Source organism: Cricetulus griseus, chromosome 5 (assembly GCF_003668045.3).
Source record: "Cricetulus griseus strain 17A/GY chromosome 5, alternate assembly CriGri-PICRH-1.0, whole genome shotgun sequence".
Classification (NCBI taxonomy): Eukaryota; Metazoa; Chordata; class Mammalia; order Rodentia; family Cricetidae; genus Cricetulus; species Cricetulus griseus.
Window position 1 is genome coordinate 78,113,158 of NC_048598.1, and position 72,089 is coordinate 78,185,246.

Consider the following 72,089-nt stretch of genomic DNA (forward strand, 5'->3'; position numbering starts at 1 on the left):
TCACCGTCTCCAAACATTAAAAAATAAAACATAAAATGGACATATAACAAAGGAATCACCAATGTATTTTTGAAAAGTTCTTTGGAAGCCCTGTTCAGGAGCCTCTGTTTCAATAATTCTTGACTGTCTCTAGAAAGATGTTCCTTCCAATCTGCACCAGAGGCGGGAAATGGATTTTTAATTGAAGAACAATGGTTCCCCTCCAAATTAATTTCATTTTGAATAAAGATGGACAGTGAATATTGAGTAGATTATTAAAAAACTTGGCTACAGCATGGATGTCAGTTTGATACCTGTTTTCTTTTATATATCCTGAGTTCCTTGAGTTAGAGCTATGCTTCATCTCTCTGGAAATGAAAACAGCCATTGAACTGTGAAGTCACTGAACTGTTGAGGTAATCACAGGGTAGCATTTCTCAGCACTCCAGCTGGAGATGCTACATCAGGTGTCCAGGTTCCCTGGAAATGCAAACTTGCCATGCTGTAGTGACATCTATCTCTCCTGCACTTTTTCTGATTATTTTTCATGTCCACCTTCTCCAACTATCTGTGATGGTCTGTCCATGTCCTTCGCCCTCTTTCTCTATTGCAGTGACTCTGCAAAGCTTTGGTCCTCAGAGCTCAAAGGCATTGATTTTGCTAAAGCAAATGAAAACATTCTGTCTTACTCCCTTTTTCTGCTGTGATAAAACTTACTTAGGATAGCAGCCTAAAGGTGAGAAGGTTCACTGTGGCTCACAGGTCCTGGTTTAGTCCATCATGGTGAGGAAGTAAAGGCACAGAAGCTTGAAGCAGCTGCTTGTCACAACCACAGTCAGGAAGTAGAGAAGGCTAAGTGTATGCACTGCTCAGCTTTCTCCACCTTAGCTCAGGGTCTAGCTAGGGCTGGCACCACACACACTGGAAAGGTCTTGTCACCTCAGTGCAATCAAGATAATCTCACAGGGAAGAGCACAAACAATTCGTTGTTGAGCCCTGAAAACAAACATACAAGTAACATTATACAGATTGAGCAAGTTATATCTAGGAATATGTATGTGTCTACATATACATGCAATAACAATTAGTGAAAGAAGGAGCCATGCTTTTGAAGGAAAGCAGAGAGGGGTATATGGGAAGGTTTGGAGGAGAGAGAGAGAGAGAGAGAGAGAGAGAGAGAGAGAGAGAGAGAGAGAGAGAGAGAGAGAGAGAGAGAGAGAGAGAGAGAGAGAGAGAGAGAGAGAGAGAGAGAGAGAGAGAGAGAGAGAGAGAGAGAGAGAGAGAGAGAGAATCTCCCATTAGTATGCCTAGAACTCTTTCTTTCCAGTGATTCTAGATTCTGTTGACAGCACTAACCCCCACAACTCTAGATTATTGCTTTCAAGGGCATTATATCTTTTAAAATAAAATCCTTGCATACATATACTAGTTACACATACACTTGTATCTGACTTTGATATTTGGCTTTATATTAAGAAAAATTTAAATAATGACATTTAATATTAGTGTAATACTATTTCTGATTTAATTCAAGCAAATACCTCAGTTAGTGTCAGCCTGATGACACTATTGACAATAAGGTCCTTATTGGACAATTGTGAGAAACCCAGATCTCATGTAGAGATGGGAGGATATAGATACAGTTACTTACACATATATTTGATATAGCACATTACATATTAAAAATGATTTAGTACCAGTGTTTCTGGTTTTAGGGTGCTCTTTTGGACAACTGAGTAAGTAGATAGATGCATTTGTATTTCTTATATTCACTTTTTACTTACTGGAAGGGCAGCACATTATAGACAATTACTGTCTTATTTTCCCTACTATATTCTGAAAATATCACACTTTTAGTCCAAAATTCTTTTCTCTAGAGCTGCATGTAGCCCATTGTGTGTACATATCACAATTCAACTGATTTTTTTTTTTTTTTTTGGTTTTTCGAGACAGGGTTTCTCTGTGTAGCTTTGGAGCCTATCCTGGCACTCACTCTGGAGACCAGGCTGGCCTTGAACTCACAGAGATCTGCCTGCCTCTGCCTCCTGAGTGCTGGGATTAAAGGCATGGCCACCAACGCCCAACTACCTCTGACTCTTAAGAGCTTTCTGCCCCTTCTTTTATTATGTTGCTGAGTCTTGAGGGAGGAGGTGTGATATAGGTGTGCCTTTTCTAGATGAGCATTCCACAGACCCTGACTCTGAATTTTCACTAGTTGTGAGTTTCTGCATGAACTGCCATCCCTCATCTCACTTCATTTTTTACCTGGCCCCCTTTTTTCCTGGCTTGGGTTCTGCTTTCTTTCCTGTTTTCTTCACTGATTTTGAAACAGGGATGTTTTAGATGTTGAATTGTACTTGGTGGCTTTATGTCAACTTGACACAAACTGGAATCATTTGAGAAGAGATTGAGAAAATGTCCCTACCTGATGGGCCTGTAGGCAAGCATGTGGGGCCTTTTTTGATTGATAATTCATGTGGGATGGCTCAGATCATGACAGGCAGTGTCACATTTGGGATGGTTGTCTTCCATGCTTTAAGAAAGTAGGTGGAGCAAGTTGTAAGGAATAATCTGGTAAGTAAAATTCTTCCATGACCTCTGCTTCAGTTTCTGTCCCAGAATTCTTGCCATGCTTGAGTTCCTGCCTTGACTTCCCACAGTCATGGATTGTGGTCTGTGATGTGAAATAAACTTTTTCATCCCCAAGTTTCTTTTGGTTGGTTCTTTATCACACCAATAAAAAACCCAACTAAGACAGAATTTGGACCTGGAATAGGTTTTTGCTGTGAAAGACTTGGACATTTTGTTTTTGTTTTTGTTTTTGTTTTGTTTCTTTGATGATTGTGGTGGGATTTGATCTTTGGGCTGGAAAATCCACTCAGTGACCATTGTTCAGTGGACTGTTCTATGGGATTTTGGAAGATATGACTGTTGAGAGCAATGCAGATGATGGAAGGCTGGTCTGTGAAGTTCCAGAGGGATGCTTGAGATGTACTTAAAAATTTTATGGGTGAATTTGATATTTTGAATTAAGAATCTGTGGTTCTGGTCAGCTGGGGCTGAAGAATCAGCTATGGCTAAGACCAGCACTATTGAGGCAAAGACGTCTGGGAAGTGTTTCCTCAGAGTCAGCATACAGAAGCTGAGTTCTAGAAGCACCCAAGGTTGAACCTCATCGTGGAAGGCAAATTTGGCAACGTGTAAGAGTTTACAAGGTAGCACTGGTTTTGAAGGCAAGGATTGAAGTGTTCATGCGGAGAAGTTGAAACTTGGCACAATTTGGCAACATTAGATGTGTTGACCAGAGCCCAGGGGAAGCTAATGGTGAAGGTGTAGTTCAGTGTCAGTGGAGACTCCAGTATCATGGGACAACTGCCAAGGACAGAAACAGCTGTGGAGTTGAACTGGCCTGAGCCTAGGAGGTAAGATGTGTGCTACAAAGGACAGAGTCAGAGTAGTGGTCCAGGCTCCTTTGAGCCCAGAGTAGGTTCCCAGATGTCAAACACAAAAAGACTTTTACTGTTGTACTTTGGTTTGAATTTATTTGATTGTAGCTGTGCCCTTATTCTTCCTTCTTAGAGTAATGAAGTATGTAACTTTTTTATTTTACATGATCCCATGGTTAATGGACTTTAGAATATTAGAGAGACTTTGGAAATTTTAAAGAAATTTTGAACTTTAAAAGAGCCTGTATATTTTAAAGAAGCTAAACTTTTAAGTGCTTAAAATTTTAAAGTCCGTGGAACTTTATACGTTTGAATGATTTATGTTGTGATACCATCTTGGGAATAAATGAAAAAGGTAAGGTTCTAGCTGAATAGTGATATGTTTGGGTGTCAAGTTGACAAGTCGACAGTTGTGTTGGCCAGTTTTCAGTAAACTTGACACAAGCTGGTACCTTTTGGGAAGAGAGAACCTCAATTGAGAAAATACTGGCAACAGACTAGCTTATGGGGAAGAGTATGTGACAGTTTGTTGATTGATGATTGATGTGGGAGGGTCCAGCTAACTGTGGGTGGTGCCACTCTTAGACTGGTGGTCATGGGTGCTATAAGAAAGCAGACTGAGCAAGCCATGAAAAACAAGCCAGGATGCAACATTCCTCCATGGCTTCTACTTCAGTTCCAGCCTCCAGGTACCTGTTGTGATTTACCTCAGTGAAGAATGGTAATCTGTGAGGTGAAATAAATTCTTTGCCCAATAAACTGGTTTTAATTATGGTGTTTACTTATCACAGCAATAGAATAATCAGACAGGAACAATGTATTCTTCTGGCAGTTTTAATTTTCCCTCATTATTTCTTTTCTGAAAGTCTAGTGATACAAACATTAGATCTCTCATTGTTGTCTCATGGGTCTTTGAAAGCACTGGTCATTTGAAAAAATAAAGGGAATTGTTTACTCATTGGCTTAATTTAGAAAATGTCTGCTAAGTTTACTAAGTTTACTAAGTTTTCTTACTGTTGTTTCTATCATACAATTCTTCAGTGACATTCTATTTATTTTGTTTGTAGTATTTGTGTATATGTGGTGTGAGGGATGGTCTGTTTTTGCTCTTCATCTTATTTTTGAGACAGAGTTTCTCACTAAACCCAGAGACCACTGATTGACATAGACTGAGTAGCTGGAGAGCATCAGGGATGCTCTTGTATCCATCTCCACACCATTAGGACTTCTACATGGGTGTTAACATCTCTGACTGACTGAGCCATTTCACCAGTACTCAATTTTGTTTTAATTTTCATTACTTTTGATTCTAAATACTCAATTTGTTTCTGTTTTCCACTTACTGTAGGAATATTTTAAATTGTTTCTTAAACAATTGTTTTTTTGTGTCATTACTGGTTCTTTCAAAGAATAGAATTTTATTGTACTTTCTTAATAATTCATGTACATTTAGTTAAGTCATTTCACTAATCATTAATTCCCTTAGACAAACTCCAGGGTAAGGGAGGCAGTACTATCTAAATGATTTTTGTGGAACTTAAATTTTGTGATTATAAATATAATTACATATTTAAACTTAAAGGATCCCCCTCCCCATCTCCCACACGTTTGTGGTGCTTCTCAAACTTTGCACTCAGGCAAGAAGGATTTTAACATCAAGCTTCCAATGGGAGATTCTGAATAGAAGCTCTACACTTATCACTGAAAGCTGGAATAAAACTGTTAATGGATATGAAAAGTGGAAGCAAATACATATTGTGTGCATTGAACTTTGTCAGTCACTGGACTTACAAGATTGATTCCCCATGATAGATAATGATCTTGATACCTTCAGACAAGAATAAATTTGTTTGGGAAGTTGAAATTCTAAAGTGGAAAATAAACTTTTTCTTTTTAAGAAACTGGAGTTGAATTTTATTTATGAAAATCAGTCTGCTCATCAAAGTCACAAGAACCAACTTCAAAGAGAGGGGACAGTTAATAGGCAATAAGACTGACTCAGTTGTTTGGGTATTTGCATTTGTGTTTGTTGCTATTCATTATGGTTGTCACTGTGACAACATGATGAGATAACACGACACAAATAAATGAAAATCAATACGGCCTTCAGTATTTGGGTTTCTGATAGGAGATTAGAAGTCTCGACTATTACATTCATTTAAATGTCTGAGAAGGATACTCTGCATTGTTATTTATTGCTGAGTGAAAGCTAAAGACTATTGTTTCATAAGCAGTGAGAAGAGCTTAAAAGAAGTAGAGCAAGAAGACATGATAAATATTTACAGAGAACCAAGATAAGTAGACTAGTTGAATTCATCTGTGTCCTGACTTCTAAACAGTGACAAAAATGTACCTAGATATAAAAATAGACAAAACATGCAATCACTTAAAATGAATCCATCCCAGTACAACATGTAATTAAGCCCTGGAACTTGCTCCTACAAGATTTTATTCAAATAAATAGCTCAAATCAACCAAAAGAATATAGTAAAAACAGTTTATACAAACAATCAAAACAAAACAAAATAAAACAAAAATGTCAAAGCTTAGAATTTGGAACAAGTAAATTTTTAAGCAAATGAAACACAAACAGCTTCTTCTTCCAGGAAATGTGTTGCCATATTTTGTAGTGTGCAGAGTATTTCACTTAATTTGAGAGAATCATTTCAATCAAATAATTTCCTTTTCATTATTGTGCTTTTTGTATTACTAATGCCTTACCAGAAAGATTTTTACACTCTCAGTCTAACTACAGGGCCTGAACTCAGGACATTCCTACTAGCAGGCATGCTGCCCCAGAGCTATACACCCTACCCCTCAGCATAACTATAGCCACTACTGTGTTTTGTATCTTAGTATTTTATTCAAGCATGCTACTAACTTTCATGTAGCTAGTAGTGATTCATGTTTACATTGAACATACTTAATTCTATTAGTCATGTCCAAAATCTTATAGTTTGTCAGTTTTCTTACCTCCTCTTTTGTTAACCTACAGAGTTTGCCATCTTAAGCAGTTGCAAGAATTTGCAGGTGGGAAGCAACTGGACTGATGCTCACTATCCTGAAACAAATACTAATTTTGGGAAACAGTGAGGAGAATTGTATCTTATCTTTATTGGCTGTTTTTAATCATAACTTTATTGTTCACCATTTTAAATACATACTTGTTAACACTAAACTATAATACATAACTCCATACTCACAGTTCATAATCTAACACCTTTGGTTTGTTTTGTTTTTTGGACTCAACTGTTGCTACAGAACACACACACACACACACACACACACACACACACACACACACACATTCACACACATACACATATACACACATGCACACACACACATGCACACACACACACACCTACAATTTAGCTCCTAGAAATAATTACTTTCCAACCATAATTCACTAATCCTTAGCTAATCTTCATTATCCCATCCTTCAAATGCAGGAATTTTCCAATATCTCTTGCCAACTTACTTTTCTTCTTGTGATTCTGTGTCCTTTCTATGGTTTAACTGTACCATATAAATGTCAAAGATTTCAAAATTAGAATCTCTTTACACCAAACATTTATTTTACATATAGACTTAAATTTTCAATACATTCATTATGCAGTCTTTGTTTAAAAAGCTGGTCCCTAATTTCGGAGAAGAGATTACTTTGGGTTCAGAAAGACCATGCTATTTTATTTTTGATTCTTTTGGTTTTTAATAGGTATTTGACACATTTATATTAGGCATTTAATGATCTTTCACAGCTAGTGTGAGAATGACTATCAGATAGAAGGTGCAGGTACAGCAAACATTCATCCTAGGTGCTTGACAACCAAGCAAAATAAGATTAGGAAAAACCCACTTATTTGCTCACTTCTTCATGGGATCTGTATTGATGGTGTTGAGCCCCAGTCAGTAGTTATCTCAGGGGGTAACTGAAAATAGTATTTTTGGTGGAGATACTGGTGCTTTTCAGGACTGAGAGTGCAGATGAAGAACCTGGGCATGTGATGAAAAACATGGGAGATCCCTTAAGGTGGTTTCATCTGGAAGGGAAATTTCCTTGGAGGGAGAGGGCATCACACCCATCATAGGGAGTCTTTGATAAGTGGGTAGGAATAGCTGATGGTAAAGTTTAGGCTATTATCATTTGTGTGCCCTCATATGCACTTGGATCCTGGCAAGGTCAATGGAAATTTGGGTTATAATTGTCTGGCAAGAGAGAATAATTGACATGATATTCCAGTTCTGTTCCCATGACTAAATTTCCTTCTTGGACTTATGTCACTTTGGGATTGATTGGTTGTAAATAAACTGTTGCAGACACTGGAGTGGGAGAGATTTCTGAGTATAGTAGAGAAGAAAACAATTGCAAGAAGACCTTTAATTAAGGTTGACTTGGTAATCCCAGGAGAATTTTCCAGTTGGTATGTCATTTGGGTCACTTGCCTTTATTTTACCTTTTCATCATTTGAAACTTTATCTCTACAATGGAGATAGGCTTAAAGAGATTTTGAATCACTGTAGTCAATTATCATCATGACTAGAGGAGAAAACAGGCAATCCATTCGTAAGCTATAATTTTTCCATCTTAACAGAAACCTCAGTCAGAAAGCTTACTGCAACAGCTAATTAAAAATGAGCTTTAATGATTATTCATTACTCTATTGTTTTCTACTGTTAGAATTGTCATAAAATATCATGGAAGCAACTAATAGCTCATTGAATTTTATCAAGCAAATTCTATTTATTGGGAAGGGGCAGAAATGGATAAAATGAACAAACATCTCTATGGCAATGGTACCATTTAATTCTCATAGCCTTTTACAATAGAGGACAAAGTCACTCTGGTGACATTAGCTGTTCCTTGGAAGCAATTCAGCCAGAAGAATTTGGATTATAGTCCTTTCTTCGTGTGGTAGGCTGTGGTGGTTGTAACACAAAGCTCAGTGTTGTGATGGGAGATCCTGGAATGGGCTGCCATCTGCATGTGAGGAATGTTCTGCTGGCAAAGGAATGAGCAGTTGATTGGACATTTTTTAGGTCCATCTGGTCATTTTTCAGGGTCCAATTCCCCCTCATTGAAAACCAGCCTGTGGGATGGCCGGGTAAATCTGGGCGGTGTGGCTTTCCATTGCCAGTCAGTAGGGTGGAGGACAGGCTGGCACAATGACAAGAACAAACTAACTCATCCAGTTTCAGGATACCTGAAGCTTTCTTAGTCTAGGGAAGAATCTGGAGCGTCCCAGTACTATGACTAACCCCACAGATACTTCTCTGGGAAATTGCAAGCCCCCTGAAAAAAGAGGGAACAAGGAAAGGTAGAAAATGGTAAAAAGGAAGCCAGACAAGTTAGGGGTACAGAAGTGTATTTGAGTTTAGTGAATGATAAATTTCTGTGTTAAATTCTGTTTTAGATTATTACTTCAGGCAAATTTGCCCAAGTGAGGAAAAATTGGGCCATAAGATATCAATGCCTAATAAAGCTGAGTATTAAACTTGGAAGCATATCTGTTTTCATCTCAATATAGTCTTATAGAGGAGAATGTTATGAGATGAGCTAATTAACACTGTGGTCTTAATTCATTTGCAAGTTTTCTTTAAACCATTTCACTATAAAGAATAGATAGGAAAATTTCCTTCTGAAATCTCTCTCACATCCAAACTGAATGAACCACATAATTATCATCTTAGTCAGAGACGATTTTGAAACCTTGTGGAAAGCTAAATGCTTGTAAACTTCTGTGGGGACAGTGCTGTGCTGTGAGTCATGGAGGATCCACCCCAGAAGTGACATCAAATCATCATTAAACCCCTGTATGGGAGAGCACCTCAGGATAACCTTAAGACCTAATTCTCATACTTTTGAACAAATTTGATTAGAAATATCTACTTTGGTTCCTTAAATAGTGGTAAATGAGGTTTGCACCTTAGTCTCCTGCTTCTTTCTTAAGCACATGGCATAGGCACTTAGTGTTGGAGACTACAGAGCAGGGTGGAGACGTTTTGCTTGTGAGTGAGTGTAGTTATCATCACTGCTTCTGTGTATAGAGATACTGTTGTTAATATCTTATTGTTTTTTATATCCAAATATGCCTTTCTTATCCACAGTTGTGGGTACCAGCTGAGTTGACTATTTAATCTCAATCCAGTTGTACTTGGCAGAGGTCATGTACAGAGTTCTAAATTCTGTCTAAGTCGTTTCCTTGGAAGAACCCCTTCTTATTGTGTAGCTTATATGACTAGCACTCATTCTGCTTATATTTGTACTGTAGAAGGGAACACTGTCAGTCTCTGTCATAGACTTTATCTGTCATTCCTCTTAGCTTTGTTTTTTGTACTCCTCGTGACTTGGTTATCCTTAACTCAGGATTCCAGCCTATCCTCTAACAAAACTTTATATCAGAATTAGAATGCTATTTTACTATAACCACTGAGCTGTGGACCTACCTTTGATGCATTTCCTTATTTTCTTGTAGACATTTTAAAAACTATGAAACATAACTCAGAAAAACAAAGTTGCTCTGTATGTATTCATATGACTTCACAGAAAGAACATTTCCAGGGTTTCTAATACCTCTATCTGAAGTCTGTGCTCAAGGAAACCTCCTTCCCTCTCATGGTGACTAAGGCAAACTATTTTTCTGAATGGTGGGTCCACCCATGGGAACATTCTCATACATATATGCTTCTTGGATCTTTGGTAGACTATCATACTGTATGCATATTTTTGTGTTGACTATTTAATTTCTAAACCTCAATTCCATAATTACCACAGGAGCTCTGTGTTATGTTGAAGAAATTTTAGTCATTAAGTCATAGCGTAATTGAGGGAACTAGATATTAATGTGAGAATTGGGACTGTTCAGTGTGGAGCATGGTTTGGATACGTCCTTGATAAGCAGAGGTCTTGTGAGGGACCTAGAACATCTTCAGGTGAGAATTGGGACTGTTCTGTGTGGAGCAGGTTTGAATTGTGTCCTTAATAAGCAGAGATTTTGAGGGGGACCTAGAAAATCTTCAGGTGAGAATTGGGTCTATTCTGTGTGAAGCATGGTTTGGATATATACTTGATAAGTCCTTATGAGAAGACTTGTATCCAAAGGAAGTGGATGTGTCTTTATAAATGTCCACCTTAGATTGAGGAAGTGCAGGATGCTGAAACCAGGACACTAATGAACACTAGCTGGATTGGTGAGTCTTATTCTTTCTTCCAAAAGCATCTTCTGTGCACCTCATCTACCTCTTCTTTCTGCTGTTTTGTGGAACATTCAATCTCATTTGCCTAAACCTCCCCAGTCCTCCTGGGATTAAAATCCTTATGTAGAAACTGTTGTATTGTTTCTCCAAGATGGACAAATCTACCCAGAAGAAGGATATTAGTTGCAAAACTCCAAGGCTTATGCAAAAATTATTGTATAACAATGAATGAAATAACCAAGACTTTTTTTTACTGTAATAGCATATGGCATATGAAAAAGGACAAAGTTGTAACAGAGTAAAGGTAGAAAGGGGGAATTGAAATTATTGGGCACTTATCCTATAAGTAAGATAATATATATCACCAAAGAAATTTAAATTATGTTTAATAGTTGAAATATTGAGCCACAAAAAATTAAGTTGCTTGTTCAAGTTTACAGCTAGTGGAGTTGCCCAGCTGAAATACAATGCTAGATCTTGTAATTTATTCTTTATTTTGTTTTCAGGTTATATATGGTCTAAGTAATGAGGACCCCAGATGCAAGACCACCAAGCTTGTCATATGAAACAGCAGTTAACACTTGCTCCCACTTCCTACCTTTCTTCACACTTACTGCAAGCAACAACACTCAGATGTCTTGAACCATGCCTTGTCCCCCAGGTTTCTAACCAGCTTGCTAATGTCACTCATGTTTCCCTTTGCTAATGACTATCTTTAGACATCCCTTAACATGAAAGCACAGTATATGTTTTGAGTCTTCTGCTCTTCACAGCACTCTCTAAAATCTCACATCTTCCCTTTAGAGAAATGTATCATGCTTTTTATTTGCATTCAGTATTCATCACAATTAAGAGAAATTCATCCAATGATTCTCTGATGGGTTGGCTAATGATATATGATTCACAGCACAGTCTTTCTTTTATGATTGTAGTGGTGACCACATTATCTTTTTCTGTGTTTGATTTCACTTTCCCTCACTGGGTAATTTCTATTCTGATGAAGATAGCTGTCTCTCAACATATGTTCAATGTCCTGATCTGAGAGGACATTATTTTTAGAGAATCTTGAATGATCAATATTATTCAATGTTAACATTAAGCCATGAAATTAAAATGAAGACAATGCTGGAATTGCAAGAATAATGTATAAGATCAACTCAGAATCACTAACTAAAATATAAGCTTGATTCTTCAGATGGAGTCAGCTCACTGTCTTCCTCAATACAGTATTCTCTAGTCCCCAACTTGCTTAAAAATGAGTCATTGGGAAGGCACTAGACTGCATTTCTTGTTTGCTAAAATAAGAAGGGGAGAGGGATAGAGAAGGCAGCAATATCACAGATCTGCCACTGAATTTCATATGTAAAATGCCATAAATATATACATGTTTGAAAAATACTATGTTATAACAATATCAAATACACTCAATTTCATGAGAAATGTCTATTCTGACAACTTTGAATTGAAGCCATGGTTTATTACAAATTTTCTAAACTTTGCTTTATAAAAGGCTTGAGCACAATTTCACTTCAGTGGAATTATTTTTAAACTCTTGTGGTCATCACAATAGGAAAAAGGGAGTGTCTCTGTCAGAGGCTTTATATTTCAGAGTAATGCAAGCAACTATTCCAGACTCACCCAACCAGCTGCAACTTCCTCTATGAAGACAGTAAGGTAAATGCTCCCAGTGTACACTGTAATAGGAGAGAGAATGGGTGGGTGTCTTGTCCAATTCTCTATCTGTGAGACATTAAATGCATCAGGGTTTCAAGATGTTCTTCTCTGTGGCTCATGGCTTCTCCCAATTGACTTTGACTAACATCATGGACAATGGCATTTGCCACAGTGTAAAATCAGCTCTCAGTCAAAATTTTATGTTCAGTCTTTTTATAGGTGAATTGAGAATTACATATAAATCTAGATTTTCCAGTGTTCCTTATTTACATAACTATATGCTGGAATTTGCCAAATAGAATCAATCATAATGGGAGATAATCATAAATTCAGAAGTTTATCAAATTTAAAATTTTTAAAATAAATGGAAAGTTTTGAGAACACTTCTAGAGAGCACCAATTATCTTGTTATATAATACTTGGAGTACTAGTAAGAAATGAAATTTAAATTTGTTTAATAGTTATTGTGTTCTAATATATAATTTCAGTAGTTATAAAAACCTCCTTTCAATAATTAATAAGAACAATTAATTTTTCTTGCATAATGAAAATTACTCTAAGATCACATATGCTTTTACCATGAAGTTAAACCATGTATTTTATCATTTATATACAAACATAGGACCATGAAATAGAATCAAATTACATTTTTTAAGGAAGTTGTTTTATATCTACATTTGCTTGGTTTCATTTTAAAACCATTTTCATGACAGTTTAATTAGATTTTTAAAACAAAGTTTTGGTGACATCTATATATTTGCCTTTTTTTGCTTTTGTTTTTTTTCATAAATATATTGAAACCAGATAACTTTGTTAGTGTAACATTGCACAGGTAACCAAGTAGCTAGCCTTCAGTTAGCTGAGTTTTTTTTGTTTTGTTTTGTTTTTTTTGTCTGAAATTTTGGATCTATGACATTTCATACGAAGTTTCTATTTTGTATTAACTTTAAGATTGTGAGTTATTGTTTATATTAGTTTATAATTTTATAGTATGCTGACATGTCTATGCAAAAAAAGAATGTGGTACTTGAGGGTTAAATGAAAAATTCCTCTCTCTAGCCAAATTCTTTTATAATCGAAAAGAATTATACTTTTGTCATTATACTATCTCAACAATACTGTACTGGGAGATATTGCAGGGACTTCTTCTGTAGAATGAGCCTAAATTGCCTGGCCTAGGATGATGTGGTAGACTTTGGGGAGCCCCTTTTGAGGGCCTTACCCTGCCTGGGGAGTGGAGGAGCATGGCTAAGGGCAGGTGGAATGTTGGAGGGGAGGGGAGGGAGAGGGAGAAGGGATTGACATCTGAAGCAAGCTTGTTCCTAATTTGAACTGATAAAATAAAAAAAATAATAAAAAAATAATTGACAAAAAAAGAATGAGCCTAAATTATTTTCCTTACAATTGCCATAGTTATATAAGTAAGTCCCAAACATTTGCTACTCAATGGTGTTTTTTTTAAAACAGGTAATTTTGATAGACTTTTACATATTAATTTTTAAGTTGCTGCAAAGTTATTATAGGAGAAAGGAAAACTCTTTTGGATGTTAATTTTGACTCATCTCTCAGCATTTGGAACTTTGGGGCATAAAGTCAGCGAGTCAATCTTAGGTAGAGTTGTCTGTTTGCCAATGGAATGCAGTCTTCATCTATAATGAGGAGGACATCTTACTTTCATTTCACAAACATATTGTGTACCTTACATAGAGAAAGTTAATAAAGTCAGTTATGAAAAGTGGAATGTTTTGAATTTATCTTCAACATGTGTGAGCCTGTTTGCATAAGAGTAATTGAATGTATTTAGTGCTATCTATCATGTTAAAAGTTAGGGTTTCAGGATTTATTATTGTCTAGGAATGTCTTGGCTCATCTTTTTCTGTAACAAGTTTTTATCAGTATGATTTCCATGCCATGAAATCTATCTTATCTGTCAAAAGTAATAACACTATGTTTTTTCAATGAACAAATTCCTGTGTTAATTTTCTTTTCTTTTCGATATAAGGACAATTTTGTGAAACATTACCATATTGACTAAAAGTTTAGAAAATAAAAGCTTTTATTGTTTGGAATGTAGAGAAGAATAATGTTGAAAATGCAGAAATTATTCTTTTTAACTTAAAATATAAATAATTAAGATATAATTTGTAAGGAAATATAACTTTTGACATAGTTTTAGTGGATAGCTTCTATGGGCCTAAAAATCCTTTTAGTTTCAGTTTAATGGTACTAGCAGGCTCCGTGTCAGTGTGTTAAAACAGACATATGGACACAATTTCCATGTAGTATTTCAGAAGGATTACTATGCTTTTTCTGTCACAGTGATTTCTAAGAGTGATTCCTTTCATTTTCACTGAGTCTCAGCTGCCAACAAGGATATAACCGAAGAAAGAGTTTCTATACACAGTGTCCTTGTGGAAATAATGAAATTCTTATGCTTCCAAGTTTAGCGAGAAATACTAGTGCATGTTTCATTTTTATGCTTCATGTTTTTATTCATTTGGTTCATAATTTTTCAAACTATAGTTGTAATACTATTTTTCAAGTCCAAGATACAATTGAGTCCCTAGAAAGTTTTGGGACCATAGATACTGTCAGTGTCACTCAGTATGCAAAGGCTCTCTGTCACTATTAAACCATTCAGAGCCCTGATTTGTACTTTTCTTTTTAAACTTTTGCTAGAATCTTTTTTTTTGTAGTGCCATTGACAATCACCAGTGCCCTTTGTTTTGTATTAGTTGGATAAAATATGAAATAAATTTAGTAATTTTCTGGGTAATATCTACCTGATTTTGATTTTGATTTTGTTAGAAAACCAAGAGCCTTGTGTATTCTAGACCACTGAACTAACTACACTCTCAGCCCTAAATTACATTTCCCCTCTCCTTCTCTAAACTACACTTTGGTTTTTTTTTTCTGTTTTGTTTGGTAGTTTGTCTGTTTCTTATGACAGGGACTCACTGTGTAGTCATGGCTTTTGGGAGTTCACTGTATAGACCAGGCTGGCTTTGAATTCATAGAGATCTGCCTGTCTTCACTTCTCGAGTCCTGGAAATAAAGGCCCAAGCCACTACATGCAGCCTCCTAGATAATTTGAATATAAAAAAAACAAACCTAGATATTCTTTCTTGGAATAAAGCATTTATGCAGTGTGATTAATTTTCTATGTTCCAGGCATGTGGCTTGTAAAAATGACAATTTTAGCATATTTTTTGTGCTACTTAATCTTCTTCCAGGAGATCATCTTTATCTCCATACTTCTTTTTCTCCCACCTGATGACTGATAGAAAGATTTTTCCCTTTTATAGAGTGACAGGTAGAAAGAAGCATGCACGATTTTCTGCTGCACATCACTACTTTAGTTCCAATACAAGATCATCTCGTGAAATAAGCTAAAAGTTAGTTTAGAAGAGTGGAAAAACTTGCTCTAATCCATGTAACTATTAGCAATAGGGTTGGTACAGTGTTGGACCTGAGTAGCTGCCATGGTATCAAATGAAATAGTACACAAGGAGAACAGTTTGGACCATCCATTCAAATTCATTTAGTCTGAACAAGGTTCCCTGTGACATTGGAATTGCTAAGCTGTGGAGGAAGTCTTCAAAGAAACACTGAGTTGGTCACTGGGGAATTTCAGAGTGGCATCATTGCTCTGTATCTCATGAGCAATGCTATGGGAATACTAAGATAGTTTTCATCCTTGATTCTGTATTTGCTATGGTAGCTTAACTGATTTTTCTAACAAATCTAGACCTCTGTGTTGGAAAGTCTTAGGAATGGTCATGATACCTATAATAAAAACTACATTTTATATTAAAAAATCAGACATTGGTGTTCAAAAGGCAAATATGTTTACAAGACCAAAGATGAACTGTTTTTAAAATTAAGGTGGTCCAAAAAAATCATGATGATCAATGATTCTATGAATATATATAGAGCCCATAAAGGAGGCAGTGTAAGGGGATGAGGTGGTAAAAGTAAGGTTGGTTTAGGAAGCAAAGGCTTTGTTGAACATACTTTTGGTTTGGTGATGGTGTATTCATCGCAGTCAGTCATAGGTTTGATCTACCTCCCCTTAGAAATCTGAGGCTATATGAGAATTAGTAAGTGCATGAATGTGCATCTTGAAAACAGGTGTGTAAGGACCATTGAGGGTAGAGTAACTCCATCAAGGAAAATTATGTTTATGCTCACAATGGGAATAGGAAAGCTTGGTTATCTTGATGTGCTAGGGTGAGGAAAAATGAATGTACCCTGTATTGTTGTCAAGCAAGTTCTAGAGTATTAGAACCAAGAATGCAGGACAAAATGAATCATCTCTTTTTGTCCCAAGTTATTTGATGAGCACACACAAGAGTGAAAAAATGAAGCTTTGAATTCATAATAAACATACAAACAAATGTTCTCTGAGATAATTTAATTCTCCATTGACCTCTAGGCAACACTTGGTTTCACAATGGCCTCCCTTGCTGCAGCAAATGCAGAATTTGGCTTTGATTTATTCAGAGAGATGGATAGCAACCAAGGAAATGGAAACGTATTCTTCTCTTCGCTGAGCATCTTCACTGCCCTGACCCTAATCCGTCTGGGTGCTCGAGGTGACTGTGCACGTCAGATTGACAAGGTCAGTGTTGGATTTTCCAGTCATTCATAGGAATAAACTGTTTTCTTCAAGAGGATATTTCATGCTAAACACTGGTCTTCACCTCCAGGCCTTGATTTTTATTGGGAAGAAACAGAAATAAATCTCAGGTGCTTTAACTTAACACACTGCTTCTGAAAGTCCTTTCCTTTGACAGTAGCACTTGGACAGCTCAGTGGAGATGTAAATCCTTAGGCTTAATCAGAAGTCATAGGTGTGGGCATGGGTTGGCTGAATGGATTTTAGGGAGCTCTCTAAGCATACACTAGTGTATGAGAGCCACTGGATGCATAGGTTTAGGTGGAATAGAAATCAGCAGAGCATCCCAGTTTTGCTTTGTTTTGTTTGTGGTGCTGAGTATGAAACCTTTTTTTAAAAAATTTAAATTCTTTAATTACTACTCATATTTACATTTCTTCGCCCTCCCATCCTCCCATGTTCCCCACCAAAACCCCCAACTCTGCCCCAGGGATAGTGAGGACCTCCACAGGGGACTTTCAAAGTCCCTCATATCATTCTGGGGAGGGCCTAGGCCCTCCTTGTTGTATCTGGGCTGCAATAGTATCCTTCCATACGGAATGGGCTCCCAAAATCCATTTATGCTCTATGGATAAACACTGGCTCCACTGTTAGAGATCCCATAGACTGCCTTGGCTCCTAGCTGGCACCCACTTTCAGAGAGGACCTGGTTTGGTCCAATGCTGTTTCCCCAGCTTTATGACTTGGGTCTCCATGCTCTTAGTAGGTCAGGTCAACTGTTTCTACGGGTTTCTCCAGCACCGTCTTGGCTCCTTTGTTCATCCCTCCTCCCTCTCAACAACTGGATTCCTGGAGTATGGTTCAGTGCTTAGATGTGGGTACCTGTATCTGCTTGGAACAGCTACTGGATGAAGGCTCTATGAATGGTAACTAAGGTAGACATCAAACTCATTAAAGGGGAAAGGCATCAATGGCATCCTCTCTACCACTGCCTTTATACTTGCTAGACAAGTGTTCAAACACAAGTCTTATGATCTAGCTTAAATACTGGTTACCTGGACACAAATGACAGTCATATACACCAGATAATAGGAGGCTACCTGAGCAGTATTTGTAACCACCACCTTCTTTACCACCTTCAGAAACTGCTTATTAACATGCCCTTGTGCAGCTATGAAGCGTGAGGATTAAAGTTTCTTTCCCATCTCCTAGGAAATCAGCATAGAAATTCAGCCACTCAATAGCAGCTGCCATGCCTGATCCAGCTGTTTCCAGAGGCCCAGAAGCCACCCTTCTCTGGTCCCATTTGTACCAATTGTTTTAGTTTGGTGTGTTGAAGGTTACTTGTGTATGTCATTTAAACCACAGTGATTGTTTTATTTCTCTACATAAATTAATGATTCTGATGCCAGTGGGCAGCTGTATGAAGTACTGGCAGTTCATTAGGAGACAGGAATTTACAGCCAGTCCACAGAGAGCCAGACCAGATGACAGCAATGCCAACTACTTGTTGATGACATCATTAGCTACAACCTCTGTGACAAGCCTCACAAACATAATTTTTTCTTGGTATTCTTAGTAACACGCTGAAGTGACATTATTACCTTGATTTTATGGTGAGATTACCATGCCAACTGTGTGGTGATGAATGTCAGGTCTGTGATTGCAAGGTTTCTCAACTGTGTGCTGGTGAATTGAAAAGTCCTGATGGAGTCTTCTCACTGATATCCATAGTCTCATTATTCAGTTTAATCCATTACTTTCTATAACTGCTGCTATCATACAATCCCACAAACATCATGAGACAAAACTATGAACTACAGTCCTAAAGCCCTTTAAAGTCCATTGGTCCAAAGTTTTTGTGCTTTGTGCTGATTTGGAAATTAACCTCTGCATCAGCCCTGCTCCAGTTAGCTTCTCTTTGCAGCATATTCCTATTGGCACTGTGGATCATGTGTTACATTTCAAGAAAGCTCAAGGTCAATCAATGGACTCACAACTTATAACTTCCTTGTATGTGTCTCTGATATTCACTGTCAAGCAACCAATGGTCATTATTCTTTTGATGTTCAAATGATCACAGTTTCGTTTTGTTCACTTTATCATTTTGGTTTAAATTAATTTTTGAAATCTTTGCTTGTGTGTGTTCATGTATGTAATGTTGATACACGTGAGCCATGGCATTCATGTGAACATCAGAAGATAACTTGAGGTACTAGTCCTTACTCTCCACTTCCTTGAAACGGAGTCTTCTGCTTATTTCCATCATATAATGCCAGGTCAGCTGGCTGCAAGCTTCTGGGGATTCTCCTGTGTCTACTCCCCAGTTTCCCGGAGAAATGCTGGGACTAGTAAGTTTATGCATTCCAGTTTTATGTAGGTTCTAGAGAATTCCCATTCAAGTTCACATGTTTGTGTGGCAAGTCATTTACCCAGTGAGCCATCTCTCTAGCCTAGCATTGCTAATGTCTGTTACAGAAGAAATAACTTTAATCAAAACTGTAACTTAGGCAATCCTTTTCCCCAAACCTGGAACCTCTTCGCTTTCTGACACACAGTGTTGAGCTTGACATTTTTGGCTCATGGGAGGGCTCTGCTGCTCTTTAAGGAGGTCTGCACTTTAAATTTTCGGAAGGTGGCTGCTGTTCTCTGAGAGACAAAAGAGTAGAATTATTTATGAAGTTATGTATTTTGCCTCGCACTTTTCACTTAGCTCTGATATTGCTGATCTTTCCTGTATAGGCCAACACAGAAGGGTGAACATTTCTCCTCCCCTTTGCCTGATGTTGCTTGCTCCTCTCTCACAAGTTGCACTAATATCAGTTGTGGCAGATTTGTATTTCCTTTAAACCATGACTTTGGATTGTAGTTGTCTTGACAAGTTATGTTTTCTGAGATCCAGTTTGGGTTTCCCAAAAGCATTTAAAAGCAATCATTGTAGTGTATATTTCCAGTCTAACTCTCGGTAAGAATGACAGTTTCTTTGTTTGGTTGAGTACTTAGTCAGGGCCTGAGGGAAAGGACATCTACACCTCCCTCTTAATTCAAAGATTAATCTGAGGAGCCTGAAATTCACAGGCACAGTTTTCAGAATTTTCATAAGTTTATTAGTAGCAATTTGAGTCCTGACATTTAACCATGGAATTTTATATTTTTGTTGCACTTGCATATTTCCAAATAACATTCTACTGATGAGTTCTTTCTCCTTGCTAGGCTTCACATTATTGACAAGCATCATTTTACAAGTAATGATCATAAAACCATTTAAAACTTTAAACAGCAAAAGTCAGTTAAATGATGTTTTATGATTTATACTTGCATAAATCTAAGAGGCCATGTGCAGTGTTCACAACACAGTATCATGACATCACCAGAAGTCACCCCTGGTGCATCTTTCCCATTCTGACAGCTAAACCCTTCTCTCTTAGTGCAGGAAGTCTTTGTTGAGAACAGGCAAGACATATTTCAAAGGTCTAGACTAGCCTGGTACCTTTTGTCCTTAAATTCACTTTTTCTGCCAGCTATAACAGACAACTATTGTATTTTCTATGTCACTGAAAATTCAGGTGTTTGGCCAGGTCTAAATGAGATGGGGGTCTGATGCTGTTCATCTTCACAACGCCGGAATTAATATGTAATATGTAACATGAAGCTGCCACCTTGGTGCCTGCAGGGACCCAGCTTGTAAAGTTGAAATACTTCATCTGTACATGAAACGTGATTTGTTGATTTTGCTCCATGTACGACAGATCTCACATTACCATTCCAGGTTAAGAGCAGGTTCCAACTGTCTGTAGCCTATTAAAATTAAGGTTGATAGAGTCTTTGTAAGGCCTTCTACTTATTTCTGCATTGTTCCACTTCCACCTAGTCAATAGGTTAGAGTCTGGTGTTAAAAGCTTTCACAGACATGACTAACACTGGCTGTTTTCATTAAATTTCCACATGGAATTTTCCATATCCAGCATCAGAATTGTCCTTCCAGCAGGAGAACAGTGGACTTGTGTTGTTGTTTCTTTTGGTAAACACAATCAAGAGTCCAGGTCTCCTGAGCTGAGTCTGGAGACTGATCATCATGGCCTAGCAGTTAGTAAACTTTTCCTTGGAGGAACAGAAGTGAAATGAGTCCTCAGCAGCCTCTGTGAGTTCCACAACCAGTTTTATGTGAGCAGGACATTTTCCTACATCTGAGGAGAGGGAATATTTTGCATTTTGGATGTCTAGACATAAAGCTATGAAGACTTATGCAGAGTAGCAAATGTTAGAAAGGGCTGTGAGAGTCACACTGGAAAAGAAAAGAAATCTAATCCTTAATTCAAACAGTTGAAGATCATAGCTATATGATCATAGCACATTCATAAACTATCTTTCAAAATATGATTGATTTCAGATTTAATGTTTCTGAGATATTCAATGACTGTTTTTAATTTTCATCTAATAATGCCTAGATAATTAATGCTCCCCTGATTCTTACTTGATTAAGCATATTTTAAAGTTTTTATTTTCAATATTTATGTAGATTGAGTAATTAATTATTATGATGTTTTTCTAGAATATACAAAAATAGTTTAAAAATCCTTTTATTATGTATTAATTGCATTTACTCTAGTCTGCAATTCATGATTCTTATTCCAATGAGCTGTCTCTGATTTAAGAAAGCCAAGACAAACTCACTAAAAACAACCAAGTCTAAGTTTCATATTTTATCACATTAGTATTGTTTTTAGGTATAATATTGGTAATGATAATTCAGCTTTAATATAAAAATTCAACTGAGAAACAATAGATATATATGTAAATATATTCATGGAGCACAATGTGATGTATTGGTCTATGCATATATTATAGAAAGATTAAATCAGACTCATTAGCACACTCATCACTTCTATAATTTGTGTTGTTGTTTACTAGATTCTTTTTACTTAACACCAGTGGAAACAAACATTTTCTAGTTGACTTCTATGGCATATACCCTTGAGTGTTGAACCCTTCCCACTACAGTTTATCAAGTCTATAGATTTAAGACAAGAATGTCCTCCAGACTATTTGCTTAATCAGAATTGTCCAAGGATCTGTGGCTCACGGGCCCCACAGGCTTTAGTAAACATTTTAAATCTTTTACAACTGAGCACATCATGTATGATTACTCAGAGTTGAAACAAATTTCTCTTTTTGAAGAATTAGATGATAGAAATACATTGTCATATAGCAGTGGTGTTTAAAATTTAACCACGGTGATGTTTTTAACTGGGCTTAGGATATTAATCTTTGCAGTTTGTTCAATTATAAATACAACATATTTATATTCCAAATAAATCCACTTGATGTTGAAATTTCCAAACTGGAGATGTGCAAAAATCTATAAAGTGCTATATACACAATCCTGAATTATAGGGAGAAAGTAGAAGTACTCCCTTCTTCTTCCAGAAGCTACCAAAATGTGCCCTAGTCAAGATTCCATATTACACAGAAGACAAGTTGTATGGAGAATTGTAGCAGAAGGGACAATGGGCTTTAATATAAGCTTTGTAGATGAAACAGCCCTAACCAACATGCACACAAGCAATTCGCCAATTCCCTATCAGTCAAAAATGTCCCTTATGAAGTCAAAATTATATTTGATACAAAATACATTATTAAACTTGATCAAAACAGATGAATACCTGATATAAATCTTTGTAGGACATCCATGGTGTAAGAGAATAGGTAGCTATGAAGAATAAAACAAAATGTGAGCCCAAACCTGGGTTTCTGCACTGGAAAGAAACTTATTTGGTAAGTCAAGACATATATTCAGGTATTTTTAAGTTTTGTATAATTGAGATTTGGGGGAACATCCATATGTTGAGAATCTCAGAAGATGGAGAGCTGAAAATTATGATTCAATGTACAATGATTGATGATACTTGGGGGACATGATAAATTAAGCATATTACTTTGCAAAAATGAAATTTGAAGACATGTAGAGATTATAATTGATTTAAAATATTAATCAATTTCAAAGTCCCAAAATTAGTTTAAAAGGGGGAAGGAAGCCAGTAACTGGTAGGCAAGATTTAAGAACATGAAATACTAAACGAACCCAAAAATTGGTGACCTAATGTTTATGACCCAAATTCATCAATGACCTACCAGGTTATTCCAAAGTAAGGACTAGCTGTTCTGTAGGTCACAAAATAGTATTTGCGTATTCTGCATTCTTGCAGTGAACAATGTGGTAGTGTTTCAGTGGAATATATTGAAAAGTTTAATTATGTGCACCTGTGTTTGTAACTTTCCGTTGCCATGTCAAAATACTAGAGAAAGTGGACCTTTAGGTTGCTATGTTTAGGCTCACAGTTTTAGAGGGTTCCACCCATAGTTGCTTGACTGTCACTCACCTCCCTGCAGCAAGAGACCAAACTGACAAAACACTCTCTTGCAATAAATCCCTTTCCCAGGAATTCACAAAACCAGTATCCAGAACTAGGTTAAGCCACTGAGGGAGATCAGAGCTCTAGTTTCAACCTCTTTCAAAATTCTCACCTCAGATGAAAGTACTGAACACCAAGACTACAAGCCTTGATGTCTGGGGATGATTAAGATAAAATATGACAATGCCCATGTGCACACTGAACTCCAATGAGCATATTTAGAGGAAGCAACATCACTGAGATATTTACTAACTAAATGCAAATCTCTAAATCATGGCTTACCGGAGATAAATTAGTATGTGGAGCAGGAAACAAATGTAACAAATATGAGAACTAGAAGCTATTTCTGTCTCAGCCATTGACATTCATCTGGAGTCATGAGAAGAGTTTCTCTCAAACACTGGTGAAACTGAAATGACACTAGATGAGTATTTTTGGAAATAAGCTTTTATTTTCAAAAGTTTTTGCTAACTGATCCCTTGACATGTCCTGATTCTGACAATATTTTGTATCATATTTGCAGGCTCTTTACTTTAACACTCCATCAAGACAAGGGAGCTCCTCTAACAACCAGGTAAAGATGACAGTTCCTTAAAGAAAAAACCAATTAGAAATTAAATTGAAGAAAAACCCTATCTTTTGAATATGTTTTAGTGCTTTATACCCCATTAAAACAAAGAAATCCAATTCAAAACCCCACATTTCAAGTATAATTATATTAAATATCAAATATAATTTTTATAATTTAATTATTATTTCACCTGTTTTTGCTTGCCAGGTTGTAGGAAAATATTGATAAACAGCCTCTTTCTTCTGTCATGTAGAGTTAAGTCAGACTAACAAGTTAATTTATTTAATTAATAAGTTAATAAATTCAATCATTGGCTAATTAATTCATTAATATGGATCTTGAGCTACTTGATAGCTTCCTATTGATAACTTTATTTCATTAAAATTTTCATTTAGATTGTAGACAATATGATGAGGAATGGTAAAGACACTGATGTATATGATGCTTTCCCTGCCGCTTTTGTAGCAATATTTTCCCATTCTTATATGGAATAATATCCATGATTTTTTCATGTATATGTGATATTATGCATCTTTTCAGTATGAGATTACATTTGTGCTCCTCTGTTTGATAAAGCCAGGACTGCAGCATCAACTGAAAAGCGTTCTCGCTGACATAAACTCATCCCATAAGGATTATGAACTCAGCATTGCCAATGGACTTTTTGCAGAAAAAGTGTTTGACTTTCATAAAGTGAGTAAAACTGCTTTATCTCAGAAGGTTGCTTCCACTCTAGACCTGAGTCTTCTTCCATCTTCTATGTGAAAAATTTCTTCTACCTTTCTATGAACCATGACAAATGTTATTTTATTATTCTTGCTGCTACAGTGCCCTTCAAAATATTAACTTAGGATCTAGTTAACCCACATATTCAGGGTTGTCCAACTGGTGGACTTCAGATGGAGAGACTATGGGCAGTAGCAGGGATGTTGAGCAGTAACTAGAAGTGGTAAGTGGGGGACTCCATGGCCTCAGAGATGAACCACTGCTTCCTTTGAGCCTCGGGTCTACTTACTAAGATAATGCATCACTCCCAGTGAGCTGTCTTTCCTTGCCACCATTTTTTCCTTAGCTATGCTCCTCATTTTTCCTTCTAGTTTTTTTGTTCTTAGTGAGACTGTTTGGACATGAGTTCATTCCAAGGAGGTGTAACCAAATAAGGCCAGCATTTACAGACATGGCAGAAGAGAAACTCAGCCTCAACAAGAGTTAGAAATAGGTCAGGTGACTAATACTTCTGGATGGCTTTGGTAGTCAGTGCTTCATCACTGCACTCTGCCAATGGGATGCCAAGAGTTCCAGTCTGTACTCACCAAGCTTTGGAACCTTCATGCAGTGACTATCAGAAGCTGTTCACTTGGTTAGGACTATTAAGCAGTAACATGCCTCTATTTCTCTGGGACTTAATTTCCCTTCTACTTGTTCACTCTTCAAAGAATCTTTCATAAAACTCTGTCTCAGTGACATCACCAGGCTAATCACTTGCATCCTTGCCAACTCTCTATGTCCACCCAACCATTACTGCTCCCTCCAACTGACACCCACACAAATTCTTTGCCCCTCTCCAGCACCACTCCCAAATCCTTTGGTGCCCTGCCAACTAGGAAGTATCAGGTCACCTTTTGCTTTTCTAACATCTCAAAAGTTTTCTGTGGTGTTTTAAGAAAACAATTCTGTGTGTTTATTGTATTTGATTTTCATATTCTCACAGAGATTGCTAACTCATTCCTAAGGGAATGTCATATTATTTAAAGTTCAAGTTGATTTGTCTACTGTGCTATTATATACAGCAGAACCTCATGTTCTTTTCCCTGACACTCATGGAATGGAAAGACACTGCAGTGAGAAATATAGGAGGCACAGTGAAGGCAAGCTTTCATCAAGAACAGGGAAATGGAGAGGTGACTCCTTTTAACCAAAATAGAATTTAGTCACTTTCCTCACTCAGTTTCCTCCATCCAGATCCCCTCCCTCCAATTCCTTTTTTATCTTCCCCATTCTCAAGTTGATTGCTTCTTAATCTTTGACAATTATAGCTATATACATACATATATACATGTATATTATTTGTATGTATATGGTTTCAGGGCTGACCTCTTTGCATTGGACAACCAATAAAGGAAATAATCTGTGGGAGATGCTCATTTTCCTTCTGTTAGAATCCATTAATCATGTATATAGTTCTAGGGATGAGCAGCTTCAGAATTTTCTCCCTTCAAAGTTAACATGACTAATAATATTGCCATTGTTCTAATCTTTTTAATGCAGTTATTTCTTTTTGGGGGGGTTTCAAGACAGGCTTTCTCTGTGTAGCTTTGTAGCCTATCCTGGTACTTGCTCTGTAAACCAGGCTGGCTTCAAACTCAGAGATCCACCTACCTCTGCTTCCTGAGTGCTTGGATTAAGGCATGTACCCCCGATGCCTGGGTATGTAGTTATTTCTAAAAGTCTTCTTGTTATTCTGACTCTTACAGTCATTCTACCCACTCTTTCTAGATGTTCCAAAGGCCATAAATACAGGAGCTGTAATATAGATGTTTCTGTTGGGCATGGAATTCCTATGATCTGTTGATCTCTGTATTGCACACAATTGTTTTCTGTGATGGTCTTCATTCACTGTAAAGAAAAGCTTCTGTGATGAGGGTTGGTGGTTACACTTATCTGTGGATATTAGATAAGATTTCCAATGTAATTTGGAATTATGCTGACATAGCAAAGTGGTGATAATAGATTCTTTTCTAATGTCCATGAACTCACCAGCCTTGGGAAGCTGGCTAGGTTTTCACTACTGGGCATGATTCTCCTCCTGTTGAGGTGTTCTTAAGTTTAATTAGAAAGCTCTTGGTTATCAATAACATTTGAGTTCCACTTATAGAACTTTTATGTATATATTGCCTTGCTGGTCAATGGCTTGGTTCATAGTTATTGCAGTCTTGTCAAACTGTTGATTTTTTTCCTTCTCTTGGTAACTTGTACACTATTTTCTGGAATGGTGAAAGTTAGAGTTTAGGAAACAGATTTTCCATTCAGACATGTCTCAAACCACCTTATTCCTGTGTCCTGTGTGTGTGTTGTCTTCAGTAATAGTTACCCACCCTCAAACCTGAGAGACAGACAAGGACTTCATCAATAGTTTATACTATTTTAGGAGTCACTTGGACTACCATGACCACCTATTCAAAAGAAGGTTTCTCATGACTGGTACTGGAATTTTCGCTAATTTATAGTTTTGTGGGGAGCATTGTCAATTCAGGTGGCTTAACTACCTTTAATATGTAAGTATATATGTATATATTGTACACATACTATGTATAATTTAGGTAAATATAAATGAAATTATTCCTTGAGGCTTCATCAAGCAACTTTGGTTTATTTGTTATCTCAAACTTCTATACATATAGCAGGTTATTCTTCTTTTTCCTTTTCTTTTTAATGATGTCTATAACTGTGGGTCTTTCTGGAGATAAGTACACTTGAGTGCAATTGCCTAAGGAGGCTAGAAGACATTATAGGTTTTCTTAGAGTTGCAGTTACATGGTTATTGTCCATCCAACATAGGTGCTAGGTACTTGGGTCCTCTGGGAGAGCACCAAGAAGTATTCTTAAACTCTGAGCCTGTGATTCATCACCCACAGTAAGAGATCAGGAAAAACTTTTTTGAACCTAAAAATAACAAATTTAGTTATCAGCTCAAATTCAAAATGGTTCTGGATAGAAGATAATGAACATTGTTCCCCAAACAAGGAGTAAAGAAAGAAATTAAAAGTAAAGTTGAAAATATGCTGAAACAAATGAAAAATATAATACAACAAAGCTTATGGGCTACGAAATGAAAATTTGAGAAATAAATTTGTAGCACTAAATACCTACTTTAAAAAAGGGAAAAACAAATGCAAACCAGATATTATTTCTAAATTAATTTGAAAAAGATGAGCATATTAAGCATTTATATAAGTAAGTAAACAAGAATAATGTAACATATAGAAATTAAGTAGATGAAAGAACAATAGCAAACAACTGTGAATTGAAGATTAGGGACATTTTTGACAATGAAAAGAAAATCTGACAGTTAACTGGATCAGTAAGACAAGCAGACTCAATACTGGGTGTAGGAGACAGAACAACTGACATTGTAGTCATCCAAGTGATACTGAAGCCTTTATGAACAGTTATATTCCAAGCAACAGGGTAATATAGAATAAGTGAGGATGTGTTTGGAAACCTACAACATATAAATGCTGAATCCAAGGAACAGGAAACTTGAATAGAGTTGCAATCAGTAATATTGATTTGTAAATAAAAAGTCTCACTTCCAATGAGAGCTGAGGACTCCTAAATTCACCAGATAATTACAGAATTGTCAAACTTTGTGAACCTCTTCTAAAAACCCTGAAGAGTAAGCATATCCAAACTTGTGTTAGAAGGTCAGCACTGTCATACTACAAAACACCATGGCCATGCTATGCAACAGTACTGCCAGGGTACACAACAGGACTGCCATGCTGCTCAAGAGTACCGCCATGTTACACAACAGCACTGCCACACTACACAACATCACCACAGTACACTAGAGTGCTACCATGCTACATAAGAACTCTGAAAAAATGAAATTAAAGCCCAAGATCCATTTGGAATATGGTGCTTAAAAATCTTTTTATAATTTATTAATAATGTATTTTTAAATTTCATTTTATATTCTAACAACAGATATCCCTCATATCCCTCCTCCCACCCTCCTTCACACTCCCCCAGCCCACCCTTAGTCCAGTCCCCTTCACAGGTAAGGGCTCTCTCTCATAAGGAGTCAACAAAGTCTGACACAGTAGCTTGGGACAGGGCCAAGTCCCTCTCCCATGTATGTATCATCTATCAGTTATCTATCTACTGTATATAATATGTATTTATCTGTCACCTAGCTATCTCTAAAGGCTCCATCAAAAATCTGCTAGAACTCCTAACAAATTTAGTAACATTATAGTTTGGAAAGTTAACTTACCAAAAGTAGCATTCCTAAACACTACCCACAAACTATCTGGAAATTCAATCCACAAAATGTAACATTTAGCAATAAGTATTAAACTTGTTCTGTCTGTTAGTTAGTATTCCATTGTTGTGAAACACCGTGACCAATGTAATTATAATAACAGAAAACATTTAATTGGGGCTTGATTACAGTTTCAGATTCAGAGTTTTAGTCCATTGTCATTATGGCAGAGAGCATGGTGGCATGCAGGCAGTCAGGATGCTGGAGAAGAAGCTGAGAGTTTTGCATCCAGATCCAAAGAAGCAAGAAGAGATAAGGCCACTGTGTCTACTGTGGGCTTCTGTAACCACAGAGTCCACCCTAGTAGCCATACTTCCTCAACAAGGCCACACCTCCTAATCCCTCCCAAACAGTGACACTCCTTAATGACTAAGCATCCATATATATTAGCCTATGGATGCCATTCTTATTCAAACTACCACAGTCTGTATATAGGAAACTATAAAACATTAATCAAGGAAATAGATTGAAAATAAAAGGTTTGTCACAAGGTTTAAAAAATGGATAATATAAAATGTGGGAATCCTGTTGTCTCTGGAAAGACTGTGGCAGAGGTGTTGGGGAAAGACAAGGAGAAAATATGTGAATGCCATTCTAATGAGTTCTTTAGCAAGGGTTCTCTAGAGGATAGAAATAACAGCCTATAGAGATATTTGTTAATAAGACTTGACACAGTTGACTGGGGAGGCAGAGGAATCCTAAAATCTACAATAGGCAAGTTAGATGGTTTAGAAGCCCTAGGTAAGAAGTTGTCAGTGTCAAGACCTATAAAAAAAAATACATGTTTCATTGTAGTCCAAAAGTCAAATGGCCATTGTCCCAGCTCCAACAGGCAAGCTGCAGAACCACCTGTTATGTTGGTCCTACTTGGACTTTCACTTGATAGGAACTGGATGGAAGAGGCCTTCCTATAATTGAGTTTAAAAACCTTCTGTTGGGCTGGAGTGATGGCTCAGCCATTAAAGGTTAGGCTCACAACCAAAAAACCTTCTGTCATCAGTCTGATGCCTCAACTTCATACATCCTCCCAGACATACACTAAGTACAATTTGTCATGTAGACACAAAAGAATCAGCCATCAACGAAAGGGTTAAAGATAGGAGGTTTCTCTTGGGATAGGGACAGGATGCTTCTGCTTCCAAGAGATAAGAAACTAATCTGGAATTATTAGTATCAATAGATGAATATACAATATTGGCTCACATTGATATATTTAGAGGAGTTCAGGACCTGAACAAAGAGATAAATTTGTTTGGGCAACTAATATTTCCTTTTAAAAAACAAAGTAACTGCACAGAAAATACCCACCATTCAGTTTCTACAGCTAACACCTCTATGCTCATTCTAAATTCACCCATTCATCTATCCATCCACCCCTCTATCTCCCACATACCTGTATAATTTTTGGTGCATCTCAAATGTGCATCAGCAATTTCACCCCTAACCATATCAGCACATATAACAGATTCCTAGAACTTAGCATGTTTTAAGTTCTTGCTCCTTTTCTTCTGAGATAGCTTCCTGAAATAGAATGTTTCAACATTCCTGTGATATTTGATGATCTCTGAAAGATGTCTGCACCTATGTAACGCATTGCTATCATCATTGATAACAATACTATCTTATCTCCCCCAGAAAGTTCCCTTCCTTGTCCACATCAAGGATGCCCTTACCTCCATCCCTTCTCCAGAAGAAGCTATTGTTCTGATTCTTCTTTCTTTTTCAACCATACATTGGCTTTCTCTGTTCTGAACTTTAGATAAGTATAACCGTGTTGTGAACAGTCTTGCGTTAATGCTTCTTTGACTTAGAGAAGTATTTTATGATTAAGTCACATTGTCACTTTTATCAGCAGTCCACGCTTTTCTCTTGTAAGTATTCTGTTTGTGTGAATATGTGGCAGTTTGTTTATCCATCCTACTTTTAATGGACACCTGGTCTGTTTCCAGTTTCTGTCTATTAAATAAACTCATATGATCAGCCCTGCTTAAAAAATGTGACAATCCTTGAAAAGAGAATGGTATGATATATTGAACTTAAAGAAAAATGTATAAATGCCCAACAGCCTGTAAGTCTTCCAAGGCTGCCTGGAAGTGGTAGACTACAATATTGTCTGTGAAGCTCTCTATTCTCTGCCTCTCTCAGCATTTTTGTCTTATTCTTAGCTTATGTTTATGATATTACATTCTCTGAATGTGGTGTAGTTTCAAAGCTAATATCTGTAGTTAGTATCTGTGAGTGGATAGGTAGATGGAGAGATGAATGGATGGATAGATTGATGGAAGTTAAGCAGTTAATGAAAAGAGTCTGATTCATACATCGATAATCTCATCCTGTAGATAGACAAGAGATTGCTAGCCAATCCTCGCTGTCAGTATAGAAAATGCTATAAAATTTACTAGGATAATTATCAGTAAATATAGATCAATATAAGCTACATTGCATATTTTTCTTGCAAATACAATATTTTTTCCAAATATTATGTATGTCTTTGCTATAATTCTAGAATGTGGTAATTTGGGTAACTGTTTTCTTTTTATTAAAAATAAGTACTTTTGAACACTCACTAGGTAGAACTCAATGTGGTTTGTGCTAGGAATGGTAATAAACAGAGCATGCATGATGTCAACTTCACAGAATTTGGTGTCTTATGGAGGAAGTAGAATATCTCAAATGCAAGTAAAATGTACTCTGTCACCTGTGATTATGTTTGAAGAGATGGTGGAGCTAACAACCATGATTTGGTAATTATATGTTAAATATATCTATCAAATTATCATAATGTCCTCTCTACAGGTGTTCAGATACTGACTATTTTATGTTTTGTTTTGTTGTTTTATTTAATTTTTACAAAATTATAATTTCACATATCAATCCCTTCTCCCTCTTCCCCCTCCCCCCCAGCTCCCCACCCACCCTTTCAACTCTTCCCCACCATTCCTCATGGAGGGTAGGGACCTTCATCGGGCTTCCCCAAATTCCACAACATCATTCTGGGCAGGGCCTAGGCTCTCCCCCATATACAGGCCCAGAAAGCATCCCTTCACATGGGATGGGCTCGCAAAGTCCCTTTTTACATCAGGAAAAATTACTGATCCAATACCAGGGCCCCCATAGTGTGCCAAGACCTCCTCGTTGACATCCCCTTTCAGGGGTCTGGATCAGTCTGTCCCATGATGGCCTCCCAGACAGTAGTCTTGGGTCCTTGTGCTCCCCCTTGTTCAGGTCAGCTGTTTCTGTGGGATTCACAAGCCTGGTCCAAACCCCCTTGATCTTAATTTCTCCCTCTCTGCAACTGGGTTCCCGAGTTCAGTTCAGTGTATATCCGTGGGTGTCTGCCTCTGCTTCCATCAGCCACTGGATGAGGGCTCTGGGATGGCATGTAAAGTAGTCATCAGTCTCATTATAGGGGAAGGGCATTTAGGGTAGCCTGTTCACCATTGCCTAGATTTTCAGTTCGTGTCATCCTTGTAGATCTCTGGAAAACTCCCAAGTGCCAGATCTCTCCTCGAAGCTATAATGGCTCCCTCTGTTATGATATCTCTCATCCTGCTCTCCTCTATTCTTCCCCCAACTCAGCCTTTCTGCTTCTCCATTTCCTCCTCTCCCCTCCTCTTCTCCTCCTCATAATCTGCCAGCTCCCTCTCCACTACCCTCATATTCCCAATTAGCTTAGGATATCCTGGCCCTTCCCATTCTCCGGGGACCATGCATTTTTTTCTCTTAGAGTCCTTCTTGTTTCCTAGTTCCTTTGGTAAAGAGGATTGTAGACTAGTAAACGTTTGTTCTATGTCTAAAATTCATATATGAGTGAGTACATACCATGTTTGTCTTTTTGTGACTGGGTTACCTCACTCAGGATGGTTTCTTCTAGTTCCATCCATTTGCCTGTGAATTTCAAGATTCCGTTGCTTTTTTCTGCTGAGTAGTACCCAATTGTACCACATTTTCTCTATCCGTTCTTCAGTTGAGGGACATCTAGGTAGCTTCCATATTCTGTCTATTAAAATAATGCTGCTTTGAACATAGGTGAACATCTGTCCTTAATGTATGAATGTTCATTCTTTGGATATATTCCCAAGAGAGGTATAGAAGAAGGTGAAGAAATACAGCTCAAAGGTACAGAAAACATATTTAACAGAATCATAGAAGAAAACTTCCCCAACCTACAGAAGGATATGCCTATGAAAGCACAAGAAGCTTACAGAACACCAAATAGACTGGACCTCCCCTTGCCACATAATAATCTAAATACCAAACTTATAGAATAAAGAGAAAATGTTAAGAGCAGCAAAGGAAAAATGTCAAGTAACATATAAAGGCAGACCTATCAGAATCACACCCAACTTCTCAACTGAAACTTTGAAAGCCAGAAGGTTCTGGATAGATGTCCTGCAAACATTAAAGGAACATGGATGCCAACACAGACTACTGTACCTAGCAAAGCTTTCAATCACTATAGATGGAGAAAACAAGATATTCTATGACAAAACCAGATTTAAACAATACATATCCACAAATCCAGCACTACAGAAATTCCTAGAGGGAAAACTCCAACCCAACGAAGATAACTAAACTCACAAAAATATAAGTAAAAGATAATCCGACTTTACCAAGCAGGAAAAGTAACAAGAGGGTGAAATCCACACACAATGATAAGACCAACAATAAATCCAAAACAAACCAGAACTGACAATCATTGGATATTAATATCCCTCAATGTCAATGGTCTTAACTTGCCTATAAAAAGATACTCACTACAAAGCAAACTCATATGGGAGGAGTAGATACCAGGTTAACCAAATGGATATGAAGACAGAATCTATCCTTCTGCTGTATACACTAAACATACCTCAGCTTCAGAGCCAGGCGTTACCTCAGAGTAAAGGGTTGGGAAAAGATTTTCCAATCAAATGGACCCAAGAAACAAGCTGCTGTAGCAACACCATTATCTAACAAATTAGACTTTAAACTAAAAATCAATCAAAAGGGATGAAGAAGGGCATTTCATACTCATGACAGGAAAAGTCCATCAAGATGAAGTCTCAATCCTAATCATCTATGCCCCAAATACAAAGGCACCCATATTTGTAAAAGAAACATTACTAAAGCTCAAATCACACATAAAAACCACACACACTTACAGTAGGAGACTTCAACAACCCCCCTTTCACCACTAGACAGGACCACCATACAGAAACTTAACAAAGAAACAAAGGATCTAACTGAAGTTATGACCCAATTGGGATTAACAGACATCTATAGAACATTCCATCCAAAAACAAAAGTGTATACCTTCTCAGTGCCACATGGAACCTTCTCTAAAATTGACCACATACTTGGCAACATAGCAAACCTCCACAGATACAAAAAAATTGAAATAACCCCCTGTATCTTATCAGACCACCATACTTTAAGATTAGAATTCAACACCAATACAAATTGGAGAAAACCTACAAACTCATAGAAATTGAATAACACCCAATTGCACCATTCCTGGGTTGAGGAAGAAATAAAAAAAGAAATTAAAGACTTCCTAGAATTTAATGAGAATGTAGACACAACATACCCAAACTTATGGGACACTCTGAAAGCAGTGCTAAGAGGAAAGTTCATAGCACTAAGTGCCCACATGAAGAAACTGGAGAAAAGTGACATTAGAGAAAGCTTTAGAGCAAAAAGAAGCAAAGTCACCAAGGAGGAGTAGATGCCAGGAAATAATCAACCTGAGGGCTGAAATCAATAAAATAGAAACTAGGAAAACAGTTCAAAGAATCAATGAAACAAAGAGTTGGTTCTTTGAGAAGATCAACAGGATAGACAAACCTCTAGCCAAACTAACCAAAAGGCAGAGAGAGAGCATGCTAATTAACAAAATCAGAAATGAAAAGGGGGATATAACAACGAACACTAAAGAAATCCAGAGAATCTTCAGGTCATACTTTGAAAACCTGTACTCCACAAAATTCAAAAATCTAAAGGAAATGGACAGTTTTCTGGATAGATATCACTTACCAAAATTAAACCAAGAACAGATAAGCAGTTTAAATCGACCTATAACCCCTAATGAAATAGAAGCAGTCATCAAAAGTCTCCCAACCGGAGTTTATGTGCATAGGTACCTGCATGCAGAGGCTAAGGAAGACTCCTGATGTCTCCATACTACTTTGTGAGACATGGTCTCTCCTGCTGAACCTGAAATTCATCATTTCAACTAGGCTGACTTGCCAACGAATCCTAAAATCTGCTTGTCCTGAAGAACCTACCTTCTTAGACATAAAAGCTATCTTCTAGTAAAGATATATAAGTATATGTTGTTTTAGCAATAGTAGTATTTTTAGTAAATATTAGTAATTTTAGTAAACAGATAGTAAAGATGTATGTATAGATATAGATATATAAACTAGGTTCATTCATGTTTATTATTAAACCTCTGTTTCCAAGGGTAGGGTGTAGCCCCACCTATAAACTTAACTACAAATGATTCTGTCCTGCCTGTTTTGACAATCGTGTGTTTGATTCAAAAAGTTGTTTATAAATGCCAACCTTGCAACCATGTCTTTGTTTCAAGAGGCTGTGTAGGACTAACTTGTTGTGCTTATGTTCTGCTCCTATAGCCCCACCTATTTTGCCCACCAAATCCCCCATTTGGAAAGCTCCTAAACTATACTATACTAGTTCTGCTCCTACCCCTAAACTATACAAGCCTTGTGTTTCTCACATCCAATGCTGAACTTCTTGAACTCTGCCTCTGGGGGACAGAGACTGTTAATCCCAAGATGGGAGGAGAAAGATCACCAACCTAAATCATCAGGACCAGATTTATTAAAGCAAGCAATTATTAAATCAAGTTTTTTTTATTTGTGTACATATAGTGCCTTCCCCTAAGGCAGAGTTCAAGAGGTTCAGCAAGGTATCAACATATGCTTTTCTATGTATTGGAGATTTGAACTCAGACACTTTGGTTTACACTGTTAAGTGTCTTTTCTCATTGAACCACTCCCTCAACTCCAAATGCTTTATTTTCTAGCTGAATTTTACTTCTCTCTAGCCATTCTTATGTTTGGGGTTGCTTTTTTCTTTCAATTTTACATTCCAAAACCATGTTAACAAATATACTAACTTAATCATTATGTTGCTTTGGAAATGGTGGACATAGTTCTTCTTAGTCCTGATGTCAGTATAAAAGTCTCTGGCTTTGTTCTCAATGTTCTGTGGCTCACTTTTACATATGCAGAGGCAATATCTATAAATTCATAACTTAATCAATTTTTACAAATATAAACATATGCGTATCATCATTTGAAATAATCATGGTTTTTCTCACTGGACCTGTTTGTATAATGAGTTATATGAATCCAACCCTTCACATTTCAGTAGCTTTCCATTCCTCAAACAAACAGATATGGTTATAGCATATATTCATTTGATGTGCTGTTAGAATTCATTTGCTAATATTTTATTAAAAATTTTTGCCTAAGTAAAAAAAAAAAAAAAAAAAAAAAAAAAAGCCCAGGGCCAGATGGCTTCACTGCAAAATTCTACCAGAAATGCAAACAAGAGCTAATTCTAGTACTCCTCAAACTGTTCCATACAATAGAAGCAAATGGGATATTGCCAAACTCTTTCTAAGAGGCTACAATCACTTTGATACCCAAGCTACACAAAGATGACAAACAATCCAAATTTATTCGATGGAACAAAGAGAACATCTTCAACAAATGGTGCTGGCATAACTGGTTGCAGATATGTAGAAGACTACAGATAGACCCAAGCCTGTCTGCATGCACAAAACTTAAGTCAAAATGGATCAAAGATCTCAACATAAATCCAGCTACACTGAACCTATTAGAAGACAAAGTGGGAAATGCCCTTGAATTAATTGGAACAGGAGACTGCTTCCTGAACATTACACCAGTAGCACAGACACTGAGGTCAACAATTGATAAATGGGACCTCCTGAAACTGAGAAGCTTCTTTAAGGCAAAGGAGACAGTAAACAAGACAAAACTGCAGCCCACAGACTGGGAAAAGATATTCACCAACCCCACATCTGACAGAGGGCTGATCTCCAAAATATACAAAGAACTCAAGAAGCTAGTTCCAAACAACCCAATTAAAAAGTGGGGTAAAGAACTAAACAGACAATTCTCAATCGAGGAATCTAAAATGGTTGAAAGACACATAAGAAAGTGTTCAACATCCTTAGCCATAAGGGAAATGCAAATCAAAACAACTCTGAAATACCATCTTACTCCTATCAGAATGGCCAAAATCAAAAACATCAATGACAGTTCATGTTGGAGAGGATGTGGAGAAAGGGGAACACTCCTCCACTGCTGGTGGGAGTGCCAACTTGTACAGCCACTTTGGAAATCAGTATGGCAACTCCTCAAGAAAATGGGAATGAGTCTACCACAAGATCCAGCAATTCCACTCTTAGGCATATACCCAAAAGAAGCACATTCATACAACAAAGACATATGTTCAATGTTGTTCATAGCAGCACTATTTGTAATAGCCAGAAATTGGAAGCAGCCTAGATGCCCCTCACCAGAAGAATGGATAGAGAAAATGTGGTACATTTACACAATGGAGTACTACTCAGCAGAAAAAAAACAGTGGAATCTTGAAATTTACAGGAAAATGGATGGATCTAGAAGAAATCATTCTGAGCAAAGTAACCCAATTGCAAAAAGACAAACATGGTATGTACTCACTCATATGCGGATTTTAGACATAGAGTAAGGATTACTAGCCTACAATCCACACTGCCAATGAAGCTAATAAACATGGAGGTCCCTAAGAGAGACATACATGGTCCCCTGGAGAAGGGGAGAGGCTCACGATCTGCTGAGCAAACTGGGAGCCTGGGAAGACGGGGGAGGGAACTAGGAGAGTGAGAAGGAGAGAGGAAGAGAGATATCGAGGACATGAGGGAGCAGAAAATATGAGTCAGGGGAAGAATAAACATTAACAAGAATGGAGATATCATAATAGAGGGAGACACTTTTGGTTTACAGAGAAATCAGGCACTAGGGAAATGTCTGGAAATCTACAAAGATGACACCAGCTACAAAGATGATATCTCAGCAATGGAGGAGAGGCTACCTCAAATGCCCTCCCCTGATTATGAGATTGATGACAGACTTATATGCCCTCATCCAGCAGCTGGTGGAAGTAGAAACAGACACCCATAACTAATCACCGATCTGAACTGGAACCCAGATGCAGATAGCTGGAATACCAGCATGGGACTGATCCAGACCCAAGGAACATGGGTTACTGCGAGGAAACCTGGGAAATCTATAGGACCTCCTGTAGAAGCCCAGTATTTATCCCTAGCATAGGTGTGGACTTTGGGAGCCCAGTCCATATAGAGGAATACTCCCTGAGCCAAGACACACGGGGGTGGGCCTAGGCCCTGCCCCAATGGAAATGTAAGACTCTAATGACACCCCATGGAAGGCCTTACCAACCAGGGGGAGCAGATAAGATATGTGACAGATAAGGTTTTAGTGGGGGTGGGGGGCAGGTAGTCGAGGACGGGAGGGAGAAGGGAAATGAGATTGTCATGTAAAATAATCCTGTTCCTAATTCAAATAGAAAAAGTTGGAAAAAAAAGAAAAACCAAAAAGAAAAGCAAAGAGATGCTTTAAAAAAAGATGCAACTAAAATAGAGAATTATAGACCAATATACCTCATGAACATCGATGCAAAATTACTCAAAAAAAATTGGCAAATCGATTCCAAAAACACATCAGAAAAATCATCCACCATGATCAAGCAGGCTTCATCCAGTGATGAAAGGATGGTTCAATATACGAAAATCCATCAAAGTATTTCCACCATATAAACAAACTGAAAAAGAAAACCACAAGATCATCTCACTAGATGCTGAAAAAGCCTTTGACAAAATCCAGCATCTCTTCATGATAAAGATCTTGGAGAGAACAGGAATAACAGGAACATATCTAAATATGATAAAAGTAATAGATAGCAAACCAACAGCCAACATCAAACTAAATGGAGAGAAACTCAAAGCGATTCCTCTAAAATCAGGAGCAAGACAAGGCTGTCCACTCTGTCCATATCTCTCCAATGTTTTACTTGAAGTCCTAGCTAGAGCAATAAGACAACAAAAGGAGATCAGGGGGATACAAATTGGAAAGGAAGAAGTCAAACTTTCACTATTTGCAGATGATATGATAGTCTACATAAGTGATCCAAGAACTCTAGCAGGTTTACAGCTGATAAACACATTCAGCAAAGTGGCAGGATACAAAATTAACTCAAAAAATCTGTAGCCCTACTATATACAGATGATAAATAGAATGAGAAAAAAATCAGAAAAACATCACCCTTTACAATATCCACAAGCCCTTGGATATTTAGGATCAACATAGTAAAAATGGCAATCTTATCAAAAGTAATCTATAGATTCATTGCAATCCCCATCAAATCCCAACACAGTTCTTCACAGACCTTGAAGAACAATACTCAACTTTATATGGAAAAACAAAAAACCCTGAATAGCCAAAACAATTCTTTACAATAAAGGATCTTCTGGAGGCATCACCATCCCTGACTTCAAGCTCTACTATAGAACTATAGTCCTGAAAACAGCTTGGTACTGGCACAAAAATATACAGATAGAACAATGGAATCCAATTGAAAATCCTGATATTAACCCACACGCCTATGAACACCTCATTTTCGACAAAGATGCTAAATTTATACAAGGGAAAAAAGAGCATCTTAAAATGGTGAGGACACAACTGGATTCTGACATGCAGAGGACTGCAGATAGATCCATATCTGTCACCATGCAGATACTATTTTAATGAAATGTGAAAGTGAAGACATTGTTATAAGCCATAGAAGGGACGTAGAAAAATGTCTCTTAAAGAGAGACAGTAAGTAATGCTTGGAAAACAAGTAGGGTAAGTCTGACAATAAGGAACATTAGAGTGGAAGGAGTGTTGTTCAAAGGTTTAAACAGGCAGGCTACATGGAATTATAATTCTAGAGAAATTACAAGGAACTTGAGGTGACAAGAGCAATACTGTGAAGAGGGAAATAACAAGAATTTAGGAAAATGAAGCCTAAAGGCTTTTCAGCTCTGTTTGGAGTGTGAGGTCTTATCTTATAGATGGTAAGTAGCCCTTAGAGGCTTTTAGCTAGAAGGGAGGTAATGGGGACACTGGAATACTTATGAAGAGAAGGCAGTGCTAAAGCCAAAACAGTCAGCTTTACCCGTTATCACCAAATCCAATGCAGACAAATTAAAATCAATATTCAACATCAAGTTCATTATTAGCCTGTTTCTATAACTCTGGTAATATTTTCTCATTATGGAGGCAGTGGAAATAAAGAAATAATTCAAAAATACATTTATTTTATGCTTGATTGCTGATATTTACAAATACCAACTTTATGTTCTTATTTGCAGAATTACATGGAATGTGCTGAAAGGTTATATAATGCCAGAGTAGAAAGAGTTGACTTCACAAATGATATAGAAGAAACCAGATATAAAATTAATAAATGGATTGAAAATGAGACACATGGCAAGTAAAATCCTTTATTTTCTACAGTATTTATTAAGATCAGTCTACTTAAAAGATGGGATTTTATGTACATAAAATATAATCCTTTCTAATCTAATGATTTATATTATTTAAGACTATTTACTTGATTGAATTTGATATTTTAAAAATACTTCCTAGCAAGATAATATATTTTGCAAAGGCAATACCTTCAGAGAACTGTGACTCTTTATGGTACTTTTCACAACTAATACCTGAATTCTAGACAAAATTCTACTCTAACACAAAACAAACATAGAAATCTATTAATCTTTTATGCTGCTAATCAACTGATTACAAAGCTAACAGTACTTATTTACTTAGTGGTGGGCTCTGATTTGTACTGTGAATATTATTCATGTATTTGAGTTTTGCTTTACCTCAGAACTATGAACCATGTGACTCACACTCCATTAGCAGCATACAAGCACTCCTTGGAAGATGAAAAAGATTTCTCCATTTCAGTTTTTCCCCTCACTGTTACATTATCACTGTGGCTTTTCTCATTACCCACTGCAAGCAAGTCTCAAATATATATATATATATATGAACCAAAAGAAATGACAACACTTGCTTTTGGAATAACTGAGTGGCATTCTATACAGCAGTAGTCAAGAACTTTTGATTACCCCTTCCAATTTGGAACACTTAATGTATTTATTATCCTTCTTTTTATATACAAATAAATGCATCCAGTGCCTAAACAATACCTACACTCTAAAAAGACTATGCTTAATACTTCATATTGTCTCCATTATTCAAGGTATTACTTACCACTTTCTTTATACAATGTAATAGTCACATTTTCGAATGACAAATTGGACCATTTATCACTGTGTCACTCCTTTTGCATTGAAACCCAGACAGCGATTTTCAATCATATTCAGGATAATCCAAAAGTCTTACAGAGAATCAAACTTTCTCTTATTCTGGGTTTGCTTCATGCCTTTCTAAGCTCAGTGTAGTTAACATACTCTAATGAGGCACATTTCTTTATACATATTTTTCTTTTCCACATTTCTATATTTTTGAATAGTCTCAGCCTTGTGGACCATCTTTCTGCCCAACCCAAATGCTTGCAATTTAAGCAGACAGTCTTATTCATTGTCAGTTTTTCCTAATCTGTGTTCTTTTAACACAGGATACTTACACATTGCTGCAACACTGTATACCAGAATAACTTTCTTGGTTGTTGACTATATTGTGCTATTATTGTGGAAGATTAGTTAATATTGCCTCCATGCAATGTGACTAGTCACCTAAATGGTTTAACTCTTGTTGAAATCGCAACAATTATTGGAGCTGATGGAAAGGAGGCTTGGGTATCTACATCTAAGCCCACAGTGAATGTGTGGTAATCTCAGACAATAAATCCTAGAAAGCCAACAGATATTATAGCTAAAATCATGACTGTATAGACAAAGAATACTTTTTATGGGGAAGGTCCAAGATGGCATGGACTACAGCTTTCATTGCTACAATTTAAGCACCTGGAATAAAGACTATAACTAAGGGAAAGTCTCTTTAATTTGAATTGGTGGAATCAACCTTTTTAATGGAATCAAAATCATTTCTACTTGAATTAACTTAATTTCAGAGAAGTTTGGTTAGTGCTATCAAGGGACGCTCATAACTATTTTCCCAGGTAGGAGTCATGTTGTCATTGTTTTTTGTTTCTTTGGTGATATTTCCATTTATTTTTATTTTTAGTGATATATGCTTATCTCTCACACCAAATTGATTCCAATTTTGTCTTTAAAACTAAGTCATAAATAGATAAATTGGTTTATTGGTCTAAGTAAAGTGACTAAGTACCTTAATCTTAAGATCTCCACAAATGTTGATCTTTTCACTGATCAACAATTGATTTGTTAATATTAATAGTTGATTATATATGGGAAACACTGAGCTGTATCCGTTCATCACATAGTTGAAACATCTGTTGTTGTCCAGGGTTTGAATGGATGAATCATCATTTCTAGGGCAACTGCAGGGTTTCAGGGTCATCTGTCCATCAGGACTCCTCTGTGATTGTTGGCCAATGAGTCCTGCTTTGGCTGTCAGAGTTTTGTTCTTTTGAGAATGGTATTTCTGAAATCTCATTGTTATTTTGGGGGTCACTTGAAAGTTTTTCTATAAGCAGTGCTCAGAGATGGGACCCTCTAGGTTTTTCTTCTATTGTGAGGGCTTTACCAATTAAAAAATTAGATCATTTGAAGTTCATTCCAAATTAGAAGGAACTCCTCAAACCATGTCATCTCATCTGGTGTTTGTGTGGCCATATTATTTCAGGATAGTTATTGGTCACATTTTCTTCTATATGGGTTTCTGCTTTGTTCTGGAAATGCAATGCCCCAGGCTTTGCTTCAGTGTCTTTGAGAAAGCTCAATTTCCTCACTGCAGGATTTGGTATGTCAGCTGCATGAGGCTGAGTCCATAGCTCTGTGGACTCCAAGGCCATGGTGATGTTTGCACTTGCTTTCTTGTTGAGTGTATCAATCATCCAAAGTCCTTGTGCTTCAGTTGTCTCCACAGGAAACCAAAAGAACAGCAGCACAGATTTCATAAAAACTTTAAAGGTTTAAACAAATACTGTCCTTAAAGGGTTTAGAACATAATGGGCATATTCATTACCAACGTGTTATTACAAATTTCATAATTAATTGTATAATAATCTAAGAAGAAAATCATGCCTGTTAACAGTCTGTGAGCATATTTAAAAACTGTTTCAATATAGATGAGCATTGTTCCCTTAATTTATTTTCAAAAGGCAAAATCAAGAAGGTGTTAGGTGGAAGCAGCCTCAGCTCATCAGCTGTCATGGTGCTGGTGAATGCAGTTTACTTCAAAGGTAAATGGAAATCTGCCTTCACCAAGAGTGACACTCTCAACTGCCGCTTCAGGTCTCCCACGGTATGTACATATTGCTAAGGGACCCCTCCCAATTACTCCTATGTGAGAACTGTGGTATTTGCACAAATTTCTTCTGTGTTGCCCCATGTGGTAAGATCTATCTCCTGCTTTATAGAAGTGGCATATCGTCTCAGAAAAGTCTAAGTGATTAAGTCACACAGTAACTAAAATTTTTAATTACTGAGTATTTTATTTTAAATACAGAGAAATAGTGATGTATAGATTTAAATCTAAGTCTAACTTTTATTTGTTCTATATAACAAAAAAAGATTGAAATCATCCTATTACAAGAGTTTTAGATGGAAATGCTGATGACTATGAGAAGTGGCATGCCTTTGGTGGCCTACAGGCCATTCCTGACAAGAAGACAAGGTTGATGGAGAAAGTTCTTGGCTTAAGTATCTCTGTGAAGCAGAAAGAGATGAGCACAGAAACACCTCAGAAATTGTGTATGGATAACAAGAAAATATAATAAATCACAGTATGACATAACTTGGACTTGTACTCTTTTGTACTTGCAGTACAAACCATAGTCCAGAGGTCTTGTAGCACTTCAGTGGCAAAGATGGTCAAGATTTGGAAGTGAATTTTTGTTCCAGGCTTCTTCCATCTGTCTTTCACCACATAGATTGTTTAGGTTGTGTCCCTTTTAACAATAAAGATACAGTATGCAGCATTCCTGTTTCCTGGATTGTCTTTGGATTATATTGGAGTTTTAAAAAATGTATTACCCAATGAAAGCCTCTTTTAAAAATCCCTTCCTGCATCCCCTTGTGTGTCAGATTTGTAATAGTGTAGGCTATGCGGTCTTGATTGATGATGTCACAGTTAGTGTATTTAGTTTAATAGTTATTGAAGGAAGAGGAATAGTAGAACACAGGTAATAAAATAAAAACTAACAAAAATTAGTGAAATAATGTTGTGAGATATTTGACTCTTTTCTATGTACATATAGAAATGGCATTCTGTGGCTGAGCCATCCAGGTCCCTACTTGGAACAAGCCCACTCTGACTTCTTTCCATGGATACATGTGTTAATTGTTGTTCTGAAGCACAAAAGAACAATTGTATTAGAGGGATTTCTTTGCTCTGAAGACACAGAACTAACTGCCCTCTCATGTGGAAATTTTGCCCTAAAAAGGGATATTACAGAAATGTTGACAATTTTGTCTATTTTAATATCAAAAGGAAAAGGAAACTTGTTATATCTGTGTGGTATTTCTAAATCTATGAACAATATCTTCACTATAACAACTAGAATGTTCCTTAAGTTAATGAGATATCATCTACCACTTTGTAGGAATTTTTAATTTTTCTAAGACAGCATTCTTAAATTACACAGTTTTGATAGCTCTGATATCTATTTTGTTTCTGATGTGAGAAAATTCACTCTTTATTTATTGACATTTTTAATTACTCATTACTTAATAGAGACATTTCAGATAAAACACTAAGTATAAGTTAATCTTCCACCTACTAGCTATATTAACCCATAGAATCCCCACTATCCAGTGGAGTGGGGGATTGTTGCCATTTCTATCATACAGATGAGGATGATAGAAAGTCTGAACATTTACAATTAAGATGAATGCATCTTACCACTAACACTTGTAACATACCAGAAAATCTCCAAGGTCTACTGACTGAACCCACATATTTATGTGTACTTGGCCTATGAGTGTGATGAGTGTGATGATTGTAAACACCTCTTTGTGATCTGATTTCCAGTGTTCTGATAAAGCAGTTGCTATGATGCATCAAGAACGGAAGTTCAATTTGTCTACAATTCAGGATCCACCTATGCAGGTTTTGGAGCTCCAGTATCATGGTGACATAAGCATGTATATCATGCTGCCTGAAAATGACATATCCCAAGTAAGTTATCATTGTCCTATCCATATAGGGGAATACTGTATACCAAATATTCTTGGTTATTTTATTTTCCTGTGTGTGTGTGTGTGTGTGTGTGTGTGTGTGTGTGTGTGTGTGTGTGTTACTTAGTAAGGAAGTTGATACCATAGAAGGCTAGAATCAAGGAGAAAAATTAAATTCAGAACAAGAAGTTATCATAGACAATTTACACACGGGATTATTTAAACACAGAAATTCCCAGTGAACTAAATTATACTATGTGAATTTAGGTCCTTTATAAAAATATAAGTTTGATGCACATGAAAATTATTTTAGAATTCCAGGGCATTTGAATTGAATTTGAATTCACATACAGAGTTTCAACTATTTATGAAAATAAAAATCTCCCATTATAAACCAGGCAATTTTTCCTTGTGATTTTTTGAAGCAGCCATGATGTTGGAGAGAGGTACTTACTTTAGTTGTGCAACCAAGATTGCTTGCTGTGCACCCTAGGTGTGACTCCCTTAATCCTCTGAGCTTCTGTTCTCATGTCTTGGGTTAGAGCTGTGAGTCCAACTTCCCCATGGGAAAGGGAAAGATCTATCATTCCATTCCCCAGAGCTGGGATCCTGGGAGTTTGCCTCAGCACACCTATGTTTATTTATTATTTTATTTTCAAATTTTATTTATGCCTGTATTTTGGCTGCATGCATGTCTATGCATCAAATGCGTGTCTGATTTCCTTGGAGCAAGAAGGTATCAGATTCTGTGACTGGAATTATAGATGGTTGTAAGCCACATTTAGGTACTGAGAATTAAACTGCTGAGACAATTCTCCATCCCTCCCCTGTTTTATTTTTTAAGCTATCCAAACATTTATACTTTACATGTCTTTTATAATGGGAAAATGATTAGAAAACACTGATTTAAATAACCACTAAGATCTGTCTTTCTTTGATCAGCTCCTATTTCAGTATTCTTTTTATGTCTACTCTTATTTTATTATAATAACTTTAGAATACTTTGCAGGGATAGTAACTCCAATTCTATTTTTAAAGATTTTTGTTTTATAAATTTTAATTATTATAATTTTGGGGAGTATAGTATAATTACATCATTTCCCTCTTCCTTTTCCTTCCTCAGAACCTCCCACATAACCCCTCCTGACTCTGTTTTTCCTACTGTTATTCCACATTGCCTCTGTCTTTTCCAGTGGGGGCAGAGATCAGACATGTCATCACACATAATTCACACATCACACATCACACATAAATCATGGCTTGTCATAGCATGGTGAGTTAAACAGGCAACTTGTTTTAAAAATACTTAAACTATTCTTTTCAATCATTTTCTCTCTGAGATTCCCTTCATATCTGGTTCATGTACTTAAAAAAAAAAAAAAAAACAGAACAAACAGTATCATTAACGAAAACCACGTGCCACAGTAGTGACATTTCATCCTTTCCTAACAGTATGTGTCTTTTAAAAATCTCTACAGATTGAAAACAAGCTGAACTTTCGGAATCTAATGAACTGGACCAGTAGGAGGAAAATGAAATCTCAGTATGTGGATGTATTTCTCCCTCAGTTCAAGATAGAGAAGAATTATGAAATGAGGCACCATTTGAAATCCCTAGGGTTGCAAGACATCTTTGATGAATCCAGAGCAGATCTCTCTGGAATGGCTTCTGGAGGCCGTCTCTATGTATCAAAGCTAATGCACAAGTCATTCATAGAGGTCACAGAGGAGGGCACGGAGGCCACTGCTGCCACAGAAAATAACATTGTTGAAAAGCAGCTCCCCGAATCCACAGTGTTCAGAGCTGATCACCCCTTTCTGTTTGTCATCAGGAAGAATGGTATCATCTTATTTACTGGTAAAGTCTCTTGCCCTTGAAAATCCAATTGGTTTCCCATACAGTAATAGGCATCAAGAATCATCGTAAGTGAATAGAATTTTCATTAAAAGTGCATGGGTTTGTTTTATTTTGTTTCAGTTTATTGGTGCTCAGCAAATAATATTGGTGACTTGACCCTTTTCAATTACCTGGTTGAAAGTCTGAACCTCTGCTCTCATCATTTCTACTCCTGTTTATTGACCTCTGTCTAATTTCATTGGCTTTCTATCCACAATCTCCACTACCATTATTTCCGAAGGCCCATCTGGAAACATGGGTTCTTCTCTACTAGCAAGGAGAATGCAGAAGCTGCCTTGGGAGTCTTCTGTTTAATCTCTTCAGTTGTCACAGGCATCCCTGCTTCATGATGCACCGATCTGAGAAGAAAACCCATTTGATTCCTAGAAATCAGTATGAAGGCTAACTCATTCTTGCTGACCTAAAAGACACTAGAATTTGCTTTAGTACACTTGACTTCCCAGTCACTGTATAATCCAATGGCTCAAAACTGAAAATTGAGATTCTTAAGCAACCTATTTTTTGTTAATAACCTTAAATTTATAGCCTTTGACTTTGCTTGATATGACTTAATATGTACTGAGTTTTCAAATATTAAATACTTTTTAAACATTGGCAGTTGGTATTTACAGCACATTATTTTGTATGCCTTCAAGTTTATGAGGTTTTTCCACATTTCTCATAATAAAGATGTGCAACACCTGGACACTGTGTCCATTCTATTCTGATCAATTTTGAGTCTATCTGCTGTTTATTTTCTAGACTATGGACAGAAGCATTAAAAGAAAAGAAAAAAGTGCTTTTGTAACACAAGACTAATTTGTATCAATGTTGCTTATTTATGATACACAATATTACTTTTACACACATACAAATGAGATAATGGTGAGTACTAATTTAAAGTTGTTTGTGGAAGACATGGCTAGATCCATGTAGGTTTTCACTCCTCTCTTCTTCCATCCCATTGTGCTCACCCTGGTCATTTGTCTCCTTTCTCTTTCTCTCTCTCTCTCTCTCTCTCTCTCTCTCTCTCTCTCTCTCTGAGGATATTACTTGATTCCAATTCCACTTACTACCAGGGACTCTGCAACCACCACACATGCCACAGACAGACCCTAGTAGGCTACTTTTACTTTACTCCACTCGTCCTCCAATTCAATTGTCTGAGTCAAATCCAACATCCAGTCTTTGCCCAGGACTCATAACCTCTGCCCATATCCAGTCTGGTAGGTTTATGGAGCCATAGCCCACTTGAAATCTTTCCAATCTCTACACCTAACCTGAATTAGACACCTTGTGTACCATCCCAGTATAATCATTCCTACTTGAGTCATTTCCAATACCCAGGGTATCCCCCATCAAATACCTGGTAGGCCACCCCAGTCAGGTGAGTGCATCAGACCCTAGCCTCCCTGTAACATATTTAGCCTCCAGGCATAGTCCAGGTTACATAGATGTGCACAGTTCCAGCCTGGTGCATTCCAGGAAGCTCAGCATTCTGTGCCATGTCTCACTCTTTGCTTTGTCTTACTTGCACAGCCTACATAGTCTTCTTGGAGAAAAACAAAAGTACACAAGAAAACTTCTAGAATTGATTGACAAATCAACAAATTGGAAGGATACAAAAATCAACTAGCAAAGATCAGTAGCTTTTCTATATACCAAAAAAAAAAAAAGTTCAGAAAGACATTATGGGAAAATCCCCATTCACAATAATGCATATTCATACACACATGCATGAACACAAACACACTTGAATATCCCTAACCAAAGAGGTAAAAGACATCTATAATAAAAACTTTATATCTTTGAAGAAAGAGATAAATAGACATTAAAATGGAAAACGTCCTCATCTCATTCATGTTTTAGTTAGAATTAATTGTACCAAAATGACAATTTTACCAAAAGTTATTTACAAATTAAATGCAATTCTAATTTTAAAATCTCCACACTATTCTTTGAATAAATAGAAAAAACTCATAAAACATACATGGAGCCACAAAAGACCACATACAACCAAAGCAATCACTAAACAGAATGATGTTGATGAGATTACTATTACAGATTTCAAGATATACTACAGAGCTATAGTAATAAAAACAGAATGTCATTAACATAAAAACAGACATGTGGACTAATGGAACAGAATATAAGATCCAAACATCAGTTCACATAGCTTCAGCCATCTAAAATTTGACAAAGAGCTAAGTATATACTTTGGAAAAACAGCATCATCATTAATGGTGCTAGGAAAACTGTATGTCCACACGCAGAAGAATGAAGTTAGACCAATATCTATCACCCTGTACAAAAATCAACTGCCAATGGATCAAAGACCTCAATGTGAAACCTGAAACCCTGAAGCTGCTGGAATAGAACATAGGCTGTATCCTGCATGGTAGAGGCATGGAAAATGACTTCCCGATTAGGACTACTTTCCCTCAGGAACTAACTCCAACAATTGAAAAGTGGGATCTCATAAAAGGAAACAGCTTCTGAATAGATAAAGGAACAACCAGTTGAATGAAGAAGAAGATTACAGAGTGGGAAAGAATCTTTTTCAGCTCTACATCTCACAGAGGTCTGGCTTCTAGAGTATGTAAAGAAATCAAGGAATAAACAGTCAAGAAAACAAATGACCCAAATAAAAGTGTGCTATGAACAGAGTTATCAAATGAAGAAATAAGAGTAGCTAAGAAATGTCTCAAAACATGGTCCAAAAGCAGTGGCCCTTGTGGGATCATCAATGTTCATTGCTGAATGCTATAAGCAAATCTTGGGCTCAGTGGTAAACAAGGTGTAGCTGCTTACTTCTGCTCTTTCTGATGGTTTTGATGCTTATAGGAGCAGCAACTCTTTCTGTAATACTGCTGTGTCCCACACCTCTAGATTGACAGTCACCGGGAGCATCTGAATGTAGGTCACCACAGTATCCCACATATCTAGAATGACATGCACTGGGGGCATCTGAGTCTAGGTCACCACTGTATTTCACATCACTAGAATGGCATGGCACTTGAAAACATTTAATAAGCATTTATAATGGAAGTAGTCATCAATCCCCAGGATGTGATTTGGAAAAGAAGTGTGGCCCTAGGAACTTTTTAGAATCAAGCAAAGTAGCTGGTTCTGTAATATAATAGCATCTATTGAAGTAGCCTTAATAAATGTTAATGGCACCTCCCTGCTCAGTATCTTTGCCCATGCTCACAATTTCACCCCCAATGTGTCCATCTGCATATCCTAGAATGAAAAACATAAGTTTCTTCTATGAAACACATTGGCATCTTTCATTGTTTGTGTTTCGTATTCTCAGGTAACTACTTTTCGTTGAGATAGATATAATCTAAAAGCCCAATAATAAATAGGCTTGTATCTTCTTAAATCACAAGTGTTTCTTGGCAGTTATCACTAAACCATCTCTTGAATGTCCCAGCTCCACTTTCGTCTCATCACCTCTGAACCAGTTTGTCTCCTGTAACTGCTTCTCTGCTTTAAACTTAAATCATTAATACATTTTAAGATTTCATGCCCATCTGTAAGTAGAACTATCTTTCTGAAGCAAATAGGACCAAGTCTTTCTTTTTCATGGTAAATGGGATGCATTTAAGACCTAGACAAAAAGCCAAAGCTCCTTGCCACGACACTGAACACTATAAATAGCTCACCCTGCCTCTCTTGCTGCTTGTCTTACACTCAAAAAGAGCATAGCATGTATGTGCTCCAATCTTTAGATCACTATTCTCATATAGCTGTGGCCCATCTGACTTACACATTCTCCCTACCTTTGTTTAATAATTTTCACTTGATTGTTAAAGAAACTGGTTACAGGCCCGGCATTAGTGGTGCACACCTTTAATCCCAGCACTCGGGAGGCAGAGGCAGGTGGATCTCTGTGAGTTCGAGGCCAGCCTGGTCTCCAGAGTGAGTGCCAGGATAGGCTCCAAAGCTACACAGAGAAGCCCTGTCTTGAAAAACCAAAAAAAAAAAAAAGTAACTGGTTACATTCAAGCTTGCCATGGTTATTTCTTCTCATTTGGAAATAACATAAACAAAATAAGAGAATATATCCTTTCTAGAGTTCTGTGCTTCATTTTTCTTCTGCGCTCTATTTATGTGTATCCATGTATTTGTGTGTGTGCATGTTCATTGATTGTAAAACCTTTAAGGGTAATGAAGTACATATGGTAGTGTATCTTCCTCACTTTAAATGACTCCCTTAATCCAAAGAAAGTGAAAATAAAGATTGTGCATAGCCCTCACTGCTATCTCCTGAAGGCATGTTTTAAGAACTCCCTGTGTTCTGCTGGACACAGGAGAAACCCTATTTAAAGGCATGGTCTACACTGTGGAAGAGAGTCCACTGGTAGATCATCTGTTTCTACTAGATTACAAAGAGGTGCTTGATTGATCATTGATGTAGAAGTGTCCAGCTAACTGTGGGCAGTGCCACTCTTGGGCTGGTGGTCATAGGTACTAAAAGAAAGCAGAATGAGCAAGCCATGAAAAAAAAAGCCAGGATCCAACATTCCCCCATGGCTTCTACTTCAGTTCCTGCCTCCAGGTACCTGTTGTGACTTACCTCAGTGATGAATGGTATTCTATGAGGTGAAATAAATTCTTTGCTCAATAAACTGTTTTTAGTCATAGTGTCAGTTTATTACAGCAATAGAAATCATAATCAGACAGGCATAATGTATTCTTCTGGGCAGTTTAAATTTTCCCTTATTATTTTTTTTCTGAAAGTCCAATAATACAAACATTAGATCTCTCATTGTTGTCTCACAGGACTTTAAAAGCATTGGTCATTTGAAAAAATAAAGGGGATATTGTTTTCTCATTGGTTTAATTTATAAAATATCTGTTGATTTTTCTTTATGTTTACTAAATTTTCTTACTGTTGCTTCGATTATACTATTTGTCAGTGACATTTTATTTATTTTGTTTGTAGTATTTGTGTATATGTGGTGTGAGGGATGGTCTGTTATTGCTCTTCATATTATTTTTGAGACAGAGTTTCTCACTTAACCCAGAGATCACTGATTGACATAGACTGAGTAGCTGGAGAGCATCAGGGATGCTCTTGTATCCATTTCCACACCATTAGGACTTCTACATGGGTGTTACATATCTGACTGACAGAGCCATTTCACCAGTCTTCAATTTTGTTTTGATTTTCATTACTTTTGATTGTAAATATTCAATTTGCTTCTGTTTTCCACTTACTGTAAGGGATATTTTAAATTTTTTGTCAAACCATTGTTTTTTGTGTTATTACTGGTTCTTTCAAAGAACAGAATTTTATTGTACTTTCTTAATAATTCATGTACATTTAGTTAAATCATTTAACAAATCATTAATTCCCTTAAACAAACTCCAGTGTAAGGGAAGCAGTACTATCTAAATGATTTTTGTGGAACTTAATTTTTGTGATTATAAATATAATTGCATATGTAAACTTAAAGCACCCCTCTCCCCATCTCCCACACATTTGTGGTGCTTCTCAAACTTTGCACTCAGGCAAAAAAGATTTTAACATTAAGCTTCCAATGGGAGATTCTGAATAGCAGCTCTACACTTATCACTGAAAGCTGGAATAAAACTGTTAATGGATATGAAATGTGAAAGCAAATAGAATAAGTATATTGTGTGCATTGAATTTTGTCACTCACTGGACTTGCAAGATTGATTCCCCATGATAGATAATGATCTTGATACCTTCAGACAAGAATAAATTTATTTGGGAAGTTGAAATTCTAAAGTGGAAAATAAACTTTTTCTTTTTAAGAAACTGGAGTTGAATTTTATTTATGAAAATCAGTCTGCTCATCAAAGTCACAAGAACCAACTTCAAAGAGAGGGGACAGTTAATAGGCAATAAGACTGACTCAGTTGTTTGGGTATTTGCATTTGTGTTTGTTGCTATTCATTATGGTTGTCACTGTGACAACATGATGAGATAACACGACACAAATAAATGAAAATCAATACGGCCTTCAGTATTTGGGTTTCTGATAGAAGGAGATTAGAAGTCTCGACTATTGCATTCATTTAAATGTCTGAGAAGGATACTCTGCATTGTTATTTATTGCTGAGTGAAAACTAAAGACTATTGTTTCATAAGTAGAACACAGTGAGAAGAGCTTAGAAGAAGTAGAGCAAGAAGACATGATAAATATTTACTCAGAACCAAGATAAGTAGACTAGTTGAATTCATCTGTGTCCAGACCTCAACACAGTGTCAAAAATGTACCCAGATATAAAAACAGACAAAACTTACAATCACTTAAAATGAATCAATTCCAGTACAACACGTATTTAAGCTCTAGAACTTGCTGCTACAAGATTTTATTCAAATAAATACCTCAGCTCAACCAAAGGAATATAGTAAAAACAGTTTGTTTTTTTTTTTTTTTTGTAAAAGCTTGGAATTTGGAACAAGTAAATTTTTAAGCAAATGAAATACAAACAGCTTCTTCTTCCAGGAAATGTGTTGGCATATTTTATGATGTGCAGAGTATTTCACTTAGTTTGACAGAATCATTTCAATCAAGTAATTTCCTTTTCATTATCGTGCTTTTTGTATTACAAATGTGTCACCAGAGTGATTTTACACTCTCAGTCTAACTACAGTTCTTCTTTTTAAGCATGTGGGCCTGAACTCAGGACATTCCCGCTAGCAGGCATTCTGCCCCAGAGCTATACATCCTACCCTTAGCTTAACTATAGACACTACTGTGTTTTATATCTTAGTATTTTTTCAAGCATGCTACTAGGTTTCATGTGATTTATGTTTACATTGAACATACTAAATGCTATTGGTCATTTCCAAAATCTGTCACATTTTCTTACCTCCTATTTTGTTAGATTACAGAGTTAGTAATCTTAAGCAATTTCAATAATTTGCAGATGGGAAGCTAATAGACTGATGTTCATGGTCCTGAAACAAACACTAATTTTGGGAAACAGTGAAGAAGATTGTTTCTTCTCTTTATTGGCTGTTTTTAATCGGAACTTTATGGTTCACCATTTTAAATACATACTTGTAAACACTAAATTATAATACATAACTCGAGACTCACAGTTCATAACCTAACACTATTGCTTTGTTTTGTTCTTAGGACTCAACTGTTGCTACAGAAAACACACACACACACACACACAAACACACACATCTACAATTTAGCTCCTAGAAATAATTACTTTCCAACCATAATTCATTAATCCTTAGCTAAGCCTCATTAAATCCATCCTTCAAATGTGGGAATTTTCCAATATCTCTTGCCAATTTACTTTTATTCTTTTAGTCCTATGTCTTTTCTATGCGTTAACAGTACCATATAAATGTCAAAGATTTAAAAATTATCATCTCTTTACACCAAACATTTATTTTACATATAGATTTAAACTTTCAATACATATATTATGAAGTGTCTGTTGTTTAAAAAGTTGGTCCCTAATTTTGGAGAAGAGATTACTTTGGGTTCAGACAGACCATGTTATTTTATTTTTGATTCTTTTGCTTTTTTAACAGGTATTTGACACACTTATATTAGGCATTTAATGATCATTCACAGCTAATATGAGAATGACTATCAGATAGAAGGTGCAGGTACAGCAAGCATTCATCCTAGGTCCTTGACAACCAAGCAAAATAAGATTAGGAAAAACCCACCTATTTGCTCACTTCTTCATGGGATATGTATTGATGGTGTTGAGCCCCAGTCAGTAGGTATCTCAGGAGGGTAACTAAAAATAGTATTCTTGGTGAAGATACTGGTGCTTTTCAGGACTGAGAGTGCAGATGAAGAACCTGGGCATGTAATGAAAAACATGGGATATCTCTTAAGGTGGTTTAGGCTGGAAGGGCAATTTCCTTGGACGGAGAGGGCATCACACCCATCATAGGGAGCCTTTGATAAGTGGGTGGGAATAGCTGATGGTAAAGTTTAGGCTATTATCATTTGTGTGCCCTCAAATATGCACTTGGATCCTGGCAAGGTCAATGGAAATTTGGGTTATAATTGTCTGGCAAGAGAGATTAATTGACATGACATTCCAGTTCTGTTCCCGTGACTAAATTTCCTTCTTGGACTTTTGTCACTTTGGGATTGGTTGGTTGTAAATAAACTGTTGCAAACACTGGAGTGGGAGAGATTTCTGAGTATAGTAGAGAAGAAAACAATTGCAAGAAGACATTTAATTAAGGTTGACTTGGTAATCCCAGGAGAAAAATTTCCAGTTGGTATGTCATTTGGGTCACTTGCCTTTATTTTACCTTTTCATCATTTATAAATTTATCACTGTAATGAAGATGGAAGACTAATAATATAGGCTTAAAGGGATTTTGAATCACTGTAGTCAATTATCTCCATGACTAGAGGAAAAAACAGGCAATCCATTCATAAGCTTTAATTTTTAAATCTTAACAGAAACCTCTGTCAGAAAGTTTACTACAACTGCTAATTAAAATTTCACTTTAATGATTATTCATTGCTTTACCTTTTTCTCCTATTAGAATGGTCATAAGGTATCATGGAAGCAACTAATAGCTCATTGAGTTTTATCAAGCAAGCTCTCTTTATTCATTGGGAAGGGGCAGAAGTGGATAAAATGAACAAACATCTCTATGGCAATGGTACCATTTAATTCTCATAGCCTTTTACAATAGAGGACGAAGTCACTCTGGTGACATTAGCTGTTCCTTGAAAGCAATTCAGCCAGAAGAATTTGGATTATAGTCCTTTCTGCTTGTGGTAGGCTGTGGTGGTTGTAACACAAAGCTTAGTGTTGTGATGGGAGATCCTGGAACGGGATGCCATCTGCATGTGAGGAATGGTCTGCTGGCAAAGGAATGAGCAGTTCATTGAACATTTTTTAGGTCCATCTGGTCATTTTTCAGGGTACAATTCCCCCTCATTGAACTCCAGCCTGCAGGATGGCCGGGTAAATCTGGGCGGTGTGGCTTTCCATTGCCAGTCAGTAGGGTGGAGGACAGGCTGGCACAATGACAAGAAGGAACTAACCCAGTTTCAGGATACCTGAAGCTTTCTTAGTTCAGGGAAGAACCTGGAGTGGTCCAGTGCAATAATTAACCCCACAGATACTTCTCTAGAAAATCACAAGCCCATTGGAATAAGAAGGAGCAAGGAAAGTAGAAAGTAGTGAAAAGGAAGTCAGACAATTTAGGGGTACAGAAATGTATTGAGTTTAGTGAATGATAAAAAATTCCGTGTTAAATTCTGTTTTAGATTATCTTTTCCAACTTTTTTATTTGAATTAGAAACAGGATTGTTTTACATGACAATCCCATTTCCCTTCTCCCATTCATCTTCCCCTAGCACCCCCCCCAACTAATACCTTATCTGTCACTTATCTTTTCTGCTCCCCCTGGATGGTGAGGCCTTACATAGGTTGTCATCAAAGTCTTTCGTATCCTTTGGGATAGGGCCTAGGCCCACCCCCATGTGTCTTGGCTCAGGGAGTATCCCTCTATATGGAATGGGCTCCCAAAGCCCACACCTATGCTAGGGATAAATACTGGACTTCTTCAGGAGGTCCCATAGAATTCTGAGGTTTCCTCACAGAAACCCATGTTCCTTGGGTCTGGATCAGTTCCATGCTGGTATTCCAGCTATCAGACTGGGGATCAAGAGTTCCTGGATGTTCAGGACACCTGATTCTTTGGGTTTCACCAGCCTGGTCTGGACCTCTGTGCTCTTCACTGGTCCTTCTAGGCATCTGGGTTCCAGTTCAGTTCGGTGAATAGTTATGGGTGTCTGCTTCTACTTCCACCAGCTGCTGGATGAAGGCTATAGGATGGCATATAAGTCAGTCATCAATCAGGGGAGGGCATTTAAGGTAGCCTCTCTTCCGTTGCTGAGATAGTTAGCTGATGTCATATTTGTAGATCTCCAGACATTTCCCTAGTGCCTGATTTCTCTGTAAACCAAGAATGTCTCCCTCTATTATGATATCTCCATCTTGTTATCATGTATTCTTCCCCTGACTCATACTTTCTGCTCCCTCATGTCTTCGGCATCCCTCTTTTTCTCCCCTTCTCATTCTCCTAGCTCCTTTCCCCCTCTTCCTGTGCTCCCAATTTGCTCAGCAGATCTTGAACCTCTCCCCTTGTCCAGGGGACCATGTATGAATCTCTTAGAGACCTCCATGTTTATTAGCTTCATTGGCAGTGTGGATTGTAGGCTAGCAATTCTCACTCTATGTCTAAAATCCGCATATGAGTGAGTACATACCATGTTTGTCTTTTTGCAGTTTAGTTACCTCGCTCAGAATGGTTTCTTCTAGATCCATCCATTTTCCTGCAAATTTCAAGATTCCATTTTTTTTTCTGCTGAGTAGTACTCCATTGTGTAAATGTACCACATTTTCTCTATCAATTCCTCGGTTGAGGAACATATAGGCCGCTTCCAGTTTCTGGCTATTAAAAATAGAGCTGCTATGAACATCGTTGAACAGATGTCCTTGTTGTATAAATGTGCTTCTATTGGGTATATGCCTAAGAGTGGAATTGCTGGATCTTGTGGTAGACTCATTCCCATTTTCTTGAGGAGTTGCCATACTGATTTCCAAAGTGGCTGTACAAGTTGGCACTCTCACCAGCAGTGGAGAAGTGTTCCCCTTTCTCCACATCCTCTCCAGCATGAGCTGTCATTGGTGTTTTTTATTTTGGCCATTCTGACAGGAGTAAGATGGTATCTCAGAGTTGTTTTGATTTACATTTCCCTTGATAGCTAAGGATGTTGAACACTTTCTTATGTGTCTTTCAGCCATTTTAGATTCCTCTATTGAGAATTGTCTATTTAGTTCTTACCCCACTTTTTAATTGGGTTGTTTGGTGTTTTGGGGACTAGCTTCTTGAGTTCTTTGTATATTTTGGAGATCAGCCCTCTGTCAGATGTGGGGTTGGTGAATATCTTTTCCCAGTCTGTCAGCTGATATTTTGTCTTGCTGACTGTCTCCTTTGCTTTACAGAAGCTTCTCAGTTTCAGGAGGTCCCATTTATCAATTGTTGACCTCAGTGTCTGTGCTACTGGTGTAATGTTCAGGAAGCAGTCTCCTGTTGCAATTAATTCAAGGGTATTTCCCACTTTGTCTTCTAATAGGTTTAGTGTAGCTGGATTTATGTTGAGATCGTTGATCCATTTTGACTTAAGTTTTGTGCAAGGCGATAGGTTTGGGTCTAACTGTAGTCTTCTACATGTCTGCCAGCAGTTATGCCAGCACCATTTGCTGAAGATGTTCTCTTTGTTCCATCATATAAATTTGGATTGTTTGTCAAAAATCAGGTGTTCATAGGTGTGTGGGGTAATATCAGGGTTTTCAATTCTATTCCATTGGTCTACCTGTCTATTTTTTTAACAATAACAAGCTGTTTTCAGGACTATAGCTCTGTAATAGAGCTTGAAGTCACAGATATTGATGCCTCCAGAAGTTCCTTTATTGTACAGGGTTGTTTTGGCTATCCTGGGTCTTTTGTTTCTCCATATAAAGTTGAGAATTGTTCTTTCAAAGTGAAGAATTGTGTTGGGATTTTGATGGGGATTGCACTGAATCTGTAGATTGCTTTTGGCTAGATTGCCATTTTTACTATGTTGATCCTACCTATCCAAGAGCGTGGGAGATCTTTCCATTTTTTGGTATCTTCTTTAATTTCTTTCTTTAAAGTCCCAAAGTTCTTATTGTACAGGTCTTTCACTTTTTTGGTTAGTGTTACCCCAAGATATTTTGTGTTGTTTGTGTCAATTGTAAAGGGTGCTGTTTCTCTGATTTCTTTCTCCACCAATGTGTCATCAGTATATAGTAGGACTACGGATTTTTTTGAGTTAATCTTGTATCCTGCCACTTTGCCGAAGGTGTTTATCAGCTGTAGGAGTTCCCTGGTAGAGTTTTTTGGGTCACTAGTGTAGACTATCATATCCATGCAAATAGTGAGAGTTTGACTTCTTCTTTTCCGATTTGTATTCTCTTGATCTCCTTTTGTTGTCTTATTGCTCTAGCTAGGACTTCAAGGACAATATTGAAGAGGTATGGAGAGAGTGGACAGCCTTGTCTTGTCCCTGATTTTAGAGGAATTGGATCGAGTTTCTCTTCATTTAATTTGATGTTGGTTGCTGGCTTGCTGTATATTGCATTTATTATGTTGAGGTATATTCCTGTTATCCCTGATTAGTCCAAGATCTTTATCATGAAGGGGTGTTGGATTTTGTCAAAGGCTTTTTTGGCATCCAGTGAGATGATCATGTGTTTTTTTTTCTTTTTTTACCTCAGTCTGTTTATATGGTGGATTACATTGTTGGATTTTCATATGTTGAACCATCCTTGCAACCCTGGGATGAAGGCTACTTGATTATGGTGGATGATTTCTCTGATATGATCTTGTATTCGATTTGCCAGGATTTTATTGAGAATTTTTGCATCAGTGTTCATGAGGGATATTGGTCTGTAGTTCTCTTTCTTAGTTGTGTCTTTGTGTGGCTTGGGTATCAAGGTTATTGTAGCCTCTTAAAAAGAGTTTGGAAATGTCCTATCTGCTTCTATTTTGTGGACCAATTTGAGGAGTATTGGTATTAGCACTTCTTTGAATTTCTGGTAGAATTTTGCAGTGAATCCATCTGGCCCAGGGCTTTTTTTGGTTGGGAGACTTTTGATGACTGTTTCTATTTTATTTGAGGTTATAGGTCTCTTTAAGTTGCGTGTCTGTTCTTGATTCAATTTTGGTAAGTAATAACTGTCCATAAAATTGTCCATTTCCTTTAAATTTTCAAATTTTCTGGAGTACAGGTTTTCAAAATATGACCTGAAGATTTTCTGGATTTCCTCAGTGTCCATTGTTATGTCCCCCTTTTCATTTCTAATTTTGTTAATTTGCATGATCTCTCTCTGCCTTTTAGTTAGGATATTAGGATAACTGTTTGTCTATCTTGTTGATTTTCTCAAAGAACCAACTCTTTGTTATATTGATTCTTTGAATGGTTTTCTTTGTTTCAACTTTATTGATTATTTCCTGGCGTCTGCTCCTCTGGGGTGAATTTGCTTCCATTTTTTTCTAGAGCTTTCAGCTGTGATGTCAAATCTCTCGTGTCCCTATTCTCTAGTTTCTTCATGTGAGCACTTAGAGCTATGAATTTTGCTCTTGGTACTGCTTTCCAAGTGTCCCATAAGTTTGGGTAGTTGTGTCAACATTTTCATTGAATTATAGGAAGTCTTTAATTTCTTTCTGTATTTCTTCCTTGACCCAGGAATGTTGCAATTGCATATTGTTCAATTTCCCTGAGTTGGTAGGTTTTTTGCACTTTGATTTGTTTTGGATTTCTAACTTTAAAGCATGGTGGTCGGATAAGACACAGGGGATTATTCCAATTTTTTTGTAGCTGTTGAGGTTTGCTGTGTTGCCGAGAATGTGGTGGATTTTTGAGAAGGTTCCATGTGATGCTGAAAAGAAGGTATATTCTTTTGTGTTTGGAAAGAAAGTTCTATAAATGTCTGTTAATCCCAATTGGGTCATGACTTCTGTAAGTTCCTTTGTCTCTTTGTTAAGTTTCTGTCTGGTGGTCCTGTCTAGTGGTGAAAGTGGGGGGTTGAAGTCTCCTGCTATAACTGTGTGAGGCCTTATTTGTGATTTGAGTTTTAATAATGTTTCTTTTACGAATGTTGGTGCCTTTGTATTTGGGGCATAGATGTTTAGTATTGAGACTTCTTCCTGATGATTTTTCCTGTGATGAATATGAAATGACCTTCTTCATCTTTTTTGATTGATTTTATTTTGAAGTCTATCCTGCTAGATACTAGGATAGCTACCCCAGCTCATTTCTTGGGTCCATTTGATTGGAGTATCTTATCCCAACCCTTTATTCTGAGGTAATGTCTGTCTTTGAATTCGAGGTGTGTTTCTTGTATGCAGCAGAAGGATGGATTCTGAATTTGTATACAATCTGTTAGCCTGTGTCTTTTTATAGGCAAATTAAGTTAAGTTAATATTGAGGGAAATTAAGGTCCATTGAGTGTTTATTCTTGTTTGTTTTTGGTTTGTTGTTGGTACTGGTATTGTATGCAGATTTACCCTGCCTTTTATATTGAGTTTTTGTAGAGTGGGATTATCTATTGCCTATGTTTATGTGAGTGTAGTTAATTTCCTTAGGTTGGAGTTTTCCTTCCAGTACTTTCTGTAGGGCTGGATTAGTGGTTACATATTGTTTAAATCTGGTTTTGTCGTGGAATATCTTGTTTTCTCCATTTATAGTGATTGAAAACTTTGCTGGATATAGTAGTCTGGGCTGGCATCCATGTTCTCTCAGAGTTGGTAGAATTTCTATCCATGTCCTTCTAGCTTTCAGAGTTTCCATGGAGAAGTCTGGTGTAATTCTGATAGTTTTGCCTTTAAATGTTACTTGGCCTTTTTCCCTTGCTGCTCTTAATATTTTTTATTTATTCTGTTTGGTGTTTTAATTATTATGTGATGAGGGGACTTTCTTTTGTGGTCCACTCTCTTTGGCGTTCTGTAGGCTTCTTGTACTTTCATTGGCATGTCTTTCATTAGGTTGGGAAAGTTTTCTTCTATGATTTTGTTGAATATGTTTTTTGAACCTTTGAGTTGGGTTTCTTCACGTTCTTCTATACCTATTATCCTTAGTTTTGGTCTTTTCACGGTGTCCCATATTTCCTGAATATTTTTGTTATGGATTTGTTAGACTTCAGATGTTCTTTGCTTGATGAGTTTATGTCCTCTAGTTTGTCTTCAGCGTCTGAGATTCTGTCTTCCATCTCTTGTATTCTATTGGTTATGCTTGCTTCTGTGGTTCCTGATTGTTTACTCAGCTTTTCCACTTCCATCATTCCCTCAGTTTGTGTTTTCTTTTTGTCTCTAATTCAGTTTTCAGGTCCTGAACTGTTTCCTTCAGCTGTTTAATTGCATTTTCTTGGCTTTTTTTGGATTTCCTTGATTTCTTGCATGTTTTGGTTCATCTTTTCTTCCATTTCTCTGAAGGCTTTTCTGATTTCCTCACTTAGGTTCTCTATCATCTGCATGAAGTTGTTTTTAAGGCTGCTCTCTTCTGCTTCCTTTTTGTTGGGATGTTCATGTTTTGCTGGTATAGAGTCCCTAGACTCTGGTGGTATCAAATTGTCTTCCTGTTGTTGGATGTGTTCTTATATTGTCGTCTTCCCATCTCTGCTTCCAGTGGGTATAGTTGGTGTCACTTCCTTTCCTGGTGTGTATTGGTCCAGTGTTCTCTTCAGGTGTGTGCAATTGACTTTGATACTCTGATGGTTTTCAAGTTGGGTGCAGGCAGGTCTGAGGCGCATGCTCTCCAGGTGGGTGAGAGCAGCACTGGCACAGAGATGTCAGCAGACTCTGGGTTGCTTGGTCCTCAGGGGTCGAGTCGTCCTGTCGAAGTTCCTGGGGTAGGGTTTGCCAGGGTGGGCAGATGGAAGTAGGGCCCATGGCAGGGGCTGAAGCAGCTCACCTCTGCACTCTTTGCACTCTGTGGGGGCCCGAATTGCCCAGCAATCTCAGCAGAGTCAGGATCCCAGGGTCCTCAGGGACCGATTCAGTCTGCCTGCAGATCACGGGGCGGGATTTGCCAGGGTGGGCTGATGGAAGTTGGGTCCAAGGTAGGGGCCAAATCAGCTCACCTCTGCACTCTCTGTACTCTGTGGGGGCCGGAATCTCTGTTTTAGATTATTACTTCAGGCAAATTTGCCCAACTGAGGAAAATTAGGCCATAAGAATTCAATGCCAAGTAAAATTGAATATTAAACATGGAATCACAACCGTTTTAGTCTCAATATAGTCCTATAGTGCAGAGCATTATGAGATGGGCTAATGAACACTCTTGTTTTAATCCATTTGCGAGATTATCTTTAAACTATTTCAGTAAAAAGAGTAGAGAAAGGAAAATTATCTTCTGAAATCTCTCTCACATCCAAACTGAATGAACCACATAATGATCATCTTAGTCAGAGACTATTTTGAAACCTTGTGGAAATCTAAATGCTCATAAACTTCTGTGGGAACAGTGCTGTGCTGTGAGTCATGGAAGATCCACCCCAGAAGTGACATCAAAGCATCAGTAAGCCCCTGCATGGGAGAGCACCTAGGGATAGCCTTAAAACCTAATTCTCATGTTTTTAAAACAAATTTGATTAGAAATGCCTACTTTGGTTCCTTAAATATTGGTAAATGAGGTTTGCACCTTAGTCTCCTGCTTCTTTCCTAAGTACATGGCATAGGCACTTAGTGTTGGAGACTACAGAGCAGGGTGGAAACGTTTTGCTTATGAGTGAGTGTGGTTATCATCACTGCTTCTGTGTATAGAGATGCTGTTGTTAATACCTTATTGTTTTTTTTACATCCAAAAATGCCTCTCTTATCCACTATTGTGGGTGACAGCTGAGTTCGCTATTGAATCTCAAGCCAGTGCCAGAGGCCACTAAATTCTGTCTAGATTGTTTTCTTGGAAGAACCCCTTCTAATCATGCAGCTTATATGACCTTCACTCATTCTGCTTATATTTGGACTGTGGAAAGGAATTCTGTGATTCTTTGCCATAGGCTTTAGCTGTCATCCCTCTTTGCTTTATTGTGCGTACTCCTCATGACTTGGTTATCCTTAACTCAGGATTCCAGCCTATCCTCTAACAAAATTTTATATCAGAATTAGAATGCTAATTAGCTATAAACATTGTGGACCTAACTTTGATGCATTTCCATATTTTCTTGTGGAGATTTTAAAAACTATGAAGCATAACTCAGAAACCCAAATTGCTGTCTACCTATTCACATGACTTCACAGAAAAAACATTTCTAGGATTTCCAATACCTTTATCTAAAGTCTGTGCTTAAGAAAACCTCCCTCCCTCTAATGGTGACTAAGGCAACCTTTTTTTTTTTTTTTCTGAATGGTGGGTCCACCCACAGGAACATCCTTATACATATACCCTTCTTGTGTCTTTGGTAGGTTACCATACTGTATGCATATTTTTGTGTTGACTATTTAGTTTCTAAACCTCAATTCTATAAATACCACAGGAGCTCTGTGTTGTGTTGAAGAAATTTTTGTCATCAAATCTTAGCGTAATTGAGGGAACTAGAAGTTAAAGTGAGAATTGGAACTGTTCTGTGTGTAGCATGGTTTGGATATGCCCTTGATAAGCAGAGGTCTTGTGAGGGACCTAGACCATCTTCAGGTGAGAATTGGCTCTATTCTGTGTAGAGCATGGTTTGGATATATACTTGATAAATCCTTATGAGAAGACCTGTATCCCAAGGAAGTGGATGAGTCTTTATAAATGTCCACATTAGACCAAAGAAGTTCAGGATGCTGAAACTAGGACATCAATGAACACTGGCTGGATTGGTGAGTCTTATTCTTTCCTCTAACAGCATCTACTATGCATTTCAGCCACCTCTTCTTCCTGCTGTTTTGTGGAACATTCCATCTCATCTGCCTAAACCTCCCCAGTCCTCCTGGGATTGAAATCCTAATGTAGAAACTGTTGTATTATTTCTCCAAGATGGACAAATCTACCCAGAAGAAGGATATTAGTTGCAAAACTACAAGGCTTATGCAAAAATTATTGTATAACAATGAATGAAATAACCAAGACTTTTTTTTACTGTAATAGCATATGGCATATGAAAAAGGACAAAGTTGTGACAGAGTAAAGGTAGAAAGGGGGAATTGAAATTATTGGGCACTTATCCTATAAGTAAGATAATATATATCACCAAAGAAATTTAAATTATGTTTAATAGTTGAAAGATTTAGCCACAAAAATTTAAGTTGCTTGTTCACGGTTACAGCTAGTGGAGTTGCCCAGCTGAAATACAATGCTAGATCTTGTAATTTATTCTTTATTTTGTTTCCAGGTTATATATGGTCTAAGCAATGAGGACCCCAGATGCAAGACCACCAAGCTTGTCATATGAAACAGCAGTTCACACTTGTTCCCACCTCCTACCTTTCTTCACACTTACTGCAAGCAACAACACTCAGATGTTTTGAACCATGCCTTGTCCCCCAGGTTTCTAACCAGCTTGCTAATGTCACTCATGTTTCCTTTTGATAATGACTATCTTTAGACATCCCTTAACATGAAAGCACAGTATATGTTTTGAGTCTTCTGCTCTTCACAGAACTCCCTAAAATATCACCTCTTCCCTCTAGAGAAATGTATCATGCTTTTATTTGCATTCAGTGTTTATCACAAGTAAGAGAAATTCACCTAAAGATTCCCTGATGTTGGCTAATTATATATGTTTCCTAGCATAGTCTTTTTTTCTATTATGGTAGTGGTGATTACATTATCTCTTTCTGTGTTTGATTTCTACTTTCCCTCACTGAGTAATTTCTCTTCCCATGAAGATAGCTGTCTCTCAATATATGTTCAATGTCCTGATCTGACAAGACATTAATTTTAGAGAATCTTGAATGATCAATATTATTCAATGTTAACATTAAGCCATGAAATTAAAATGAAGGCAATGCTGGAATTGCAGGAATGACGTATGAGGTCAACTCAGAAATCGCTAACTAAAATATAAGCATGTTTCCCTAGACAGAGTCAGCTCACCGTACAGCTCACAGTATTCTCTAGTCCCCAACTCACTTGAAGATGAGTCATTTGGAAGGCACTAGACTGCATTTCTTGTTGTTTGCTAAAATCAGAAGGTGAGAGGGATAGAGAAGACAGCAATATCACAGATCAGCCACTGAATTTCATCTGGAAAATGTCATATATATGTGTTTGAAAAATACTATGTTATAATAATATCAAATACATTCAATTTTATGAGAAATGTCTATTCTGAAAACTTTAAATTGAAGCCATGGTTAATTACAAATTTTCTAAACTTTGCTTTATAAAAGGCTTGAGCACAGTTTAACCTCAGTGGAATTATTTTTAAACTATCGTGGTCATCAATATAGGAAAAAGGGAGTGTCTCTGTCAGAAGCTTTATATTTCAGAGTAATGCAAGCAAGTATTCCAGACTTACCCAACCAGCTGCACCTTCCTCTATGAAGACAGTAAGGTAAATGCTCCCAATGTTCACAGTGTAAAGGGAGAGATAAGTGGGAATATCTTGGCTGCTTCTCTATCTGTGAGACATTAAATGCATCAGGGTTTCAAGATGTTCTTCAGTTCTCTGTGGCTCATGGCTTCTCCCAACTGACTTTGACTAGCATCATGGAGAATGGGGTTCATCAAAGTGTAAGATCAACAATCAGTCAAAATTTTATGTTCAGTCTTTTTATAGGTGAATTGAAAATTACATACAAATCTAGTTTTGCATTTCCAGTGTTCCTATTTCCATCACTATGTGATGGAATTTACAAAATAGAATCAATCATAATTGGAGATAGTCATAAGTTTAGAAGTTTATCATATTTTAAACTTTTTAAAATAAATGGAATGATTTGAGAATACTTCTGGGAGCACCAATTATCTTGTAATATAATATTTAGAGTACTGGTAAGAAATAAAAATTAAATTTGTTCAATAGTTATTATGTTCTAATATATAATTTAATTTCAATAGTTATAAAAAGCCTCCCTTCAATAATTAATTAATAAGAACAATTAATTTTTCTTGCATAATGAAAATTACTCTAAGATTACACATGTTTTTACCACAGAGTTAAACCATGCACTTTATCAATCATATACAAGTAAAGGACCATGAAACAGAATCAAATTACATTTTTTATAGAAGTTGTTTTATATCTAGATTTTCTTATGTTTCATTTTAAAACCATTTTCATGATAGTTTAATTAGATTTTTAAAACAAACTCTGGTGACATCTATATTTTTACCTTTTTAGCTTTTGTTTTTTTTTCACAAGTATATTGAAAACAGAGGAGAGAAGGAAAACTTTGTTAGTTTTGAAATATTGCACAGGTAACCAAGTTGCTAGCCTTCAGCTAGCTGAGAATTATTTTAGGTCTGAAATTTTGGATCTGAGACATTTCATACAATGTTTCTATTTTGTATTAACTTTAAGATTGTGAACTACATTTTATTATTGTATAATTTTATAGTAAGCTGACATGTCTATGCAAAAAACACAAGAATATGGTACTTGAGGGCTAAATGAAAAATTACTCTCTCTAGCCAAATTCTTTTATTATTGGAAATAATTATACTTTTGTCATTATAATATCTCAACAACACTGTGCTGGGAGATATTGCAGGGACTTCTGGAGAATGAGCTTAAATTATTTTCTTTACAGTTGCCTTAGTTATGTAAGTAAGTCCCAAACATTTGTTACTCAATAGTGTTTTTGTTTTTTTTTAAACAGGTAATTTTGTTAGACTTTTACATATTTATTTTTAAGTTGCTGCAAAGCTATTATAGGAGAAAGGAAAACTATTTTTGATGCTAATTTTGACTCATTTTTCAGCATTTGGAACTTTGGGGCATAAAGTGATCAACCCTGCTCCAAATGATATGTGACACTTTGAAGTTCCCTCATGGAAGGCCTCACCCTCCTTGGAGAGCTGAAAGGGGTTGGGATAAGGGGTCAGTGGGGGGCAGAGGAGGAGGGGAGGAAGATAGAACTGGGATTGACATGTAAAAGAAGCTTGTTCCTAATTTAAGTTAAATAAATAAATAAAATAAAATGTGGAAAAATAAAGTCGAGTCAATCTTAGGTAGAGTTGTCTGTTTGCCAATGAAATGCAGTCTTCATCTATAATGAGGAGGACATCTAACTTTCATTTCACAAACATATCATGTACCTTACATAGGGAAAGTTAATAAAGTCAGTTATGCAAAGTAGAACTTTTTTGAATTTATCTTCAACACGTGTGAGCCTGTTTGTATAAGAGTGATTTATGTATTTAGTGCTATCTATCATGTTAAAAGTTAGGGCTTCAGGATTTATTATTGTCTAGGAATGTCTTGGCTCATCTTTTTCTGTTACAACTTTTTATCAGTATGGTTTCCATGCCATGGACTCTTTTTTTTTTTTTTTGATGCAAACAGCACAAGGCTTTATTGCAGTTGTTTAATGAGCTAGCCCCCATGTTAGCTTGGGCCTTTCATCCACCCACCTTGGCGGATGGCTGGGGAAAGACTCCGAGAAGCCACAGGATAGAGATCTTATAGGGCATCGTAAGGGGAGTGTCTAGGGGTATGCACAGGCTCAAGATTGGTGTGCCTCCTGGCTTGGAGGACTTGCCCTGTGTTGATTAGTCAACTGGTTGTTATGGCCTATAGGCCCTCCCAAAGCAATTGCTATGCTCTGCACGTCATTGCTATGCACTTGTCCGTAAAGCACATCCAGAACTGTAAAGCATAACACCACCAGCTAACTTCTGATTGGTTCCTTGACACGAGGCAGGCATCATGGACTCTATCTTATCTGTTGAAATTAATTACACTATTTTTTTTCAATGAGAAAATTCCTGTGTTAGTTTCTTTTCTTTTCAATATAAGGACAATTTTGAGAAACATTACCATATTGAATAAAAGTTTAGAAAATAAAAGTTTTTATTGTTTGGAATGTAGAGAAGAATAATGTTGAAAATGCAGAAATTATTTCTTTTTAACCTAAAAATGTAAATAATTGAGACATAATTTGTAAAGAAATATCACTTTTGATATAGTATTACTGGATAGCCTCTATGGGCCTAAAAATCCTTTTAGTTTCAGTTTAATGGTACTAGCAGGCTCCGTGTCAGTGTGTTAAAACAGACACATGGACACAATTTCCATGTGGTATTTCAGAAGGATTACTATGCTTTTTCTGTCACAGTGATTTCTGAGAGTGATTCCTTTAATTTTCACTGAGTCTCAACTGCCATCAAGGATATAATTGAAGAAAGAGTTTCTGCACACAGTGTCCTTGTGGAAGTAATGAAATCTTATGCTTCCAAGTTTAGTGAAAAATACTAAAGTGTGTTTCATTTTTATGCTTCATGTTTTTATTCATTTGGTTCATAATTTTTCAAGCTATAATTATAATACTCTTTTCCAAAGCCAAAATACAATTGAGTCCCTAGAAAGTTTTGGGACCATAGATACTGTCATTGTCTCTCAGTATGCAAAGGTTTTCTGTCACTACTAACAGAGTCCTGATTTGTACTTTTCTTTTTAAGCTTTTGCTGGAAGCTTTATTTGTAGTGCCAATGGCAGTCACCAGTTATCTTTGTTCTGTATTAGTTGGATAAAATATGAAATAAATTTAGTAATTTTTCTGAGTTGTTTCTACCTGATTTTGATTTTGATATTGTTAGAGAACCAAGAGCCTTGTTTTTTTCTAGACCACTGAACTACTCTCTCAGCCCTAAATTACGTTTTCCCTCTCCTTCTCTAAACTACACTTTGTTGGTTTTTTTTCCTGTTTTGTTTGTTAGTTTGTCTGTTTCTTATGACAGGGACTTACTGTACACATGGCCATGGCTTTTGGGAGTTCACTGCATAGACCAGTATGGCTTTGAATTCATAGAGATCTGCCTGTCTTCACTTCTGGAGTCCTGGAATTAAAGGCTCAAGCCACTACATGCAGACTCCTAAATACTATATATATTTTTTTTCTTGGAATAAAGCATGTGTGCTGTGTGATTATTTTTCTCATTCTATGTTCCAGAGATGTGGCTTGTAAAAATGACAATTTTACCATATTCCTTTATGCTACTTTATCTTCTTCCTGGAGATCATCTTTATCTCCATTCTTCTGCTTCTCCCACCTGATGACTGATAGAAAGATTTTTCCCTTTTATAGAGTGACAGGTAGAAGCATGCATGATTTTCTGTTGCACATGACTACTTTAGTTCCAATACAAGATGATCTCATAAAATAAGCTAAAAGGTAGCTTATTAGAGTGAAAACTTGCTCAAATCCATGTAACTATTTGCAATAGGGTTAGACCAGTGTTGGGCCTCCTGAATAGCTGCCATTGAGCCAGGAGAGAAGGTTGAAGCATCCATTCAAATTAATTTTCTCTGAACCAGGTCCTCTGTGACACTGGAATTACTAAGCTGTGGAGAAAGTCTTCAAAGAAACACTGAGTTTGTCCCTGGGGAACTCCAGGCTAACATCGTTGCTCTGATTCTTAGGAATTATGCTACAGGAACTCTAAGATAGGTTTCATACTTAATTCTATATTTGCTACTGTATGCTAACTGATTTTTTCTATAAAGAATCATGATACCTGTAATAAGAACTACATTTTCTATTAAAAAATCAGACAGTGGTCTTTCAAAAGGCAAATATATTTACAAGACCAAAGATGAACTGTTTTTAAAATTAAGGTGGTCCAAAAAATCATGATGATCAATGACTCTATGAATATGTATAGAGCCCACAAAGGAGACAGTGTGAGGGGATGAAATGATAAAAAGTAAGATTGGCTTAGGAAGAAAAGGCTTTGTTGAACATACCTCTGGTTTGGTGATGGTGTATTCCTTGCAGTCGGTCACACGTTTGATCTACCTCCCTTTAGAAATCTGGGGCTATATGAGAATTAGTAAGTGCATGAATGTGCATCTTTAAAACAAGGTGTGCAAGGACCTTGATGGTAGAGTACTCCATCAAGGAAAATTATGTTTATGCTCACAATGGGAATAGGAGAGCTTGGTTATCTTGATGTGCTAGGGTGAGGAAAAATGAATGTACCCTGTATTGTTGTCGAGCAAGTTCTAGAGTATTAGAACCAAGAATGCAGGACAAAATGAATCATCTCTGTTTGTCCCAAGTTATTTGATGATCACACACAAGAGTGAAAAATGAAGCTTTAAATTCATAATTCACAATAAACAAATATACAAACAAATGTGCTCTGAGATAATTTAATTCTCCATTGACCTCTAGGCAACACTTGGTTTCACAATGGCCTCCCTTGCTGCAGCAAATGCAGAATTTGGCTTTGATTTATTCAGAGAGATGGATAGAAGTCAAGGAAATGAAATCATCCTCTTCTCTCCATTGACCATCATCACTGCCCTGGCCACAATCCGTCTGGGTTCTCAAGGTGACAGTGCACATCAGATTGACAAGGTCAGTGTTGGATTTTCCAGTCATTCATAGGAGTAAACTGTTTTCTTCAAGAGGATATTTCATGCTAAACACTGGTCTTTACCTCCAGGCCTTGATTTTCATTGGGAAGAGACAGAAATGAATCTCAGGTGCTTTTACACACACTGCATCTCAAAGTCCTTTCCATTGACAGTAGCAGTGGTGGCACTTGGACAGCTCAGTGGGGATGTAAATGCTTAGGCTGAATCAGAAGCCATAGGTGTGCGCATGGGTCAGCTGAATGGGTTTTAGGGAACTCTCTAAGCATACACTAGATTTGAGAGTGACTGGATGAGTAGGTTCAGGTATGATAGAACTCAGCAGAGCATCCCAGTTTTGCTTTGTTTTGTTTGTGGTGCTGCGTATAGAACCTTTATACTTGCTAGACAAGTGTTCAAACACAAGTCTGATGTTCTAGCTTAAACACTGGTTACCTGGACACAAATGACAGTCATATACACCAGATAATAGGAGGCTACCTGAGCAGTATTTGTAACCACCACCTTCTTTACCACCTTCAGACACTGCTTATTAACATGCCCTTGTGCAGCGTGAGGATCAAGGTTTCCTTCCCATCTGCCAGGAAATCAGCATAGAAATTCAGCCACTCAACAGCAGCTGCCATGCCTGATCCAGCTGTTTCCAGAGGCCCAGAAGCCACCCCTTTCTGGTCCCATTTGTACCTATTGTTTTAGTTTGGTGTGTTGAAGGTTACTTGTGTGTGTCATTTAAACCACAGTGATTCTTTTCTTTCTCTAAATAAATTACTGAGTCTGATGCCAGTGGGCAGCTGTGTGAAGTACTGACAGTTCATTAGGAGACAGGAATTTACAGCC

General features: G+C 37.0%; 1 protein-coding gene across 2 annotated transcripts; it reads left to right on the forward strand.

The window, feature by feature from the left end:
• Positions 1-16,749: 16,749 nt before the first annotated feature.
• Positions 16,750-47,194, forward strand: Serpinb7 (serpin family B member 7). 2 transcript variants are annotated; one of them, XM_027417870.2, is made up of 7 exons: positions 16,750-16,917; positions 23,851-23,901; positions 24,475-24,591; positions 40,395-40,512; positions 43,301-43,443; positions 45,172-45,318; positions 46,796-47,194. In XM_027417870.2, the coding sequence occupies exons 1-7, from the start codon at positions 16,750-16,752 to the stop codon at positions 47,192-47,194; spliced, it is 1,143 nt and encodes a 380-aa protein (XP_027273671.1). The 2 variants fall into 2 exon arrangements, with proteins under 2 accessions (XP_027273671.1, XP_035301330.1); XM_035445439.1 differs by lacking the exon at positions 23,851-23,901.
• The last annotated feature ends 24,895 nt before the right edge of the window (positions 47,195-72,089 follow it).

Bases quoted from the DNA above. Each gene is read 5' to 3' on its own strand.
- Serpinb7 (XM_027417870.2), top strand. From the start codon at position 16,750: ATGGCCTCCCTTGCTGCAGCAAATGCAGAATTTGGCTTTGATTTATTC. The intron at 23,902-24,474 runs GTAAAGATGACA...TGTTTGATAAAG, and splicing joins GGAGCTCCTCTAACAACCAG to CCAGGACTGCAGCATCAACT. The intron at 24,592-40,394 runs GTGAGTAAAACT...TCTTATTTGCAG, and splicing joins AAGTGTTTGACTTTCATAAA to AATTACATGGAATGTGCTGA.